The 72,089-nt window shown below is 38.8% G+C and overlaps 1 protein-coding gene and 1 pseudogene across 1 annotated transcript; one reads left to right on the top strand and one right to left on the bottom strand.

The window, feature by feature from the left end:
- The first annotated feature begins 27,720 nt into the window (after window positions 1-27,720).
- Window positions 27,721-34,086, top strand: LOC139710367 (cationic amino acid transporter 4-like; annotated as a pseudogene).
- A 14,038-nt stretch (window positions 34,087-48,124) lies between these two features.
- On the bottom strand, window positions 48,125-68,563 carry LOC139710366 (E3 ubiquitin-protein ligase MIB2-like; the record flags this gene model as incomplete). The annotated part of the gene is made up of 14 exons (XM_071622284.1): window positions 48,125-48,354; window positions 49,251-49,344; window positions 51,140-51,839; window positions 53,044-53,219; window positions 54,637-54,846; window positions 55,774-55,900; window positions 57,251-57,405; window positions 58,436-58,592; window positions 59,862-60,010; window positions 61,676-61,827; window positions 62,253-62,334; window positions 63,482-63,592; window positions 64,800-64,927; window positions 68,369-68,563. Coding segments are annotated over 14 exons (2,666 nt in total), but the record flags the coding sequence as incomplete, so codon positions are not given.
- Between the last annotated feature and the right edge of the window lie 3,526 nt (window positions 68,564-72,089).

The raw sequence follows: 72,089 nt of genomic DNA, 5'->3' as shown, positions 1-72,089 counted from the left end.
ACCGTTTCAGGACCAATACCGCAAATCACGTCTAACATCTCGTGTATCGTAAAGTCGTCATTGACAATGACGGGGTTATAATCGAAAGATCTATTGTCATAGTAAATTATTCTAGTGGCTGATGCTCTTTATTTCGAAGCGTGGATGATCCAATAATGAAACGAGGTTCATTATTCCCAAGGTTCGTTAATCTGAAAATGAAAAGAAGGTGCGTAATAACGAATCTTTGAAATTATACTAACCTCATTTCGTTTACGGATTGACGAACCTTTGGTATAACGGACGGTTATTTTCTTATATTTGTCTGTTATTGTTGTTTTCATTTTCAGACTTACGAACCTTCGGAATAACGAAGTGTAACCATTCTTGTGGGACGTAATTGCCCAAGACACAAAGCAGCCTGTTAGAACTGGGAGGAATTTTCCATGAATTCATATTCACAAAAAGTGATTATGAAAAATGGCATAACTTGTTGACCGAAAAATCGGCAGGGCTTAAAAAAAAGAAGAAAAACAGGTTTGCTGTCCATTTCGTTATTCCTCATGATAAACGACTATAGTAGTATCACAAGTACTGTATAACGCTGTACGTAAATGCTTGCTTAAGAAATCAGTTTTCGTTTAGGGTAATATCACCTTTTGCCACATATTGTCTAGACAATGAACAGGCCTGGGCAAAATTATATGTTACCACTCAAAGTAATGTTCCTTTAAAATGATGATAAAGGAAAAAATCGTGTCAACCTTACATGTATAAGGTAAATCAAAGAAACTTTGATTTGCGCGTAGTATAAGTGGCTGCGTTTTAACTCATACGTATGGAAGCATATCTTAAGGCTACCAGGGCAAGTGAATTTCAAAAAGTGGAGAATCAATATTCAATTCAATTCGATCAAACTTTCCCCTTCTCACTCATTTCTGGAATACCTGAATTATTTCCTTTGCAGGCGTAAAAGGACCTTCGCGCTTCATCCATTAGGGAGTGTTGTGTGCTCAGAACAACACATTTTGAAGATCCATGAGAGCAAAAATGCTATCTCAAGAATTCCAAGAATATGCGAATTTGAAAAGCAGGAATGAAAGCATAAAAACACTTGTTGAATTCAAGTGATTCCTGTGGCTGGTATCTTCCCCGTTCACATAATGGCAACGTGAAAAGCCGAGGGAGAATGTGTTGGCTCGCAGATAAAACGGAAGAGGTTGATGGAGAATATCTTCGATGGATGGGGGAGTAAATGTTCGCAGCAGCTATTCATGGGGAAAAATATAGCTACTATAGACTTTCTTTCTTAGTTGCGATTATCAGTCATGGCGAATGTATCGCTGGTTATGAAACAAGATTAAAAATCGTGCGTCCAGCCATGAATGTGGTTGACGCATGAAAAAGAGAGGCTCACTTGAAATGAGAGAGATGACCTTTATGAAATTGTCAAAAGGATAGTGAATGTGCAGTTTTTTCTACTGTCATGTGTAACAGGTCCGTGAAAGTTATTTTTAGAAGGCGATGAAGAATTCTATAGCCTGGTAGAATAGTAATTGATTTTTTTTTCTTTCATCATCACTGTTCTTTTGGTACAAGGGACCTTTGCGACTAAATCATAGGTGCATAGATCAAGTTAAAAGTTAGACAGCAGATGGGTTTTCATGAAGTCTATTTGAATGCAATATGAACTCGGCAGACACGGTTAACTGATGAAGGAAGGCTCTGGAGGGATCGGCCTTAGATCTAGAAAAGAATCGGAGCGGAACTGTAAGCAGGTACCCACAACAATGTGGGCAAAAATGGTATAATATTATGAAAGTTTCCCCAAACATGAGAGAGGGTTTTTGCAAGTGGATATAAGACTGTAGCTATTAGAGAAAAAATATGGTCAAAGGAGTTTTCAGTTTCAGTTTCAGTAAGTTTTATTTCTCTACTTGTACATAACAGAAAATAAGTATAACAACATCAAACATATTATTCACAAATCATGAAAATATAAACAAGATTTCACATTACAAGTATATAATCACGTGAAATAATACATGAATTTCATTACAGATCTTTAAGTGTACAGGTGGGGGAGACCGTTATCAATAAGCAAATCGCTTGACTTGGACAATGGCCTCTGAACACAAATGCCTTGTAACAATTTTTTTTTTTGTAAATAAAGGAACGGAACACACACACACGTAGAACAATTAACGTAACTCTTTAAAGTATTTTGAATGTCACTTGACCAAAAAGGACAGCACAAGGTGGAATGTATAAAGGAAAAAAAGCGACAATAAGGGACCTGAATAGGAAGAGTAGAGAGAAGAGAAGAGAGGAGAAGAGAAGAAAAGCGACGAGATACAGTGTTCAGGAGTTGAGAGCTAACAAAAGCGTTTTTTTTTTCTAATTCGAGTGGTGCATTGCGAGAATTTTTACAATTATTGCAGCGTTTGATGAGGTAGTCGTTAGATTCAATTTAGCATCATCCCCACGTTGCAGCAGCATCATGCTATACGGTTCTTACATGTATTGAGCTACAGTTGTTGGTAGTACAGTTCGCCGAAGAAGCGTCAAATAATTATATCCCACATATTTCTCCTCATTGATTCGGATTTGAGAGTATTAATTAATTCATTCATTTTTTTAAATTCTTCGTTACATTGAAAGTCTTGCCTTGTCCGACATACTTGCACTACTCAGCGACAGCGTTTATCAGACGAGTCAAATTTCATTTCTGGTTTTCCTTTCAATTTCGACATAGATTTCATTTTGGGGCAATGAAAGGACTTATCAAGATTTCGTTGTAATAACCGGAGGGCCAAACCCCAAAAAGTCGCTTACTTAACGAGTGAGTTGCACTCTCTCTACAAACGAAGTAGACCATGCTTACTTTCAAGTTTTCATTGTAACAAACAACATTCCACTGGTCTACCTCAAAAAATTTGTTGCGAAAGCCTCCAAATCCAAGATGGCGTCCAAGATGGCCGCAATATTTACTGAATTTGTTATTTGAAAGATAGAATTTGACTGAAACATCAGATTTCAACAAATGTGATGTCATATGAAAGAGAATAAAATTTTCTACAAGTTGATACCATTTTTATGGGTTATTGTGATAACTGGATTGAGATTTTAAGGAAAAAACACTCATTTTTTGATATTTTTCTGAAAAAAGGACAATCATGAAAATGCTTGATTCATCATAAATCAAAGAAACACTGAAGGATTATCTTGAAACATCTCAAGAATTTTGTTTGACATATAATTAATACTTGGAGAAAATTAGGGGTCAGTACCGTTTTTGGTTCAGGAGTTATAATGTCTCAAACTTGAAAACTCACTATGTAAAAATGGCCACTTTAGTTGTGACAAGACTTCGTTTGTCGTAAAAAAAGCCTGCGCGCGCCAAGACTACTACACGCACCACTGGCACTGGCGCTTGTAGCAGTGCCAGTGGTGCGTGTAGTAGTCTTGGCAAATGCAGACTTTTTCTTTGACAAACAAGGGTTTGTGCCTGCAAACTAACTTTTCATACCAAGTGGTAGCTCAGGTGACGCTGATTGCTATTATTTCAAAGTAGATTGTTCTGAAGCAGATGAGATGAAGCAAAAAATATCTTTCAAATAGAGGTAGAAGCTTGAAATAACCTTGCTATAGAAAGTTTAAAACAAAATTTGGATCAATCACTCAAAAAATTCAAAATTGCAGGTCATCAAAGCTGACATAGTGTATTGCGCCAAAGTAAATGTATCATTTCGATTTTTATACAATTTTGTCTGTTTTGGTGTCTATTTATATGGCTTTTATATATTCTGAACATTTTAATGCAATTTCAAACCATCTTAGGTTTTTATGGAGACATTTTTCAGAATGCACCATGAATATTTCTCTAAAAAGTTACAAAAGATTAAATTAAAAATGTTTATGAAAACCATGCAGAAATTAAAATCTTTCCCATATAATCAATATTTGGAGGTCAGTATTGTATTTGGTTCAGGAGTTATAATGTCTCAAACTTGAAATCCCATTTTATATAATATGTATTTGCACGCATCTGTTCCCATAGACGTCACAGAGGGTCAAATCCAAGATCGTGCTTACTTTTCGAGTTCAACTCTCTCTATAAACAAAACCATACATAATATTAAGCATACTAAGCAATGTTCCGTAAGTACACCTCAGTAGATTTGTTGCAAAAACCTCCAAAGTATACAGATGCGGTCCAATAGGGCCGCCATTTTTATTGAATTTAACATTTCAAACATAAAATTTGATAGAGACATTGGATTGCAACAAATTTGATGTCATATGAAGGAGAGCAAATCTTCCTAAAAGTTGATACCACTTTAGCTGTGTATTGTGATAAATTGGGGGGGGGGGGGGAGTTGTTTGCTTCTCTCTTTTTTTTTGGGGGGGGGGGAATCCATATTTTTATATTCTTTTGAAGAAAGGAAGAAATGTAAAAATGCATGATTTAGTATTTATCAAAGAAGAACTGAAGAATTATTTTGAAACCTGCGATTGAGATTGAGATTTACTGAGATTGAGACATAATTCATATTTCTGGAATTACAGGCAATATTTATTTATTTATTTATTTATTTATTTATTTATTTATTTATTTAGTCATATTTATACAGGGTGGCCCTATCAGTAGTCAATGCACTGTTCTCCCTAGAGGCCCTGTGTCACAAACTCATTCATAAAAGTCAAACGAAACAGACAAATAACATAATAAATAACACAAATAAATAAATAACACAGATAAATAAATAACACAGATAAATAAATAAAATAAATACATAAAAAATAAATAAGTAACAATATATTTGTATTTTAAAAAAAAAATGTTGTGATACGATAATACAATACAATACAATACAGTACAATACAATATACAATGCAATACAATATACAATACAATGAATGTCTGATACGCTCTACCCACGAGTCTCAGAGTTAATAAAAAGTTTCAAAAATAAAGTAATAGATTGTTTCATAGAAAATGGTATAACATTTTGAGCAACCTTAGATTCACTGTTTCAATGGAATACGATAAGTAAAACAAGCATTTACACAATTCAAACATTCATAAATATATACGCACATAATATATGCATATATAGACATGCACTTATACAAGCTGTGAATTTAAGATAGATATGATTATTTTCAGAGCTTTCTTGAAAGAGTTTGTGGATACAGACTGCCCGATAATCAGGGGGGGGGGGGTGTGTGCAGTCATACACTGTTGACAAGTTAACATCTAAAACTTGAAAAAATTATATTCATGCATTATAAATTTTGCATACAATGTGTTTACATGGTCACATATAATACTGTAATGGTCTAGTGACTTGCAAGTACCTGCATGCAAGGTAACTTTTCATGCTAAGTGGTAGGTGACGCTGGTCGCTATTACTGTAGCATTTCATTATTGTAGATTGTTCTGAGGCAGATAAGATTGAACAGAAAGTATTTTCCAAAAAGAGATAGGAGCTTGGAATTTGGCACAAATTTTTCCAATGTGTAATAATTAGCGATAAAAAACAGCATCAACACAAAATTCAAGATGGCGGTAATTAATCGAGGTTGTCTTTCATTATTTACCATTAGTGCACGTAAAACGAAAAGCCAGCTTTAATTAACTCCTCAAACTAGTTCTAAACTGTGAGTTAGGGATAGAACAACTAATGTACAAACTTAAATCAGTATATTTAATGCTAAATATTGTTAGATGTACTAAATAGATCTGATAAGAATGTTTTTTTTTTATATAATTCAAGTTCAAATTCAAATTCAAATTCAAATTCAAATTCAAATTCAAATACTAAATTGTTAACAGTTATCATGGTTATGGTTTCTTGAAAAGAAATGGTGATATCTCCGTATGTTTTAGGCTTTATTATGATTTTTTTACATAGTAGAATGTTTTGTAATACAACTAACCTGCACATATAAATCGAATGTGATATCTCTCCCAATGGCAAAAAATACCTTAAGTGTGTTGCGTCAAAGTTAAATCTCAACTTATAACTTATAATTTGATATATATTTTTAATCTTCTTATCTTTCTTTCTATTACATGTTTCTATACATCCGAACAATATTGTACTAGTGTAAACCATATTGAGGGTCTTTTTTTTTGGGGGGGGGGGGGTGGAGCTCATTCCAGTGTTTGGGTAAGGCCCAATCTTTGATAAAAAAAGAAATGCTTCTGTATCAAAGATACTATATGCTTTTTTACTTGTATGTTACTCTGCTGTTGTAGAAACGTGAATGATGATAGTATATGTGTAATAATGTCTGATCCGTAGATGTCCTTGAAAGCCCTTCTGATCCGAACCCCCCTCCCCCCCCCAAAAAAAAAACAAAAAAAAATCCGACATGGCGGCAATTTCTCTACTTTGCTCTTAAATGTGTTGTGCGAAATTACTTTTCAGTATATTGTTCGAATAAAATTTTCCAAATTGATTACTCGTGCTGTATATATATTACTCGTGCTGTACATTCACATTCGACAGATTTTCACCTTGTAAACCCCAAAACTGTTTTAGCTCAGAAATCAATTAGACATTACGGTCCCGATGTCTGGAATAACCTACCTGATCAATTAAAGCAGTGTACTTCACTGTTTTCCTTTAAAGCTCATTTAAAAAAGTATTTATTATTGAAATATGTTTCCAGTTAGTAGTTCTTGATCAATGTACTTTTTCTTCTTTTTTTCTGAAGTCTCAGTAAGCCCTGATCCATGCAAAGTGTTTTTTTCATTCCCTCCCGTTCCTTTCCTTTCTTTGATAATGATATTGCATACATTCATTAAAGCGTATACCTTACCCCCAAAATAGGCATGCTACAGCCTTTATTCTCTCTTGCACTGTCACCTGCACACACGACGCACTGTCACTCGCACACACCTACACTTTTATTGTCTACTATACCATGCAGCAGTCAATGGTGCTGCGTGCTGTTTTTTTTTTCTTGTTCTAAAGCGCCAAGTCACCATTTTTCTTTTCTGTTTTTTTTTTTCTGTAGCAAAATGTGTTTTGTGTATTAAGATTAAGAGTTTTATGAGTACATATATAATTGGTGTTGTATTACATTGGTATCACATATTCAGATAGGGCCTCATCCACGTCAAGCTCTGCTTATGATGACGGTCCCCTGTATTGATTTCTCCTTTGTTATTAGATACAGTAAGCCTTAATATGTTATTTTGATTCATAATTATGCCACTTCAGACTGAATGTTGTTACGCAAATGATTTTTTTTTTGTATTGATTTGTATGTATCTGTATCATTTTGTTTTCATTTGCAATTGTATTCGGAGAAAGAAAATGCAGAAATAAACCAAACAAACAAACAAAATTTACAAATAAGCATGCTGAAACTGTATTTACTGTTATCAGATTTTTCTTACATTGTTTTCGGGCTGACTTCATGTGGGTTATAGTGTCACAATTGATCTGAACTTATGCCATTGGTAGATGCTTTCCCATATTAGATATCAGGATTACTCGAGAGTGAAAATATTCATTTTCATTTATTTTAGAGTGACCTCGGGGATCACTCGAAGAGTGACGAGTGATCCCTATTCAAAGGCAGGGCTCGACACTAACGTTGGTTCGGTGGCCCGGGGCCACCAAAAAACGCACGTCGGGCCACCAAGATATCAGAAATGAAGAATTTGGTGGCCTGATCGGGCCACCAAAAAAGGTCAGATATTTGCCTTTGGGCCACCAAAAATAAAAGTTAGTGTGGATCCCTGCCTAAGGACACTCTAAAATGAGTGAAAATGAACATTTTCACTCAAAAGTCACTCCAATTTCACTCTAAATTCACCGTTTTCTGTTATTCACTCCTCACATCAAAAGTAAAAACTTCCACTCGATTTGTTTTTTCTTTTTCAGAGAGTAGAATATCACTGCTTTTAAAAATGAGTCCATAAAAACCTAAGACGGTTTAAGATATCACAACAGACAAAATTGTATCAAATTCGAAATAATACATTTAATTTGACGCAATAAACTATGTCAACTTTGATGGTTGTCATCTTGATTTTTTTTTTTGAGCGGTTGATCTAAATTGTGTCTTAAACTATCTGTAACAAGATTGGTGCCCAGTTTCAAGCTATTACCTCTATTTGAAATTTTGTTTGCTTCATCTCATCTGCTTCAGAATAATCTACTTTGAAATAATAGCGATCAGTATCACCTGAGCTACCACTTGATATGAAAAGTTAGTTTGCAGTGTTACGACCAAAATCACTCTGAGAATGATCGCACAAAAGAAACAATCAACTGATGTTCAGGCGGTTTATTAATAGTGATATTGTGGGTACAGACTGGTAATCGGCGTCACATCAGTACAACAATGATCAATAGAGGCGGTTATAAATCGGTAGTGGAATCACTTACACGTATTAAATAATCCTTTGAAAGTGTCCAAATACGATGTTCGATGCACAGACGAATGATCCTTGACGCACCGATGAATGATTCCTCCGACGTAACTTCAGAGGCGCAGGTTACGATAGTCCACGGTATAGATCCGGGGTAAAATCCACGATATACGTCCACGGCGAAACGTGCAGAGTCCAAACGTTGTGGCGACCACGTCCAGTTGATGCGTTGAATGATGATTCACTTTATATTGTCGAGCTATGAATCCAGCCCGTCACAGCTTTGCCGTAGCAATGTCCATTGACATTAAAATATGGAGTCCAATGAAGGCACATTAATTCTCTGCAGGCAAAATGTCTCCCAGGCCAAGTATCTCCACAAACATAACAGGTCAGCAGGTAACACAGGACTGACTATAACAAGTCGCTTCAGAGCCAGAAGTGACGTAACTCTCAGAGCAGAGGTGTTGGGTACTCTGCCTACTGCAGAATTTCTCTGGCTTATATACTATCCATTCACCCCCTTCTAGCACATTCTATAACTCTCTCCAACCTACTAGCCAGTCCAAGTTCCAGGAAACCTGGATGACTCACTGCCTAACTATGTACAAAACATCATTACCAAGAATAACTACCAATCACATTGGGCTACAGGGACAGTGCCTCACTCAGCCAAATATGTTAGCACTTCCCAGAACATTCTGGAAATGGGTGAAATCATTCTAGATTGAGTGAGCTATAATGTTTTTCCTATTCCATGCATGTACTGTATAGCTACATTGTATACCACCTAGAAAATTCTCCACTGATCTGGTCAGCCTGTATGTACTATATGTATACCACATAGAATGTTCTCCATTAATCTGGTCCACCTGTGTACATACACATTAAAACAACCATGCATACAGCACATCATACATGTACATAACTACTAGTGTGTACATTTGTGACACCATCCCCCATGGGAAAAAGAAAGCCTTGCTGTAGCAAGGGTTTCTTTTACCTTCACAATTTCTCATTGTTATTTCCAACGAATGTGAGGTAAAATCCAAATCAAGCCACAATAATCACATACTATCACATGTCTTTTGGATAGCTGTATTCATTCCATGTTCTCTTTCCATGGATACTATTTACAATGATATTGCTTGGATTCTCGGAGCTTATACAATCATATCAAACTGTTTTGCACACATTAATGAAACACATACACTGGAAATGATATGCGGTGAAAACTTTTCACCTTTGATACTCTCTGGCTTTGTCGGTCAAGGGCACCTGCCAGTATCCCTTTAGAAGGTCTATTTTACTGACATATGCAGAATTTCCAACCCTGTCAATGCAGTCTTCTAGTCTAGGAATGGGGAAAGAATCTGTTTTCGTCACGGCATTCACCTTTCTGTAATCTATACAGAATCTTTGAGACCCATCCGGTTTGGGCACCATGACGATTGGGGAGCTCCAACTGCTTTTACTAGGTTCTATTATGTCATTGTCTAGCATGTATTGAACCTCTTCCCTTACTTTTTGCAGTTTGCTCGGGTTTAGTCTGTAAGGGTTTTGCTTGATAGGGTCAGCATCTCCTACATCAACATCATGTACAGCCAGAGGGGTGCAGCCTGGTTTGTCTTTACACAGTTCTTTGTACTCATGTAACAGACTAGTCACATCTTTCCTCTGATCTTCAGGTAGGTAGTTCAGTGCCTCATCTACTTTCCCTAACATCTCTGAGTTAGACAACCTGGCACTAGAGGGCTCACTTCCATTCTCATCTTGAGCTTGATCCTCTTCATCTACTTCTTCTACTACCACCTGAGCTACGCCTACTGGCTGACTAGCCTTTCTCTCATAGTACTCTTTCAGCATGTTTATATGACACACCCTCTGATCTTTTCGTCTGTCTGGCGTACTGATCACATAGTTCACATCATTGAGTTTCTTTTTGACATAGTATGGGCCACTGAACTTGGCTTTCAGTGGTTCACCTTGTATGGGCAGCAGTACAAGAACTTTGTCACCAGGGTTGAAAGTTCGGGCTTTGGCATTTTTGTCTGCCTTTCTCTTCATAGAGTCTTGTGACACTTTCAAGTGTTCCCTAGCTACCTCACAAGCCTTTGAAAGCCTTTCACGAAACTTTGACACGTAGTCAAGTAGGTGGACCTCATCATCCTCCGTCATGAATTTCTCTTTGATGAGCTTCAGTGGGCCCCTGACTTCATGACCGTACACCAACTCAAATGGGCTGAAACCCGTCGACTCGTTTGGGGAGTCCCTCGTTGCAAACAGCAGGAAAGGGATGCCCTTATCCCAATCCTCGGGATACTCCTCACAGAATGCCCTAATCATTGTCTTTAGGGTCTGGTGGTAGCGCTCCAACGCACCTTGGGATTGGGGATGATAAGCTGACGACTTCAGCTGCTTCACACCCAAACGATACATCACCTCTTGAAATATGCCTGACATGAAATTTGACCCTTGGTCAGACTGCACTTCCTTGGGCAACCCATACCTAGTGAAAAACTGCACTAGAGCATCTACCACAGTCTTAGCAGTGATATTTCTCAATGGGATAGCCTCTGGAAACCGTGTAGACATATCCATGATTGTCAAGAGGTACTTGTGACCCGACCTAGTCCTAGGCAAAGGTCCAACACAGTCAACTAGAACCCGACTGAATGGTTCTTCAAACGCAGGTATCGGAATCAATGGCGCCGGTTTCACTGAATGCTGTGGTTTACCAGCCACCTGACATGTGTGACAAGTCTTGCAAAACTCAGCCACATCCACATTCAACCCTGGCCAATAAAAATGCCTCATGATCCGATCCTTTGTCTTTCTGACGCCTAAATGGCCGCCAACAGGTAACTCGTGAGCAATCCTCAAGATCTCACCGCGGTAACTAGGAGGGACAACAACTTGACGGACCACCGTCCAATCCTCATCAGCTGGCCTATGGGGAGGTCTCCACTTCCTCATCAAAATGCCATCTTTGACATAATAGCACTCAGGGACCTTTTCAGCCTCAGCCTCAGAACACGCCGTCTGAGACAAGCCTTTCAATTCAGAGTCTGCCTGCTGTGCTTCAACCAAGGAAGACTTGCTAAACAGCCCATCACTGTTAGCCTCGGAGCCTAATACAGCAACCCCATCATTCAAATCCTTGAAAAAGGTTTCTGCCAACCAAACACCGGAATTCTCCTCCACATCAACAGAATCCGCATCATCTTGAACAGCTCTACGAGCCTGAGACCTAGTCACAACACAATCTGGGAAAATCCCAGGAAATTCCTCCTGCAACTGCTCAGTTTCAGCAACCACCACTGGTTTCTCCGAAACAACTGGAGACGCAACCACCTTGTCCCCAGCCAAGTCATTCCCCAACAGGAAGTCAATGCCTGCCATGGGCAACTCAGGAACAACTCCAACAGTAACAGGACCAGAAACTAGGTCACACTTCAAATCCACTCTATACAGTGGCACTGACATATAACTGCCATCAACAGTCTGAATCAAGACTTTTGCATTCTCTGCACTATCTGGTGGAAAAGTCATACCACCATCCACCATCAATGACTGAGAAGCCCCCGTATCCCGCAGGATGACCACTGGCTTACCTGCCTCACCAGAAGTACATGGGGTCACCTCACCATCAAACAAAAAGCTACGATAGCTCTCATCCACCTGCTTCAGCCTATCTTTGAATTTGGGAGACTGACTTTCAATGGCCTGTGTTTCACTGAACGGGACACTGTTTTCGGGTAGGACACTTTTTGACATAACAAATCCCAAGTCCTTCTTTGTTTTGTTTTGCAACTTCCAACACTGTGACTTTACATGCCCTGTCTTGTTACAGTGAAAACATTTAATGACATTTGCACTTGTACTGGACCCTTTGTCAGATTGAGGCTTTGGTGCCGATGAAGTTTCAGAACTCGTGCCTTTTTCAGGACCAGCATTCTTTGGATTGCTCGACTGATTTTTGTCTCTCTTATTTCCAGAGAAATTCCTGAAAGGTGGTCTGTTGTCATTTCTGTGGGTCAGCTCATACTCATCAGCCATCAAGGCTGCTTTATGCAAACTTGTCACTTTGTGATCATCCAAATGCGACCTCACACTGAAAGCAACACTCTTTTTGAATTCTTCCAAGAGAACAACCTCACGTAGGTTATCAAAATCCTGATCCACTTTCAGGGATCTGTACCACCTATCAAACATCATTTCTTTTTCACGAGCAAACTCAACATGTGTCTGGCCTGGTTTGCGGTACGAATTTCTGAACTTGTGTCTGTACGCCTCTGGCACCAACTCATAAGCATTCAACACTGCTTTCTTGACTGTAGCATAGTCACGTGATTGCTCTTCAGAGAGAGATGAGTACACATCAGCTGCTTTGCCGACAAACACACTTTGAAGGAGCATGGGCCAAAATTCCTGTGGCCATTTCAAACTGTTAGCCACCTTCTCAAATGACACAAAGTATGCATCAACTCTGTTTTCTTCAAACTTTGGCACCAATCGAATGTTCTTGGCCAAATCAAATTCAGGGGGAGCCCTTTCACGATTTCCAACAGTCTGTGCATGAGTCAATTCCATCTCACGCAATTTCATTTGCTGCTCCATTTCGAATTTCCTCATTTCCATTTCTCTTTGTTTTTCCCTTTCCTTCATTTCCAGTTCTAGTCTCATCTTCTCTTTCTCCAGTTCTAATTCCCTTGCTCTTTCTCTCTCCTTTATTTCCAATTTAGCAAGCTCAAGCCGTGTCTGATCAGAAATTTGAGCTTGATCTGGAGTGTCAATTTCTTCTTTGAGCTCCATGTGACCAGCTACTAAGTCAAGAATCTCTGCCTTTCTTGTACCTTGTGGAACATCTACATTTAAATGATGTGCAATAGCAGTCAAATCACATTTGCGTAACCTTTGCAAATCTTTGAGGGACAAATCTGTCCTCTGAACAAATGCCTGAACATCCATTGTACTGATTGACATTGTCACACTGTAATACACACAATATACAATTGAACAATCAATTCAACTGGTATTATGTCTGTACCAATATTCTAAGTTCCGGAACGTTCCAAATTCTAAGTTTTGGCTTAAATTCACTTCTCGGACACAAGCCCCCAATTTTGTTACGACCAAAATCACTCTGAGAATGATCGCACAAAAGAAACAATCAACTGATGTTCAGGCGGTTTATTAATAGTGATATTGTGGGTACAGACTGGTAATCGGCGTCACATCAGTACAACAATGATCAATAGAGGCGGTTATAAATCGGTAGTGGAATCACTTACACGTATTAAATAATCCTTTGAAAGTGTCCAAATACGATGTTCGATGCACAGACGAATGATCCTTGACGCACCGATGAATGATTCCTCCGACGTAACTTCAGAGGCGCAGGTTACGATAGTCCACGGTATAGATCCGGGGTAAAATCCACGATATACGTCCACGGCGAAACGTGCAGAGTCCAAACGTTGTGGCGACCACGTCCAGTTGATGCGTTGAATGATGATTCACTTTATATTGTCGAGCTATGAATCCAGCCCGTCACAGCTTTGCCGTAGCAATGTCCATTGACATTAAAATATGGAGTCCAATGAAGGCACATTAATTCTCTGCAGGCAAAATGTCTCCCAGGCCAAGTATCTCCACAAACATAACAGGTCAGCAGGTAACACAGGACTGACTATAACAAGTCGCTTCAGAGCCAGAAGTGACGTAACTCTCAGAGCAGAGGTGTTGGGTACTCTGCCTACTGCAGAATTTCTCTGGCTTATATACTATCCATTCACCCCCTTCTAGCACATTCTATAACTCTCTCCAACCTACTAGCCAGTCCAAGTTCCAGGAAACCTGGATGACTCACTGCCTAACTATGTACAAAACATCATTACCAAGAATAACTACCAATCACATTGGGCTACAGGGACAGTGCCTCACTCAGCCAAATATGTTAGCACTTCCCAGAACATTCTGGAAATGGGTGAAATCATTCTAGATTGAGTGAGCTATAATGTTTTTCCTATTCCATGCATGTACTGTATAGCTACATTGTATACCACCTAGAAAATTCTCCACTGATCTGGTCAGCCTGTATGTACTATATGTATACCACATAGAATGTTCTCCATTAATCTGGTCCACCTGTGTACATACACATTAAAACAACCATGCATACAGCACATCATACATGTACATAACTACTAGTGTGTACATTTGTGACAGCAGGCACAAACCCTTGTTTGTCAAAGAAAAAGTCTGCATTTGCCAAGACTACTACACGCACTACTGGCGCTGCTACCAGCGCCAGTGCCAGTGGTGCGTGTAGTAGTCTTGGCGCGCGCAGACTTTTTTATGACCAACAAGGTCTTGGTCACAACTAAAGTGGCCATTTTTACGTAGTGAGTTTTCAAGTTTGAGACATTATAACTCCTGAACCAAAAATGGTACTGACCCCTAATTTTCTCCAAATGTTAATTATATGTCAAACAAAATTCTTGAGATGTTTCAAGATAATCCTTCAGTGTTTCTTTGATTTATGCTGAATCAAGCATTTTCATGATTTTCCTTTTTTCAGAAAAATATCAAAAAATGAGTGTTTTTTCCTTAAAATCTCAATCCAGTTATCACAATAACCCACAAAAATGGTATCAACTTGTAGAAAATTTTATTTTCTTTCATATGACATCACATTTGTTGAAATTTGATGTTTCTATCAAATTCTATCATTTAAATAACAAATTCAGTGAATATGGCGGCCATCTTGGACGCCATCTTGGATTTGGAGGCTTTCGCAACAAATTTTTTTGAGGTAGACCAGTGGAATGTTGTTTGTTACAATAAAAACTTGAAAATAAGCATGGTCTACTTAGTTTGTAGAGAGAGTGCAACTCGACCTCTGTTTTCAGCTTTTGGCCCCCGGTTATAATTCCAAAATGAATAAACGTAAGGGCTTTTTACACTTGCAAAATTTTGCTTAGTCCCGTACCAACAGTGGGGCTAAGGGGGGGGGGGGGCCTAAGCAAGTTGAATTGAGAGTACAAATAATCTAAAAATCTTATGGACACAATCAACTGCGCTGATAAATCATGATAACAGTGGTACTATATTGGAATTTTAGTTTAAAATCACATGATTTAAGAAACTACGTTGATTCAAGAGACTGCAGTTAGCGCCAATTTTTACGTCATTCGCTCTGGGCCCCCGGTGGTCACGTAGGCCTGATAATATAGCGAGCTGTAGATCTGCGATCTCATAGACGCTAAGACGACGCTAAGACGACGCTAATTAGGCGAAAATGAAGTTCTGCACATGCGCGAGACATCAACTGTTTCCATTGTCTAACCCGGGAGGCTGCGTTGTCTTAGCGTTCGCAGATCTAAACTGTACTTGACACGCTCCTCGCATCAGGGAGGTCGCCTCCCTCCTCGCATTCAGAAGAAGTTAGTAATTGAGCACGCCCCCACGCTGTAGCTTGGTCACTGTTGTCACTGGTGTCTTCATAGCTAGGAGTGACGTCACAGGTGGTTCCATGATCGGCTGACGCCTTACTTTAATGTGCATTACTTCTTGTTTTCTGTGTCGAACTCCCAAACCCCAAATTGTCCGAAGGGGCGACCAATGTTGTACAGAGGCGGATAAAATAATGTTGGTCTGGTCTGTTAGCTTCTCTCTGTACTGGTCGGGGGCTAGGTAATCACATAGACACCAATCATCATCAAATTTACAATACCAAAATTTGGAAGGGACCTAATATTTCTCCACAACGGCAAGGACAAAATATAAACAAGGGTACAATTTATATAATTAACTCTAATGCTTCTAACAGCATATTTATTCACCGGCCTTCCCGTAGGCCTGAAATAATCATTATGAATGGCTCACCCCCCCCCCCCAAAAAAAAATACAACTCATAACACATTTCCTGCAAATATCAACGAATCGACATTTTGTCACCCTTGCAACGCTAATCAATAATACATATGTAACTGGACCTCTCTTTCGCACTCATCTCTTTAATACTCATTAACAGGAGACCATTTACGATCATTTTACTCTACGGGAGGGGAAGGAATTTGGTTAGTTGGGAAAATGAAATTAGTGGATGTGGCCACTTAGCTCGACGTCTGTTTGGTCGACGCACGAAGACCTCCGCCGCATGTCGATCCCGTCATCGTCGATGAGCTGGGGTGTCCGGTGGGCGATCTGCCTTTACCACAAACTCGTCACCAGGGGCGTGGGGAGTCCAGCATCAATACAGTCGCTGTCACTTTACTTTGCCTCAGTAGGATGGAACTCTCCGACCATGATGACCATGACGCTAATCAACCAGTTGTCGCTCGAGTTCATTACACTCTGACTTTGGGCGAGCCGAATTAAATCATGTGGACAGTCCGATCAAAACCATCGTGATCACGCTCAAAGCTCTATGTCAGCGAGGCACTCAGTGTCAGTGCAGGTTGATGATCATTTTGGAGAGGACATGATGTGTAAAGGAAGGAGGTTTCCAACTTTATCTCAATAGTCTCCAACAAAATGTCTGCTCCTGTCTCCTCAAGCTCCAAACAACTCTCAAAGTTCCAAAATACTATGCAGCTCTTAATTGCCTCTCTACATAATGTGTAGGAGCTCGATCGAATTTTGTTTGTCACTCTCTCCTCTCTTGTTCGTCACTCTCTCCTCTCAGCTCAAACATGGTCTTTTATACCTAATTAAATATTCACATTGTCTTTTCCTACAACTATTTCATTGGTTAAATCTGATCTAAAAGAAACTAAAATCCCATTGGTGAAATGTCCCATTAGCTCCTCCCATTATTTTCTATGCAAAATCTGCTGTCGTGGTTCATCTCAATTTCTGCTTAATTGTAAAACGATATCAAACAAGGGGCAGGACTCACCGACGGTCTCTAATTTCTTTAACTACTTCTTTAAGACACCGGAATCAGTGCACAAGACTCGATTGTTTCCAAGTTACCTTTTCCTAGATAAGGGGTAACCAAAATATCTATGCGGTGACTTTTATGTAGCGACTTTTCATGATGAACCGGGGTAATTTGTTCGAAGGGGTGTTCACATTGTCATCATATCTCTCAATTTACTTCTGGGACTCCTGTGTGACCAAACCCTCCTCAACCCTATTGGAAAGAGAAAGGGGGAATTCTCGCAAAGGGGGAGGACTTCCTGGTTCATAGAATCATCGTGCTCATGAAAATTAGGGTGTGAAACGCCTTCTCACACTCCCCCTATTCAGACGCATGCCATTTTATGCCAAAACTCGATAACGAAACGACGTATAAAGAATCGAATCATCGTATAGCCGACAGACCGTTCAGACACTAATTTCGACCGTTCTGGAAAACGTCGTATAGATGTGCAGTTTCCCACTGCGCATGCTGTTATAGTCATGAGTGACAGCTGTGGGGTCACCTTTCGTGCGCGCTCCCATTAAGCCCCGCCCGCGCAGTTATACAGTTCTATGGTCGACATACGTTCAGACGCACAGGGAATGCTGATTCGTTATCGAGTTCTAGTTCGAAACGATGCTCTGACCGTCGTTTCGCTATACGTCGTTTCGTTATATAGTACCAGGGAGGTGTCTCACCTCCCTGGTTATACGTCGTTTCGTTTAGTCAGCGTTTAGACGTATAAATTCATCGTATAGCTATACCGTTCTAGTATAAAGTTTTTGCGTCGAATTTCCCAAGGAAAGAGTGATTGATGGCAGTTTACGAGTTTAGCATAGATAACTCTCCCCATAACAGGTCCACTATCTCCAGCACCAAAGTCCCACTATATTGTATATTGTAGCAACAATTTGTCAACAGTTTGATCTCCTTCGTAATTTGTAATACGCCATCATCATGAAATATCTACATACGACTTTTTTTATTTGTCCTGCCATCCCCCCTCCCACCATGGATTGATTGATAATGACTTGACAGGTACAGGGGCGGATCCAGGGAGGACCGCAACCGGCGCACGCCCCCCCCCCTTTATTTTTTGTTGAAACAAAAGAAATAAAAAGAAAATAAAAATGGGGGAGGGGTGCGTGCGCCCCCCTTTAATTTTGTAAACGCGCCCCCTCTTTACGAAATTTCTGGATCCGCCCCTGAGGTATGTCCATGAAGAGAAGAGAAGCTTGAAGAAAGGTCAGATAAATCTCTAGATGATCCCATAAAAGATTATGCATAATGTTGTTAGCATGCACAGTATAGGTTATTAATGCAGAATGTTCTAGCGTTCCTTTGATGGTATTGTGCGCGTAAGCATATAAAGTAATAACTTTGTAATTTATGTGTACATGTATTTACACAAGCATCACATCTGTTTATGTATGAATATAATTATCATGTGTGCTCCACAACCTTGTAAATTGATTCTGTAATTAATTCTGTCTGGGGCTGGAAACATTGATTTGGCGTTTTGCCAGAGAGAAGAAAACATATGAATGCCAGGATTTAAAAAAAAATGCAAAATAAAACCGAGGGGATCACTCATTGTGCGCTCTACTGTAATATACGCCCAGATGTCATTTCGAAATAAAAAGCGACATTTTACGAGATATCAGTACATTTCTTCTTCTTCTTTTTTCTTTTCTTTTTTTTTTGCTTGCAGTTGATCGAACGTAAACGTCTGTATCGACCAAAGCAGTCCTTATTATTAACCTATTGTGACAGTAACGAAAGGCTTATGATAACTCGTATTAAACTGAATCTAACATTGTTTCCATTAACATTGAATGCACTTTAACGAACTGGCATGCCTTTAGTGAACTCCCAAATTGTGTGACCATGAGGGATTACAAATTATGTCTTTAATCGTACTATATAGGACACGTCGATAAGCGGTTTGGACGGTGCTTGACTGGTTAGCAACTGGTAAATACTGTTACAGCACTGCACAGATCCTTACCTGGACTGCACGGAGGCACTTTCATTACAGTCGTTACTGCTTAGTCGGGATTACTCTAGAGCAAGACCACTGTCCCTATTTTAAAGGAGTGTTATATGTTTCGCTTAAAAGGTGAACGATTTATATTGATAAGAGCAGGCTGGATTCCGACTGGGCAAAATTTACTATGACAGGGGACTATTAAATACTAGACCTTGAAACTGCCTTGTTTTCAATATGTAATATTCATGGCTTTTTAACTTGTTAATTTTTGATGGCCATCGGACCATGGCCACAATTCAAACTGCACTCCTTGAAATTCTTCCTCCTGTGAAATGACTGTCCTGCACAATTTCTTGTTTACAAGATCAGCCAATGCATAATGTTCCGTTTTAAACAGCTAGCGCTTTTCCAATTAAGCGTTAACAATCACGTGCCTTGGAATGCCTACTAGTACCTGATTTTCGGCATTGTTCGCATAATGGTATCCGCGTCCCATTTAAACGGTAGCGACTGTGCTGTCATGGGAAAGCGTGCAAGCCGTGCCCGAGCCAGCTCCGAGCGGACCAGATAAGGCGCGAGATATGTGCCAAGTGTGAAGCCGATTAATAACTCGTGTGATCTCTGGATCCACCTGACTTGCACACGAAGTAACAGTACAACAAAGCCTGTACAACGCATACGTCTGTTCTGCTTCAGTTTAAAAGGATATCAGTCATATTAGACGCTGATGAAGACAAAAGAAATTTCTACCAGAAGCCATTAAATCCAGTAGTTTGATTATCACAGCGGAGGGGCTTATGTGGCTGCTAATCTAAGACGTTAAAACTTTCTCATTACTAAATGCTACAACAATCCATTTATAGAAATGCTGTGACCTATCTAAAAGTACATACAGTCTTAGTGTAACTAATCACATTCTCGTATTGTCGCTTGAATAACTCATCTACACGTACATCCCAACCAACAAATGTTTACATAATTATTTTTTTCAACAAACGCAGGAAACAAATTGCCTGATTTGCAAAGTTGTTCCGACATTGGTCTGAGAAAGTCTGATATGAACCGCATTGATTTCGTACAACTTTGTATCATTATGTAACATGTTATACTGTGTTGGAAATGAAATAATAAAATGAAATAAAGATTGTCAATAATTGTCGAATTCTGATCAGGAACCAGAATTTTCCAGAATTAACACTCAATCATTTAAGGGAATCTCCAATACATTTATGACCTGCAGTTCTATTTATGCTTTCTGAAATAGTTCGTACAGAAAGAATGATGGTAATTTGTTTTACTATCTAAAAGAAAATTTATTGCACGCTATATTAGACAAGTTCCTTGCCACTCCTCCATACACATTTAAAGGACGTAACATTTGGGGAGAGGCGTTTGCTGTGGTGAAACCGAAACACAGAATGAAAACTTATTTTGTTGAAATCCGGGTTCGAAAGAAAATCGACCTTTTCTTTATTACAAAATTTGTAAAAATGCACATCTCGTAACGTAGAGAGTTATCAAAGTATAACGATTCTTACTGAAATGCAATGAAAGTGTAGGCCTATAGTATGAAATTACTGTGTATAAGGTTTATTATATCGTCATGAACGCAGATAATGGAAGCGTGCCAAAACCATGGTCAGTCCGATCCTGGAGTCAGATAGCTCGTGACAGAGATAAGCTCCTCCGCCCGTTGTGATTGGCTGGTTGTGATCATCACGTGACATACCGTGTGGGCGGAGCCTTTATACTTGCGCTTCTGCTCACGGTCCTATTCTGCGGTAAGACGCCGTACGCAGTGCGCTTCAGTCAGAGGGGACAATTGACCTCGAAATAGTGACCTTGGTCGCCCGTCAGTAATACCACGACCTTCTCAACACCAAATCATCTGCTAATAATTTGAGAAACACTAAACTCGGCACGATTTCCGGAACGATGTCGGTGTCTGCTCTCCTGGATGTCGCGTTTCTCTGACAGTGGCTGTGATAAGATTTTTGAGCAAAATCCTGAGGGAAAACTTACGAGATTCATCAATTTATAATACTCCAGCGCTACTTAGTACAACTTCTTCAACGTGACGCAGGTAAGGTCGACCTTGATCCTTAAAGAACCATGATGTTTCAGACAGAGTTCTTTTACATATAACAGAATGATGCACTGCATTATAATGAATAACGATTTCCCAATTCTTTACCGAGTGAAAAGCACGATCAACCGATACGCACTTATCACTGATTTCAGATCATGTCAGTGCTATAATCACGGAAGCAATGCACAGAGAGGAGCTGCTTTGTACCAAAATTAAATGAATAAATGAATTGATAAATGCAAGCTTTAATAACTAATTAAATAAATAAATCGACAGATAAATAAATAATAAGACAAATGATTAAGAAAAAGGAGATGAACCAGAGATTCATGACGCATACATTGCGATGGATAGAAAGAATATTAACCATACGTACAGTCGGACATACCTAATGCATTGCCTCTTTTACAGCCTTTATTTTGTAATGCTGAGTTTCATATACGTAAAAGATTTCAGGACATGTTCATTTTTGTTTTAGATTAGGAACAAACAAAAATGTTATTTGGGGGAACCACTGCAAACATAGCAGCGCTGTAATATTATGCCATACAAAAGCATCCCCCCCCCCCTTAATCCATCTGGGGGTACTCCATACTTTTCATTCTTCTTTTCTTGCGTCATAGTACACATCCAATCTGTCGATGGAAAACTTGCTTTCTCCACAGACACTCGTGATTGTTATTGATGAATCACAAATAACTAATCAGAAATACATGTAATCTAAAGCGTTATGTACGGAGAGAAACCCAATCGTTCTGAAGTATGTAATCAAATGGTTGCAATGGTGACACGACATTTGCTCCTGCAACAATTGCTCCAGTCTAATTTTTTCTTCTAGGACTTAGGGTTATTAGATTTAGTCCATTATGTGAGGATTAGGATTAGGTTTAGGGTTATGTCTGTGGGTATAGACACTGTATTTGGCTTAGCGTGATTTTCGCAGGAGCAACTGTCATGGAACCGTTTGATGTATTTTGATGCCCTTTCATCTTGTAAGTTTACGAAAGATGTGATACATAATAAGCAGACAGAGCATCTTTTAATCGTTTGTGAAAACTAGCATTTAGCATCCGCATAGTTAGTGTTCAGATCGTTTGCAGGTTTACATAAAGGCCACCACTAGTGTCTTGCTGTATGTTTTCGGAGGAATAAGTCGATGTTTAGTCGACATTTGTTTTGTAAGCTGTTAGACCATGTTTGGAGCTTGCAGAACAGCCAATGGAAACCTCCCAAAGTTTGAATGAATGAATGAATGAATGAATGAAAGATCCTGTACTCAGCTTAAACAAAGGTCGACATTTCATAAACACAAAAAGGGGGACGGCGATATCCGTTGTCAAAGGCAAACGTCGTTTAGAGGAGCTACTTCTATTGATTGAGACTCAACAAGTCAATGACATTTTCAGCTTTATATTTGACGCGCATACGATTTCTCACAAATCAATAAAAGATCCCGATACAAATACATTGGATTTTAAAATCTTACTTGATTTTTTTTTTTTTTTTGGTATGCGAAAGCGTTTTTCAGCGCATTTGCGTTGCTATATCAGTCAACAAACTATGTTTGTATAGTTTTTGAGATACTGTTCTGTTATGCATACTGGCCAGTCGTTGATGATACCGGTGTCGTAACAAGAATTTTAAGATGCGAGGCTGTTGGAAAGGGCTTCCTTATTTCAGAAAATAACATTAAGATTTGTTGAGTGAATTACCATCAAGCTCTGGTTTCCTTCATTGTCAGGAAGACGAAACGGAACTGCAAGAAACACGTGCGCAAACTACATTTCTTGTAATTGACGACGCAGGCACGCTCGCTCTGTGTTCGAAATAATGACAAGCGTGCACCCACCAGCACGTGTCGTGACAAAAATCATCTTGAAAAAATTCTTCACCACAAGTGATTACTTTGCTGTGAAGCGCAATCTCAGAAGAGGGGCGGATCTAGGAATTTCATAAAGGGGAGGGGGAAGGGGCACAAAGCGAGGGAGCATAGGTACCAAACCCGAGAGAGCGAAGCGAGCGAGGATGGTTGATTCAAACATAATTATTCATTTGTTTTATATGCTTGTGGGGAGTGCTGCTGCAGTGGACAGACTGCACCAAATGTAAGTTGTACACAAAACTAATGTAACGTCTTAGCACCAAGTAAGTCTAGATTGACTGGCAGTGCAATGGCTATATGTATCAATATACTGATATGGCAAAAATAAACAAATAGATATCCAGCAATGATTAGATTTTGCCCTGCAAACGCTTTTCTTCGTCCAAACACTATATCTTGTGAATATAAAACAAAGCCTTGCATAGTCTTTTCATTAGTAAATTTCCAACAGTGTCCAAACATAAGAGCTAGGGAAGGAATACTAATTCAAACCTCATTGTTCGTCTTTGCTTTGAAGTTGATTATGCTAATAAAAGAAACAAGAAAAGTTAAACTCCCTCTGCGCCGAATAAAAACTAAATTGTATATCATTCATTTATTCATTTATTTTTGCCATTTCCAACAGAAACATATAATTATTTCACAGAAATTGAATACATGAATTACATAAATTATGCAATATATTAAGTTGCATAGGACCCATATATCGAACCTATAGCCAGCAAAACTGAGTGTTTAATGAATGAAATTGTGATATTTTGCCCAAAACAAGGGTAAAGATTTGATAGCAGCTTCATTTCTACCTCAGCACTTCCACCCTCCTATTTCTTTGCCTTTCTCTCATTCGGGTTTATTTTCGTCTTCTTCCTTACCTGATAACATGATACACTGTATTGGGAGAGAACCGTGTTTGAAACTTTGTGCGTCTTTTTGAAGTTTTTGGTTTAGCCTGCGAGAAAGAGAGTGCGAGAGGGGGAGCAAAGAAAAGGAGGCAGTAATACGCATTACCCAATATGACGAAAGTAAGCAATAAGTTAACAATGCTTGGATATCACCGAAGCAACAGAGCTAGCTGTGAATTTCGAGTGAATTAATACGAGAGATACGAAAATAATTTGGAAAGCTATTTAGATTCGTCCTTTCTCTTAAAATGTTCTCATGAAACAGACGTGCCAAGATCTACGTGAATAATTGTATTGTTAGATTAATCGTTTTGATCACATCATTATACACAAGTGTGCGATACTCACCTATTTGTTGTTGGGTTTTTGTTTTGTTTTTTGGGGGTGGCTTTTTATGATTTTATATGGTGAAACTGACTCCATGGTAGGATCTGTTTAGACATATATATGCTTACATGAACTAACTTTTTTTTTTCATATATATTTTACAAAGCTATGTATAATCGTTGCTTTCAAGCACGTGCAAAATCAGTGCTATATACTGCATAACGACAAGGAGTCGAGGGTGGCAAGTACGAATGCGAACGCGCCATTTTTGACTCATCGGGCTTACTGCAACAGGTCTAATTCGAGTTACGTTGCCCTTACCTTTGTAATGAGATGAGTTTGTTCCAACACCTTTGTGTGTATCTCGTATTTATTTTTCTTTTATTCCTTACATCTATTAGAAAGTATCATTTCTGTTGTTTAGAGCTAAGTTCTCTTCCGATAACGGAGAAAATAGCAACAAATTACAGATTTCGATCTGATGATCATGTCGACTATAGAGACAACAACCAAATAAGTAAAATTATTTTAGCTCTAAACAACAGAGATGACATCTGCATAGTAGACCTAGGTCAGTTTTAAAAAAGAAGATGCACTTACAAAAACCCTTAAACTAAAGCCAGCAAAGCCTGATATCACCTTTAACCCATTGAAGACCGATGTACAGTCCCGACTAAAGTGAGGCAAGGCAATGCATGTCTGTTTAAGGAAAGGTGATCTATCACTTGGTATAATAGCCAATTAGTCTGAACCCACATGGTTTAATCCCGTTTTGTCTACAACTGTAGTTAGTTCAATGACCATTTAGTCCAATTGCCACTTAGCCTCTTTACCAGTTCGTCTACGTCCAGATGGGCTATGCCCGGACTATGCCCATTTCGTCTAATACCCACAATTTATTACACAAAACGGGGGAAAATCCAAGGAGACAGAATTGCAATTAGACCATCTGCCCATTAGACAAAACGATAATTAACCAATCTGGGCATCAGACCAAGTGAGGATTAGACCAAACTGGCATTAGACGAAACTAGTGATAGTATACCAAATGAGTTTAGCTGCAGTGGTGTTGGACGAGACCATCTGATAGTAGACCAAGTGGCAATAAACCAAAGGAAATTACGTGTTGTATCATCAGCTCGTACTCAACGAGTGGATCATTATGTATTTTGGTAGGCTTACATGACCGTGTAGCTACCTCTCTATAAACCAATACCGAAAATGCTATTGCTTTGGCGTCCATACCGTATGCTCAAGGTTGCCATTGGTAATGACTGAGTGTTTGTTTGTTTTTTTCTATTGAAAATTTGTAAAGTTTGTGTTACAGCATTATGAAGTATTAAATGTATTGTCGTTACATACACCTGATGAAATTCTTTACATGTGATGTAAATACACAATAATTGTTGTTACAGATGTTTCAGCTAATAGGACTGTTGTCCCTTTTTCTTTCGTCAGAAGACTTACTTTCAGAAACAAGCTCGCTTAGTACCTCCTTGATTTAACTCACGTGAAGATCAATTTCACCATGCTTAATATTCATTGATACTTGACTGTGTGAAATTCCTTATCTGGAACAAAGCTAACTACCAGCTGTTGGCCGTAAAATAATTTGGCATCTTGCCAACAGACCATGAATTCGCAGCGTGCTCGAGCACAACAACCAGAGGTCAGATAACTGGTTCAAATTATGTCTCGATGATAACACGTCGTTTGAGACTCTAATATTAGAAATGATAAGAACATAATTGGCGCTAAATTTAGCATGCCGTATGAAAACACTCCCAACAGCGAAGTTCTCGCATGAAGATTTCTGGTGATAGCTACAAGTGAAGGAGGTAAAAACATGATAAATAAACGTATGTACGCTTCTCAGCCTCGCGCTGTCTTTATTATACAAACATATTAGATCATAATATTTACTTCTATCAACTGCGTTCTGCTTGAACAGTGAGTTGTACCTCCTTGGCTTGAACAGGTAAACCTTTTACTGTGGCTTTAGATGTTGTTAGGTTAATGTGCCAACAGAATAAAGCAGGTATAAACTTTAAAGTTTTTTTTTTTCAGTCGTCATTAATATCCGACGAGAGTCATGCATTAAAGCATGTTAAAAATGTCTGCTGAAAGAAAGTCGAAGAATGTAACATTTATTTTCATTTGATGAATCCAAGTAATAATTATATCAGATGATTTCAGTGTTGATACTGTGCATTGTTTCGTGTGATTGAAGGATGTATAGTGTAACTTATATTGATATTGCAGGGCACCATAAAGAAGACAGGTCTCTATCTGAAATCAATTCTATCCAGATATCTGATAAGTTGTCGATCTGATTTCATTTCTTTGCAAAACATGTGAACAAATGGATAAATGAATTGATTTAATGTCACATACAGAGTGAATGACCAGTTATAGACTACTTGTGAATAAAACTGACTAAGTTTTATCATCTAGTTTGGATACAGATTGCTTTACCATACATAATCACTGGCATTAAAAGCCGTTTGCAACACGGCAATTTTTGGTGTCGAAATTGAATACAGGTGTACGTTGTCAAGGCAATGTTGATTTCATAACGATGTAGTTCGATAATCTTTTAGTTTATAAAAATGTTGTTTCTGATGCTTTTGAGTGACACTCGTGTTTTCCCCCTGAAGATTCATGCCATATAATACGAGTTGTTACGACGAAAAGGGGAAAAAATAATTACACAAATATCCCAAGGCCCTGAAAATGTTGGAGTTGATCGGAAGTATGCCTTAATCATGTGAGCGTAGACATCTGGTAAGGCTAAAACGGATGATATCCACCGCCCCACTTACAAATTGAAAGAACTATTTCCGTATTTCCTTTACATATGTATGTTTGATTATGGGGGGGGGGTCAAATATATGTCTGTGAAATTACTTACCAACCTGCCATAATTAAATAGCAAAATGAATATATCATAGTGCAGCATGCATTACAGATACAGAACGAACTTTTCTGGGGGGTCAGCAGGTGAAAAAGGAAAGGCCTGTTATGCAAGGAAAAGCAGTGCGAACCACTCTGACATGCAGCAACATTCTCTCGTCATTCTCAATGATAACGTATTAATACATGATTTTAGAGGAGTTCTAAACTGATAGTACTGAGTGAGAGGGAATTATTCTAATCGGTAAATGTGCTACATTTCCTTCAGCACAGGTTGTCTCGTAGACTGAACAACAGCAACAGCAGCAGCAGCAACAACAACAACAACAACAATGTCTTGTCCAGGGAGCACTCAGTTTTGCGGCGCCATCTTGCGGCAGAAGAAGGTGCAGTACGACTTGAGCTCGACGCCACTTGATCGATGCCTCAGCACTGCCGATCTATCGCTGATCGCTATCGGCTGCATGTTGGGGTCCGGTGTGTACGTACTCACTGGCGAGGTGAATGCTTAACGCCATTTTTCAGTCCTGATAAATCTAGACTATGAAGACTGTTACTTTGACAAAATAATAACAATTGATTGATCGATTGATAGATTGATAAGTTGATGGGGGCCAAGTAATTTTGTCACGAGAGAGAGGAGAGTGTTTTTTTTCGCTTTTGAGAAGCTGTTTTCTTCAATTAATGAAGTAATTACATTCATTACATTTAATCATTGAAACTATAGATGCCTACAAAACATCTGAAACATTGATACTAATCGTGATCTAACACATCCTATAGAGAGATGACAGAGGTGGACATAAGCTTGAACTTAACATAAACAAAATGTGTTTGATTACTTACCAAAATCATTCCCCAAATTAAACAGAGACAAATGATCTTTGCAAACCACAATGATGTCATGGATTTCAACATTTATAAAGTTCTCTTGTATAGAGTGGTCTGTTGACAACATGGATTGCATTGAGAACATGGAGCAATCATCTGTGTAATAACGAGCAAACGTTTAAATTATGACTGCTAGTACAAATATAATGATGTTAGAGAAGATAATTCAGACCGATTACGTCACCATAACGAAAAAGAAGAATACAACGTATAACTGGAAGAGAAAGTTTTACATTGATCTTTCAGTCGTCTTGATCATGTCTGTAGTAATACTATTAAAGTGGGAGTTTTAAATTATATTGAAGTATTACAAAGTATGATTTTTATTGTCCCTGTTTCAGTCATCACGATATGGTTTGTTTATTTCTTTCAAGAATTATTACAACTTAAGATTTCTATTTTCAGATCGCTGGTGAAATGGCAGGTCCTGGAGGTACGGTTTCTTTCATCATTTCTGGTCTGGTTGCTCTACTGGCAGCGCTCTGCTACATGGAGTGCGCAACCAGGCTTCCGGAGACAGGGGCATCCTACCTCTATGCTTACGTCAGCTTCGGCGAGATATTCGCTTTCATGATCGGCTGGAACGCTGTCATCCTCCGAGTGATGTCGGTTGCTTTAGTGTCTCGTGGCTGGAGTGCGTACTTCGACAACGTTTTGAATGGCGTTGTCGGAAACTGGACAGTTGATGTCGTGTTGCAAGGCGAGCCTTGGGACTCGGCCATCCTTGGGAAATATCCCGATTTCTTGGCTGCTGGGATAGCTATTCTCACCTGCGTACTGGTGGCCGTCGGAACGTCCATATCAGCCCGGGCTAATGGTTTCTTCGTCTCCATCAACGTAGTGACGGTCATCATGGTGTTTGTCGCGGGTTTGGTGTATGCAGACTTCGAGACGCTCACCGAGCCGATTCAGCGCGGAGGAAGCGAAGAATCCAAGCCGAGGCCTTCCCATCGCTGTCATCGTCGGATTCATCGTGTCCATGATGTGCTACTCGGGCGTACTTCTCGCCTTAACGTCGATGGTCCCTTACAACGAAATCGTCGTGGAGTCCCCGTTCGTGAGCGCTTTCGCCGCGGTGGGAGCCAACTGGATGCAGTACATCGTGGCCGTGGGTGCCCTGTGCAGCATGACTGGTTGCATTATCAACTGCGTCTACTGCGTGGCCAGATGCATATACGCACTGGCCCGGGATGGACTCCTGCCCAAGTTCTTAGGATACACCCATCCCGTATCCCGTACACCGGTGCCTGCGACGCTCTTCGGGGGATCACTCTCAGTCCTCATCACGATCTTCATCGACTTCGTTTCTCTGATCCAGTTCTTGTCCCTGGTGGCCTTCGTTGAATTCATCATCGTTGTTGCTTCGTGCATCATGCTGCGGTATCGTCCGCAACAGGATACCTCGGGCTACGCCCCGCTCGACGGAGGCAACACCATGGTCACAGAAGTCACCCCAGTTCACAACGGGAGCATCCAGAACGGAAGCACTCCGAACGGATACCACAACAGTGCCGAAGGCACGCCCTTGATCAACACCAACAACAATGGTGCGACTAGGGAGGTGTCAGTGATACGTTACCATGACAGCGCGATGAGGCGGAGACCCGGCCGAGCCGTGGCGATTTCCCTTCTGTGTTTCATCGGATTCTCCTGCGGAGCGATGTACCTTCTGACGCATAAAATCTCTGAAATCAGCTCCGGGAATGTGGTCTACGTCTGCAGCTTTGCCGTGTTAGCAGCACTAACTCTATTCTCCGCCATACCACTTTTCAAGCTGCCGCAGTACAATGATAATATCCCCTTCAAGGTAGAGTTACTGGACTTGCATTTTGCTAGTCCAGCTACCAATTTAAGTTTTCAGTGTAGAGTGCGCACTTTCAGTTCACCTCTTTTTGGTTGTTCATGATTTGGACTGGTTTTAAGGGGAAGGGATTAAATTGTACCCCCATCAATTATTTATTTAGCTTTCGATCGTATATTTTAACAAAAAATCATACAAGGCCGAGACAATTGACTGACATCCAAAGATTACAGTAAGGGGATGGACAACCCAACTGTAAAAAGCTTCTCACCTTATCTGATGAAACCAAACCTACATATTCTATGTTTCCCCTTGATTACCAATATGGATATATATAAAAATAGTCAAAGCATTTTTAACAAAACTAACAACACAGACAGCACAATGTGACGATAACATTAAACAAAGACCAAGACATACGCAAACCAAGGGTGCTGCATGATGCATGTGAAGAGGTCCTGGATCCGACAAACATATAGACCAAACATTAGATTGCCTATCTCATTCGTAAACTTTAAAGGGATGGTATAGTTCTGGTTGAGATGGGGATTCAGGTTTTAACTTTTTTGTAAGATAATTTAAACCACTTTTTATGAATTTGATAATAAAGAGCTTACGATTCTGAGAGCAATTAAAAGTTTGTTTGAAGAAGATTGGTTTTGAAATGGCTGAGATGTCCAAAAACAAAGTAATCCTAATAAAAGGTGGTCCCACCTATCTTATTAGGACTACTTTGTTTATTTTTTTATTATCTCATCCATTTTAAAATCAATTTTCATCAAATAAATTGTAATTGCTGTTCGAATCGTATGCTCTTTATTATTTCATATAAGTTGATTCTAATCATCTCACAAAAAGCTAAAACCTGAATCCGCATCTCAACCAGAACAGTTACTGTACCACCCCTTTAAGCTCAAGAAAACTCATGATTGTTTTTTAATGCTAGCGAATCTTTTCATTCGTTCGTTCGTTCGTTCGTTCGTTCGTTCGTTCGTTCGTTCGTTCGTATTTATTTTTGTGCTTCTCAAATCAAATCAAATCAAAATGAATAACATCAACGTGACAAATTTAAACCAAACATAACCAATGACAAAGGAGCAATACAAAACAAGAGTGCAGTTTATACTACATGCATAACAAAAATCTTTGTTAAACATTAGTAGTTACATATAATACAAATAAGGCTGTACATTTGATTAAATAAGGAAGCAGAAGACCGTCAGCATAAGCAAAGCTTGACCGGGCTGATGGCCACAAATGGTTCTCCCGTAATAACACTATCAATATCAGATGCCCAGTCATACAGAAGGAAAAATGTGGGAAAATTCGGGTAAAAACAATATTTGGTCACGCTCGATCCAAGGATCCCCAGTATCTAACCTCAGAGCCATATCCATGTATACCACGATCACGATGTCAGAATGTCTTTGAAAGACGTGCATCTCCGGGCCTGATAAAACTTAGTCTCAAAAGAAAGAGTAAAATCTTATAAGCACACAACAGTGAAAATATGAACCAATAGGTGAAAATAGTGAAGTTATTAGATTTAAGAGGTTTCCTTAATTTTCTTTAATAGTCATGTGAATACACAACTAGTGATTTGACAATATTATCGCCTCACAACTTGCCATATATCTTTTTGCAAGAGATCTTAAATTTTGTTTTTTCCTTTTTTGTTTGTTTGTTTGTTGTTGTTGGGTTTTGTTTTATTTTGTTTTGTTTTGTTTTGGTTTGGTTTTTTTGTTTGTTTTTGTTTGTTTGTTTGTTTTGTTTGTTTGTTTGTTTGTTTGTTTGTTGTTGTTGTTGTTGTTGTTTTTTTGTTTGTTTGTTTTTTTTTTGGGGGGGGGGGTCAAACGCAATAATGGCTCAGTCTCAAACCCCAATATATCTGGCCGGTAATTATTTTAAAGTTATTCAGCCAGGAGTAACATTATGTTTCACACTCTTATAGCTAAATAATTGAATTTTCGTCTTTTTTTTTTACACAATCGATGGAAAAATGTGAGGTGATGAAGTCATTAGCTCATTCATTTGTGCATTCATATAACTTTTCGGGAATTGTTTTGCTAAAATTAGACAAGACGTTGAACCCTCCCTCCCTTTTCCCCCGCCCTCTCCCAAATGTATCGCTCCTCATTCAAGTGTAAAATGGGTGTTGGAAATTCGGGGTAACAATAATTATGGCAGAATCCTCAGGATGCTTCAGAGGTAGATGTTACATCTACGTATAAAATCTATATGTTACGTAGAAGTTACACAAAGGTGACTATATCATGGTCTTTTGTTTTATCAGTCTTCATTTCTGTTATCAACATTAGTTGTGGGCAGGTTGCGTTAATAGGACCTTCAAGTGTAGGATGCATAATCGTGGTACGGCAGAGAATTTTATCATACGATGTCTTCTTTACAGATCCCGCTGATGCCGTATCTACCTCTACTCAGTCTTGTCTCCAACATCTTCCTTATGGTGCAGTTCAACAGCATCGCCTTTATCGAGTTCTTCGTCTGGACAGGAATAGGTGAGAAAATTAGAGGATTAAAGGCATTATTCACCATTCGGAGATAAAAGGAGGACCCAGTTTTAGTGCTTCAAAACAGTTCTAAAATCTGAATTAGGGATAGAAACAACCAATGGGAAATTGTTAATCAGTACAATCAATATTAAAGGTCCAGTTTACCTTTGGGAGCAGTCATTTGCAAAATGTTCAAGATATCGCCTTTCATGTATATGTGTAGGTCTGTTGTACCACAAAACACCCTTCCATGTGAAAGTTTTGCAATGAAGCCTAAGTTATAAGGAGATGTCAACATTTTTCTCAATAAATCGTAGCGGTATACGGTTTAGTTTGGAAATATTTTTATTATAACTATTGTTCTTACTTTGTATATTTAACAATACTTAGAATCAATTTTACTGATTCAAATTTTCACAGTGGTTTTTTCTATCCCTAACTCACACTTTAGAACTATTTAAAGCAGTAATACTGGGTTTTCGTTTCATCTGCAAATGGTAAATTATGTCTTTAAGTGTTGTTCAATATACATTTACAATATACCATATGAACCATAGTTGTAATAAAAATGTTTCTCGACTAAACCATCTACAGTTATGGTTTAGTGGTGAAAATAGTGATATTTCCTTTTATTTTAGTTTTTTATTACCAAATTTTGATAAAAATGGTAGAATATTTTGTGATATAACTGACCAGCACATATGCATCAAAATTAATGATATCTCGCACATTTTTCAGATCACAGCCACCTCCCAATGGTAAACAGTAGGAGCCTACCTTTAACACTGTATATATTATGAATTTTAAACTCGACTTATTCCATACTAGCCCTTATGAATAACAGAGGACGTTGCATCCAAATATTGTCAAAAATAAGTGGTCACTGAATTTAGTGGGAGTTTAAAGACCTCTGACAACTTCGTGGGCTATTGTTCGTGGAATTCCTGTTGACTGTGAATGAAGAAGACGAAGAATATATACAGCTGTCATTTTTAAGGATTATATATATATATATATATATATATATATATATATATTATATACATAGGCCCTACATGCATATATATATATATATATATATATATATATACAAATTTAAATATAAATATTGATACTGTCATCGTATGTCAACAGTGATAAATTCTCGTTACACACCTCAGGGCTAGATCCAGTGAGGTTGCCATATACGAGTACATTTCCACTGAAATATTAATCCACGTTATGCTGTATTCGTCAAAAACGTCAAATATACAGGGATCTTGGTCTACTTCTGCTACGGAATAAGGTACAGCCACGAATCCCCCGCAAACAAGCATCGTGTGTCAAAGCATGTCAACAGGGCGGCAGACAACGAGAAGGCCGAAACAATACCGATAAATCGGGATTTCGATACATCGGATCACGGGTCGCGTCGATCGAGCGCCGATAACAACGCGTATTGGGCCGGCGATAGTTTGGTGTCCTCATCCGAAACGAGTTTCGCGGCACATTGATGGAAAATGAAGTCACAGAAATTTTCCTACGATGGTAATCCAATGTCGCAGATGTTATGGGGTGATTGTCTCAATGATTTTTCATGCAACTACTTAAACTAATTGAGAAATCACTACTCTTTCATTGCGACGCATATCACGTTCTGACAAAAAGGGGCACATTTACATCCTACCCCCCTGTGACTATATGTCTGTGAACCGAGGCAACTTCAAACAGATCCATTAAGTCTGTAAATATGATAATAAACTTGACGAATACCAGATTCCACTTCATGATTAAATCGTGTGACTTTTAGTGAAATCATGTCGAATTGAAGAGCATGGTTTCTCAGAAATGTGCATGACATACATGACGAAATTCGATTGTACCTTGTTCTTTAATACTAGGAGCAAAGTTATTAATTATTGATTGATTCATGGAAACTTTGCTCTAATCACTGTGAAATCTATATCATCCTCAAGTACTCTTATATCCTCATATCAAAATGAGTGAGGCGAAGAAAAATTCCAAACAAATGTCAGATTCAGTATTTGTTTCCCCCCCCCCCCAAAAAAAAAAGAGAGAGTAACGATAGCTTCGTTTGTTTGTTCGCATGGATCAGATCCTATTTTTCCCCGGTAATTATCTATTAGCAATGATATACTATTTGTAGTCACCAAACAAAGATTATTGTAACATCAGTAATAATTTATCTTGTGTACTGTAGTTTAAAAGTTCACATTTGTTTATGCCATACTTTTTAACTGAACCGCCTCTAACAATAAAAACTAATCATTGTATTCAACTTATGCAGTCAGTTGCGTACGCATTTAGATTGACGTTTTACGAGACAGCATCATTATGCAGGATATCAAAATTAAAGTGTATTTTGCATATTGGAAGGAAAGCCAGTTCAAATTTTTGCCGTCTGACAGGAATGTGTCAGTAAAAACAAGGCAGTTAATGTATGTATGATACAGTGACATAGATATATCACCCTAAATTCATAGTTTGATATATTTCTCTTCCTTTTATGCTCTTTCTCTCTCTCTCTCTCTCTCTCTCTCTCTTTATCTCCCTCTACTTACTTACCTATCTTATGATTTTTTGTTTGATAGAATTCATGAGTCGCATATATTTCATTATCTTCTAATCCTTATTTCCTTTGTCATCTTTTTCTTGTCCTTTATTGTCCCCCTATATTTGCATTTGTCACTTCTGTTAAAGTCGATTGTCACAGTCCTGAGATAGAAACGGTTTGGTTGACGAATGTAAATGTTTTATGATGTACTGAAATATGGCGAATTGCAAATGCCAATACCCAGCATAAATTTATCTCAAGTAGCGTTTGATTTGGGAAAAAAAAAAGAGTCCGATCGTTGAACTACAGTACGAGACAGATTAGTCACAAGTCATAATTATACAGTCTCGTAGACATTTACATGCGTTGTCTATCAGCCAAGTAAAAGACAAAATAAGACAAAACAAAGGTACAAAACTCTTCTCGCTGGAATTTGCACTCCAGTGACTAGTCGTCCACGTGGTCTCGATTAGTTTCTGCACCTGATTAATATTTAGCAATTTAAGTTGTGCAACAATGGAGGGTTCATTGAATCTCGGATGCGAATCCATCCTGGAATGTCATAATTACCCAGACAAAATGTCACCAACTTTATTTATTTTCCTCTATAGATAAATAAATTGGGTAAATAACTTTGCGGGGGTAATATCAATTGCAGGGTCCTGTATGAGAGTACAATGTACCGCCGCGCCGAGGCTATAGTAAACGAGACTGTCATAACTGGGGCTAAACACGCGCAGTTACTGGCTACTGATTGCTCAGCTTTAATAGGTGTGTTGTAGAATTTTGCGAGAGAATATCCATACCTGTTCACTGTTTCCGGTTCGAGAATGCCCCTGCACGCATATCTGTCGGTAATCAAACCACTTATAATCTGATTTAAACGAAAGGTCAGAAAGTACAGCTATATCATTACTGTTCGCAATTAGTCTTTTTAGCAATGTTTAACGGAATGATAGTTTTGTGAAACCATAAACTATAGTAAAATGTTCGTGTGCTGTAGTGTAAGCAGTGTGCAATATATTTACCAACACTCTACATGTACCGATTAAAGGGAATGAAGCTGCTTTTCGGCGGGTGAAAAGTATAGGTGTTTGTCGGGGTCAGATTCGATGGCAGAACACCTATGTTTGAAATCCAGTCAAGTTTACTTCACCTTCACTTCTTCAGTAGACTAAACAGGATCGTGTGGTCCAATAATAATTGCCATGCCGTTGACTTCCCACAGCCAAGCATTCTGCAAATATTTTGAGACGCAAGAACAAAGCTTACCCTTGCGAGAACAGACCTACGGCTACAAGTTCAACCACTGCTTGATTGCTGGTATGCATGTAGTCTACGCCATATGGCAAATTCACGGAAATTAGTCTACAATTCGTGCGTCGAAGATGTTGAATCTTTATCACGACATCAGCTTGCTGCTGAATTTGAACAAGCCTAATTACACAATGCCCTCTAGGCAAAGGTTAACCGCAACTCATAATAATCAGACTCATTAACACCTTGTAGAGTTGTAGGCAGCAATTTGTACGAGTCGTACATAATGATGGATACCCATGTATCGTAAAATGCCACTGGATAAGTTTGACTTTCCTTGAAAACGCATATATTTTTATCGTGTTTTTTTTTATATTTCGCCGTCATAAGCATCATTCTCATCCTTTAAGCTATTTTTGTGTCTCTTCGTTTTGTTTTTTTCCTTGAGCACATGGACTTTTTGCGACTAACTTGAATTTGTGTCGCATTACGTCTTTTTGATGCTGTTGAGAGGTTGGGCAAGCCATGCACTGCCTAACTTACAGCAATGTTTTATCCCTTGCACGGAATAACTTTTTAATTATTGATTGTGGATCGTTTGGCTTAGTCAGAAGAGTTAAACATATCTTAAATTTTGCATTTGGGTGTACTCAAACGAAAAGTGAATGCGACTAAGTGGAAAAAGACGTTTCAGTGGATGATCTTTAACAAGGATCTGTCGATTATTTCACTTTTCAGTATAATGACGATCCCATGGGAAGTATGTTACGATCACGCTATGACATAATAAAGGAGTAATCGACAGTGTCATACCAACAACGTTACGTCATCCCGACAGCGACAGTATTAATAGCCCGGTCACACAGCGCTTTGCAGCTTAATCACGGCCAAAACACGTCAAAAAGTGGTCTCTCATGAAGCAGACGATGTTCGCGTTGATGTCGAGTTTAAGACGAGCTACGGTCGATTTATAGACGTGGCAGGACGCGCGGAAAAATCGGAACGGCGTCGGACGCGGTAAAAAGTTTTGAACTGCTCACGTGGTAAAGACGTGCAAAGCACGTGAAACACACGTGATAATCCGTGTTCCGGCAGTGATTAAAACTTGGGGAGACGCGGTAAGACGTGGGTAAGACGCGAAAGTTTAGCGGTCTGTCACGGGCAGAGCACTGTCATCTATGACGCGTGTCACGCGTTGGTATCACGGGAAATAGCGTGTGTTTAGCGGCTTATCACTGACAAATGGATTTTTCCGCGTACATACACGTGGCTGGACGTAGTTAGCCGTGCTTCAGCAGTGGAACAGCCGCCAACGGCCATACCCCGTACAAAGCACGGCCAAACCAACATTGACCTAAAAATTACCACTTACGACCACGTCCACCAGATTTTCATAACTTTTTGTACGTGATTTAGACGCGGAGTACTGTGTGACCGGGGCTTAATATCAACACCTTCATCAGTGTATGATTTGAAATGATAACTAAGTAAAATAAAGAAAATATGGTAGAACGATTGTAAGCAAGGGAACACAGTGTCCTAAAGATGTATTGTTTCATCCAATCACAAGCCATAATTATCTACTACAAAGAACATTACATACTGCATTCAGTAACATGTAAAATAATGGTATGTGCTAACCTAAAATTCAATATTACTCAATGATTTAAACACAGTTTGGTTGCAGTTATTCTTGAAGAATTCTGTTTATGGTTCTATGATACGCTTGTAACATCACATTCCGATACAGTGTCCACACCCACTCAAGTTTATATTTTGATAGTGAACGCACGCGTTGGAGAGTTTCATTTTACTACATTTTCTTGTAGTATTTGCCAGTTCTTAGCTGATTTCGGGCCATATAATAACAATAATAATCACTAGGTAAATCCTTGTTGATTATAGTCATTTCTAAACTTGGCCTTCCAATTAAGCTGCCGTATAGGGAGCAGTATGCGAACTCGGTCAGTAATACATTTTTTGAAGTTGGAATCAGTCGTAGTACAACATCAGTGAACATGGCTGTCTTCGACAAAGACACTATAAAATCTTGATGGAATCATAACACGTCAAATAAAATTTTGATTTAGATTGTCTAATCAGATTATTTAGTGAAAAAATCTAATTAGATTATATCAGACATCATTTTACTGCTTCTGATTTGTGGGTATACATTTTACCCAATTACAATTTGTGGTCACATTTTGGTAAACCTATTCATCTCCAAAAACACAAAGATAACTATAAGTGTAGTAAAAGTAACAAACAGCCGACAGAAGAAATTTATTTGTCATTACAGTATAACACAATTTTTTAATGTGAAATGCATTAATAGATCCACACATCAGAGACATACACGTAATAAAGCCCCAAATATGGTAACAGTAAATAATCAGTTCTGTGAGAGAAGCTTTGAATAAATTTCGAGTGTAGACCGATTCTGTGACGCGCTATGTGTATTTTCGGCATGGGCGCAGCCATAGTGGGTGTCTTAGCCGACCCCCCCCCCCCCCCCTTCCCACTCCCACCCCTCTCCCTAGCGCGCAGAATGAAAACTGCTTTAGCCAACGGGCGTCTCGTACTGAGTACGCGAAAGCTTGCTTAGTGCGCGAACCTTTGTTACAAGTGCGTGATAAACATGTTGCCTGGGGTGGGGGAGAGCAGGGGGGGGGGGGGGGGGGGGGGTCGGCTCAGACACCCACTATGGCTGCGCCCAGTGCCATGAAATGTCTGCTGCCCTCAACGAACCCGAATCGGTCAATAGTGGGGGTCATGAATTACTATTATGATGATGATGATCCATAGCATTTTTTTTTTTTTTTTGTATAGACTAGACACTGTGCGTAGTCATCTAGTGGGTTCGGAATTTGACAATCAACGCTTTAACCTCGTATCAAGTCTTGGGGAAATAGCCGAAGAATTATCATTTTGTCATCACTAAATCAGTTACCTATCATCACTAAATCAGTTACCTATCTAAGTGTGCATCTCAATATATTTGAGACAAATCAGACTAAAAGGGTTAAAGTCGTTAATTATTTACAAAAGGAGTTTGCCAACTTGAGAAACACCAAGCTTCATCTTCTGAAATATCTTGCCACTTTCAGAAACGTTAATAGATTTGGAATTTAGAATACTTTTCATAATTCTGCAACCCAAAACAATCATATATATATCTTTACAATCTACAGGGGGCTAAAGTGAAAGAGACTTCTTTTTACCCTACATTTTGAAACAGTAACATCGAATAGCAAAAGAACATAATGAAAATAGAGATGTAAATCAGAGATAAAGAAAGCCATGTGATGACATACATGATGACATGATGAGTTTATATTGAAAGTTACATAACATGTTTAGCAAAAGAAGAAAAAATCTGGAAAATGAATAAAGGGCTGATCATGATGATGAAGTTTAAAATAAAAAGTAGAAGTCATATTCGATAATTAGCCGGAGATAATCACTCTTGCTTATTTACATGTAATACGTGCTCTGCGAAATTGAATGCTCAAGACTGTGTGAAAATCGCTTGCTCAGAAACGAAATTGAAAGTGCTTTTAAATGCTTATCGAGCCCAACGCAATTATTTGAATGCACAAACGTGGAAACCCACGCCCAGACACGTAACTGAATGCTCACATCCGAATTTGAACTTGTGACCATTGATTTGGTTGCCAAAAAACGAATATGAAAGCATTCAACGTGAAATAGTTTGACCAAAGAAGTCACTGCACCGCTTCGAACATATGTATTTAGATGCAAATAAAATGGAAATGAATGTCACTTTTACGAAATTCGCCGCGAAATATATATATATATATATATATATATATATATATATATATATATACATTGTATATATATATGTATCATATATATCGTATATATCACTATATATATGTATGTTTATATAACTATGTATATATATATATATATATACATATAATAAATGGATAAAATTCAGTTCACATCATGAGTTCGTAGTGTTGACATGAATCTACAACCGTTATTGTATAAACTGAACTCATACTGTGAAATACTGTATTGCCTACTGATTTCAGTCATTAGTCATATTGTAATATATTGCATTTGCGCCTCTCCCAGATGGAATGTGATTTATTTTAAGAGTTTTGAAGTGTCATGTCTAATATAACAAAATATGAAATAAATTTTTACAGGTATAATTTTCAGTGTAATGATTTGACCCGACTCGGTTTTTTCCATACAAGTTGTACATTGTTGTAAGACTGTATACATACATTCATAACATACATGTGTAATATATATATATATATATATATATATATATATATATATATATATATATTATCATTATTAGTATTTATTCGATCAGGTATAAAAGAATATAGGATACATATCATAAACATCACAAACATGAAACAAAAACCAGAATGAACATTACAAAGGATCCACTATATATATTATGAAAATAGAATGCAATCATTGCTGAAATAAGGCCTTGACATATCACACTAAAACAAGTATAAACATCAAGCACAAAAAAATCCACAATGAAAACACCGGTATTGGCAATCTGAAATTCATGTCAAGAAATTCTCTCATTTCATTTTCAAATGTACAATAAAATATTCCTCAATACGAATTTAATATGTATTCCTCAATACATATTTAATATCTTGTAAAAAGGGTTGAGATATAGTGTGGGTTGAGGATTTTCCAAGCCACATTTTTGTCAATGTCGACACGTAATAATATTCCATGCAAGTGTAGTAGCATATCATACAGTCACCAAAACACTGATGTTGAAATCATGCCTTCGTTTGCTTCTCACGCCAATATTTCTTGACAAGAATTTAGATAGTCAGTGTGGGTTGAAGATTTTCTAAGTCACGTTTTCGTCAATATAGACAGGTAAAGCTTGTGTGAATTCAACTTGTTAAAAAGTAGAATCATCCATGTGTAGCGTTTGTTTGTTGTTGTTTTTTTATCACTGAAGAGGAGTAAAATAAACATCTGAACAATCATTGGTGTAGGGTAGCGTACCACACAAAGTAGGCTTTAACTCAATACGAGTTATGCTTCTACCAACTTTTATTGACTTGCTGGCTAGCTTTCGTCCACTCCTGTGGACTTCTTCTAGGCTATAACTCATTCTATACCCCTTTGCGCACCACATCAATCTCTTGTCCATAGTTACGTGTGTAAAATTTGTACACATTTGAGTCATTGGCAGAGAAAGGGTTAATAGGAGACCTCGAGTTTAAATCCTGCTCAGTGTGACCAACGATGTTACTTTTGATCAAGGTGTGTAAGTGGGTTCTTGACAATAGGCCTGTTCCGAATTACATTCTGCACATCAGCAAAGAAATGACATTTGAGAAAAACGACATGAGACACAGAATTACAATGTCAAGGCTTCTATATGCTGCTTTGAAAGAACATTTTGGAAACATTCAAGGGAGCTTGTGAAAAGAAAAAAAAAAAGCAGGATGGATTGTTTTAAGTAAGTGAGGGATATCTAGCTTTCCAACGCTTTTATTTTGGATGGTTGAAAATTCAGGGTCATTTGTATCATCGCTAACTGCGAATTAGTCTATGTCGGGCGATGTCAGTCAAATTGTAGCACACACACACAAACATACACGCACACACACACACACACACATACACACAGGTTGTTCTGTTATAGGGCAGGATGTTACATAAAATAACACCCAATTAACATCATTTCACACTTTCCATTGGCCATTCTCTGCAAAACAAGCAAAAGCAGGAGAAAAAGGCTCATGCATCACGTCGGGGAAATAGTATAAATTTGTGTATTCTTCATTTTCTTGAGACCGATTTGACATCTATATAACACTTGAAACAAATACTGTATAACGAATGACTCTTATGTAAATACGACTTAACCTACATGCTATAATCATTTAACTATTTGCAATTAATTCGTGGATGAGCAGCAGAATGCAATAATGTAATCATTTAGGCACAGCAGACACCTGCTAAAATAATGTGAAGATCACAAACATGATTTTAATGAAATTCAAGTGGATAGTGGAATCACAGACAATGTCGATGGCAAGAATAATGATGATGGCACTGATGATGATGATGATTGGAAAGGAGAAAAAAAAAACATAAGTAGCACTGCCTCAAAAATTTACTGTCAGCCAAGATTTTTGTGCATGCAATCGATCAACGGGGGTGAGGAATTAGCGCAAAATACCTAGTAGGCACCGTATGCTTCTCTCGCACTGGCTGGTATATGAACTATGGAATAACATTTGAAGCTAGTCCTATGTTTCACAAATTGCTACAGCTGATACATATATAAACTTGCTATCAATATTGTAGAAACTTGCTATCATCACAAAATATGTTGTGGCACAGAGAATAAGACCAGGGACTCTTAAAGAAGAAATCCACCCTAAAAATGAATAAACTTCAAAAGAAAGAGAAAAAAATATTCCCTACAGGAAGATACAAAAATGACAAAACTTGGATAAGAAATAACGAAGATGTGTCATTTTGAAATTTCAATATTTTTTTTTTTTGAAAAAATTTCTTGACCAGTCCATGTGAATATTCAAATCAGCAAGTTGATGTCATGCTGTCAAAATTTCTTATTCATTTCATATACAGAAATTACAAAAATGTCAAATTTCAGCCATAAAACTTGTCTTAACCCCACCCAAAATAAAAAAAGAGCAGATGTTAAAGGACAAGTCCACCTTCATATACATAAGGATTGAGAGAATGCAGCAATATTGGTAGAACACATCAGTGAAAGTTTGAGGAAAATTGGACAATCCGTTCAAAAGTTACGAACATTTTAAGTATCTGCGCAGTCACTGCTGGAAGAGAAGACTACTACAGTGTATGATGTCATATGCGTACAGCTATATAAGGAAAATAAAAAGAGAATTTCTCAAAACTTTACTTTTTGAATAAAGTGCACATTTCTTCGACTTGCTACAGATGTATGTTAAGGGTAATATTATTCCCCCTGCCTTCTGAAAGAGAGAAGTCGAGTGTTCTTTTGTTATGCAAGAAAAATGGAAATATGTTGAATTCTCTTTATTCTTTCTTTATATCGTTGTACTCATATGACATCGCAAGCTATAGTAGTCTTTTCATTCAGCCGTGACTGAGCAGAAACTTCAAAAATTCATAACTTTTTAACGGATTGTCCGATTTTGCTCAAACTCTCACTGATGTGTTCTACTAATATTGCTGCATTCACTCAACCCACATGTCTATGAAGGTGAACTTGTCCTTTAACTCTGATATATCCTGGTATGGGGAGATGCTTTTGCTTGTATTAGCTAAAAATAACAATTTCCCAAATTTCGTTTATAATATACATGAAAAATTGTGAGTTTATGACATCATCAACTCGCTCATTTAAATATTCATATTATAAGGACTGGTCAAGAAATATTTTCCGAAAAAATGTGAAATTTCAAAATGTCACATCTTCCTTATTTCTTATCCAATTTTTGTCATCTTTGCATTATTCTGTAGGGAATATTTTTCTCTTTCTTTTGAAGTTAACACTATTTTTCTCTTTTTTTTGGGGGGGGGGTCGGATTTCTTCTTTAAGCTTGAGGTCTGGGGTTATTTTAAACCTATTGGCAGCAGCTTTAAAGGCACTTTGTCTTCATTGCATGGTGCTTTGGGGGGACATGAAATCAGCGGTCCCATGAGTACTTGCTTACAAGCATTTTATTCTTCCTTAATTGTGACATTAATTACATTTTTAAAAAAATCAGTCCTTATCAATTCAGAACGAGTCTTGTGACCAAGCACCTCTCAGCACCAAATAAAGCGACAATACATACACGTTTACAATTTCAATAGTGGAACCCACATGACAGCTAGGTTTAAAAACTTTAAAGTACTGTTCAATTTTCCTTATAGAAAAATCTGATTGTAATTCAGGAATTCAGTTGAAGGCATCGATTATGCATTATGTCAGGAACCATTTGTGCATAATACAGTCATAATTCTGGTTAGTACCAGGATAGCAATGTCAGCTATAATGGAACATGGCATACAATCAGCATCTGAAACTCACCTTTCATTCCATTTTCCCTCTTTTAATGTGTAATATCCTGAAGTAGTTACACATATCATCGATAGCGGTGTGTAGCCTACTTTATATTTAATATTACATAAAAGTCGGTCTTTCAAAACTCCGCAGAAAGAGAGGCTCATCTAGTTGCACCATTGCTGTACAGAATCTTGCCTGTAATCCAATCCACTTTTTAAGGCAAGCAGAGCTCTTTGTTTTTTGAAAATCTGGTTTATGGTGAGAAAAGAACAAACATGGACTATGCACACCTAAACCACTTACATACTGTTATACATGAGTGCAACTATGTTAAGGATATGTTTCAAACTTCATAAAACAAACATGTATAAAATTATGGCAGCTGCACACAAACAAAAATACCCCCCCCCAAAAAAAAAAAGCATTGATATGGCAATATATAAACTGTAATTTACAAGAAGGGAACAGTATCAATGAGTTAGTCCCTTTGAAACACTTGATTCCAAAATAAATGTGAAAGTACTCTAAAACTCATTGCATGTAAAGTGAAAGTCTCAATAAACATGTCACTTTGATAGACTTAATAGCAACTATGTTCAGGACATATTTTTAACTTCATAAGATAAAACATGTAATATAGTATAAATTATTGCTGTTGCAAATCAATAAAAATAACATATAAAGGCATTGATATGGCAAAATACAAATTTTTGTTTTCCAAGAGGAGAATAGTATTAAAATGAGTTATTCCTTCTATAAACACTGATTCCCAAATAAATATGCAAGTACTCACAAATTCATTCCTTTTAAAGGTGAAACTAAATTAACATGTCACTTTGACAGACTGACAGGATCTACATGTATGTTCAGGATACACATGTAAGTAAAACATATAAATATTGCAACATTATTCACACAAATATACAGAACATATAAGTAAAGCACTGAAATGGCAAAATACAGATGTTTTCAACACGAGAATAGTATAAAAATTAGTTATTCCTTTTGAAACACTTGATTCAAATATGAATACATAAATACTCTCAAACTCACCCCATTTACACAATGTAAGGTGAAACTCTTAATAAACATGTGACTTTGATAGACTAACAGCACAATAAAAACATACAGTAGGACCTCAATTATACGGATTCCCTTTTATTCAGATGCTGACTAGCTGACATTTTTTTTTATGTTTTCATGTATTTCACCAAATCTCACTCCAAACAAACAATGTTCAATCATTATCGTGTGAATACATGACGGGACATAATTCAATCATCGCAGCAAACTGTAACTTTTAAGTCAGTTTCTGAGACAATGTCAATGACTGGTGCTGGGCTTGTCACTAGCACTGAGTGCACAGCAGTGGTTACAGTACAATGCAGCAGCAATATTTGATGCGTCACAATATCGATCTCATTGTAGGTCAATATCAATCAAACAATACATGATAAGGGACATGAAGGGACATTTTACTCATATTTTGTTTTATTTCCATATCATATGAAGTATGAAACATGACAATGCCATGCAGATAATCATAATATTAGTAAATTGGTAATAACATGTGTATATCCCTGGCATGATATGCTAGAAAGTGCTGTATTTGAGCATATCTCTTTTATTGAGAAAAATTCATTAATCCGAGGCCCAGGATAATCGAGGTCCTACTATACCAATAGTTTTGACTTGATAAATCTAAATCATAATCCATACATATGACTCTTGGTGACAAAAGTTAGACAACTTTTCATGATTTATATTTCATTTCTGTATAGTACCTGAACTGTGAAACAATACTATACATGTCACATGACTACTAATTACTTGTGGTCCCTGATTCACACAAATATATATACAAACGTTGTATATATATAACAACGGATATCTGTATTTTTTTTTTTTACTCTACCGGTATTCAACGTAAAATATTGTATTCAAACAGGGACTGTTAATGATTTGCAAAAATATCGACAAGTACTTCTTGAAAATTCTGCGATTGTAATAATATATTACCCTTGCTCGGGGACTTCTAAGATTACAACAAACCACCCCATCCCCTTCACACACACAAACACATGCAAACACACACACACACACACACACTCTCTCTTACACACGTCACAGTAAATCTGATAATTTCTCCTTTAGGAATGAATATATTCACCTTCAATTCTTATGCTTACTCTGGGACATAAACAAACATAAATATACATATATATATATATATATATATATATATATATATGAAGAGTTTGTTTGCAAAAACCGATAAGTCCATATTTGCCAAATGGAGATATTTGCGATTAAAGGTCAAGAAAAATAACGAGAATAATAAGAAGATTTTTGCTTCTTTTAAACATAACTTCAAAAATATACCTTTATATGTAGTGACCAATATATCATTTTAAAGGTATTATTTTGTACTTTATGACAGAGATCGTACTTCAAAATCTTCAAAAATGGACTTATCGGTTTTTGCAAACAAACCCTTCATATATACTGTATATAATACTAAAAACAGTCGAGAATAAATGATGTAAGGGAATGCAGCATGAATGGGACTGGGTACATGGACATCTGTTGTACCACTATACCCATGTGCTAAGTCCAGTGTATACTGTACGAGGAATGTTCACATGCATTTTAATTTCACGAATTTCGCGAGAGCCAAGATTCACGAAATTAAAACGCACTCGAATGTTCTTGTCTACACTATATGCATTGAATGTTCGAGGCAACTCGCCAAAATTTAATGCCGTGAAAAAGGCCGTCAGCTCTAATTCGTGAAAATTTCATGCCGTGAAAATATCTTGTTCGACAGAAGCCAAGAACATATTGAGGAATGTGTTGTCCATCACATTAATTCTAGACATTCTTGTACCAGCTGCAATCACAATATTCTAATCTGGAATTTTTGGTCCATAAAATCATATTCAAGGTCTTTGTTTCTGCTTCTTCCCTCTTTTAACCCGTTGAAGACTAGTCCTGAGAATGCTCGGGGCAGGTGTCTATGGGAAATGCATGTTAGAGCAAAATCAGTCTGTCCTCAACGAGGTTAAGCAGGCGTTACACTGTCCTGAAATCTGGCAAAGACGGACAAGTGATAGAGGAAATGTTCAAATTCGGATCTGATCGTGTCAACATCTCGTCATTTATAGGGGCACTTAAGCCATTGTAGGACAGCTACTGGAGTTTCTCACGCTCTGGCAGCCACTTCCTAAGTGATGGAAAAATCTTTGACAGGCAAAAAAAAAAACCCTGAAACTGCCCAAAGACCTTGCAAAGGCTCATATTTGTGTTGCCATCTTTCCGTCAATTTCGGGACAGTGTGGCCCCACCCACACCCTTTTGTCAGATCTATTTCATGTAATTTATAACTTCTACATGATGCATATTACTGTATAAGCTGTTATTTTTGCATAAAGCTATTTTCACGAATGAGGAGGTCACGGATATTTTCCCCGAGATATTGTTTCCGTGAATTGGCAATGAAGCACTATTAACCCAGTGCATGGTGACCTTTTCGCATGTTGTTAAATTCACTGTCCAACAGCCAATGATTCACGAAATTCCCGAAAATCAAGCCCTCGCGAAAATAACAGCTTATACAGTAATTTATGAATAAAGAGACATTGCATTTACTTGCACACATACAGACACACACACACAGAGACACCTAGAATGTCTTGATTTTCTTCTGTATGGCTACACGACACATAGGACATTCCTCGATTGGTAGCTTGTTGATGCACTGTTCGCAAAATCGGTGGCCACACAGCAGCACACAGTCTTTCCAATTGCTCATGCATAGTGAACACTCAAGCTCCTCCCTATACTTCTTGTTCTTCATAATCAGGAGAGACTTTGTCACTTCTGAAGTTCTCATGCCACTCAGGGTAGTAGAGTCTGCAGTGTAAACAAACAGACAAACAAATAAACAAGCAAGCAACTTTAACTGCACAGTGGTCAGGCAAGCTACAGGAGGAGTTTCACCAACAGAATCTGTTGCATCAACATAACAAGGTCCCCCCCCCCCCCCCCCCCCCCGAAAAAAACAAGTGTGTGCCTTACCAAGTGGGTACTGATGTGTGTTTTTGAGTGCAATACAAATGTACTGACTAATATATTAATCATGGAGCAATACCACTGTGAAATCGTGGGCTAACCATCATGGGGTATTCCCTTGACAAACAGAGAGCATGCTGGATGTTGCCTGATATCAACCCTTGGAGACTAGTCCTGAGTATACTAGGGCAGGTGTCTATGGGAAATGTGTGTTACAGCACAATCGGGTCACCTTCAATGGGTTAATAACTATCATATACCTCATTTGATGAATCTGTGATTCTGATTGGCCAAAGGTGCAGTCAATAGTCTTTTGCTAGAATTAACGATAGTCAGCTTGTGGTATTTTGAGACATGCATAAGTTAGGTACAGTGTATATCTTGTGCGCGAATCTGTATTTGCCTTTTGTGAACTACACACAAACTGCACAAAAATGGTTTTTGGTTCCATTATCAGACTACATTCGAAAAAAAAAAAAAAAATTGCCATTTTTTCAGATATTCGAGTCCTTCACAAATTGTTTGCACGCTCAGTGAAAAATCAGCCCATAACCTAAAAGTTTGAGAAGCAACCTAGGAAGGAACATGCTTCAAGTTGCATTCAAACTTTCAAAAGAAAATGGAAATTAAAATCATACCAATTGGCAATAAATGTGTTGAGAAATATGCTAACAAATGAGTTCTTTGTTAAGTGTAAAAGTCCTCACGGATTGCTACCACCAGTCAAATCGTCTTACCAGTAAATGGTCCTCTTTGTTGTCCCATGGATGGGTCTGCATTGGTGACGGAATCAATCCTTCTGCCAAGCTGCTGTACGTCAGATACAGCCGCCTGGATACACAGTGCACCAGAAAGTAAGACAAGTGACAATTTCAATCTATGCTGCCTCCTAAGACAGAACAAATAAACTATCTCTTGAAAAAACAAACAAACTAAAAACATAGTTAGCAAATTGTTGGGTGAGAGTGAGGAGGGCGTTAAGTTGTCTCAAACACTATGGCCCGAATTCAAGAAGGTAGTACAAATGAAACCATGGTTTAAACCATGGACAAAAACTATGGAGCGCCAAGTGTCGCACGGAATATTTCGCTACGAAATTGGTCATTTCGTCGACAAAATGACCGTTTCGTGGACGAAATGTTCACTTAGCTGAAAAAATGTTGTAATTCCGTTACCAAATGATAATTTCATCAACGAAATGACTGATTTCGTAACGAAATATTCCATGCGACACTTGGTGCTCCATGGTTTTTGTCCATGGTTTAAACCATGGTTTCATCTGTACCACCTTCATGAATTCGGGCCATAGTGTTTGAGACAACTTAACACCCTTCTCACTCTCAACCGACGATAATGGTGTTACAAAGGATCTGGAAAGTGAGCCAATAAACATTCTTTGTATTCATAAGTTACATTTCTATCATATGCTGGTTATTTTTTAATGCTTGCAAGTCATTTAACACACAGGTCAAGTTCGGTCAGATGTCCATGCAAATGGGTTCAAATCAAATACATGTGTACTTGATCGCCTCACGGGTACACAATAATAATACAGTGTGCATCTCTTGTTACGTTCTTCTGCCTTTGGCAAACCAATACACAACAAATGGCCGCAGCTGTTAACTAGTACAACTATACACAAACATATAATACTTTCGATTCTTGAAGCAAGTTGATTTTATTGCAACTGATTGACAAATGCCCTTAGATTAAATAAACATTGATTACCCAGTGTTGAGTGAGTAATAGCCATTATAGCAAGTACATGTAACAATTATCTTGAAAGCGAGTAATAGCCATGATAAGAAATCATGGGGATACACATTCGTGTGGGACTCGAACCCACAACCTCCTAACTCCGAGATTGTTAGTGGATATGATGCTTGTCTACTCAATGAAGAGGTCATGGATTCAAACCCATCTAAGTATGCAAGCGATCGCCGCGAAAATTTGCACAATGGTAGTGTGCGATGTAATCTACAAGATAGTATATTCAAATTTTCCAAAATAGTCTTCTTTTATTTTATTTTGATTAATTCTGCTAATTTATGCGAGAAATCAGACTCTTTGATCTAAATCAGTAAATAAAGCTCCAAAAGTGCTCATTTTTGGTCTAATTATTCTTTGTGACATTCTTAGCAAATGCACTTGAAAAAAAATTCCGTATCAAAATTAATTTCTTATTTATTTTATTGTTTCATGAATTTCTTATGTATTTCTTTGTTTTTTTGACCTTTTGTTTTTGTTGTTTTTTTAAACAAAATTTGTGGCAGACACTTTTTGAAGCATAATACTCCTAAAACAAATTGATTTTAGCCATTGAGAGTAAAAATAAGCATATTTATATGAACCATGTGAAAAAACTCAATTTGCATTGACTTTGTACACAAAATCACATTTTTGAGCCATTTTCGGCCTCACATGCATGTACAAAATGTTATGTAACTTCAGAATCGTACCCCCGGGCGTCACAAATTTGGTGTCAAAATGTGCGGGAAACTTGAAAGAAAAAAGTCATAGAGCATCGCGGCGAGAGCATTGCGTGTTGCAGAGTAATCGCGCGAAATGTAGAGGGGGGGCCTTTTAGGCCCCCCCCCCCCCCCAGTCTTTTTAGGGTTAATGTTACCCTGCATTCGGGGCAGCGCTTGAAGAGCTCGGAACACTTGAGGCAGACGCTAATGTGATTGCAAGGAAGAAACTGTGCGTCGGCCACCCTCCCAGTGCAGCGCGGCATCCAGCAGCGGGCCAGGTTGGGCTGTAACACCCTCTGGGTCGGTGTCGGGGTTGGTGTCGGTGTCGGGGTCGGTGTGGGACCCTCCGGAGTGGCCCCCTCCTCTGGGGTACCCTGTCTGGGTAGGGTGAGTTGTGGCAGGCCATGGACGCGGGCGATAGTAGCGGCTCGGCTCGGATGCGGCGATGGGCTGACGTCCGGGGTGCACAGCTTTGCCTCCTTCTCCCGCTGCCTGGCTATATGCTCCCTTGGCTGTACCTCTGACTCCTCGCCGTTGCTCTGCCAGCCGCCACTGACAGATTTGCTGCTAGAAACCTCCGTTCGCTGCTGGGGATGATACTCCTCCTGCAGGAACCTCTCCTTCTCCATCTGCATCAGGATCTGCTCAGGAGTCACTGACGTGCTTGGGTTTCTGTTCTCGTTTGACCGCCGGGAGGATTTGGGCGTGGCAGCTGCTGCTGCTGCTGGCCTCTGGTAGAAGTTCATCTTCTGCTGTTGCATCTCGATGTGTGGAGATTCAGGCTTGGAGCTTTGGGGCTTTTGGGTCCCTGAGGGCAACTGGGTTTGCCTGTCTGTCGAAGGCGCTCCTCGTAGTCTAACAGATATAGGCAATAGATGCATTCACAATTAACTCCCTCACTCACCATAGGCATGCCAACATACAGCTCCCTTTTCCGCTTGGATATACACATTATTCAGGGATCAGGATGATTAGATAATCTCTATTCATTGACAATCACTTTTCAGATATCTTTGCCAATCGGCAAAGAAGGCACTCAAGTGTACACCTTGTACATGCCAATTTATGACCAAAGCTCATTCAGGGTTAAGGACAGGGAAAATGGTCTGCAGAGTTGGATTGATGCATACGTGCTATATCAACTCATATGGTGTTAAGGCCTTGGCACTGCGCGCAAAGGCAAAGGTCCAGTTTTTCGCTATGGTGCGCCAAAAGGAACCATGTCTTGTACTGTTACAATATCACTTCCCCGCTTGTAATTTTGTTAGAAATTAAAGCTTCAACTAATGATTTTGTTACTCTTGATTTTGACATAAGAATAAAATCTGGGGAGACTTTGTACCGCATTATTGATTTTTTTTTTTTAAAACAGAACCAGATGTGGTTCCCTTTGGCATACAGTATCAAAATACCAGACCATTGCCATCACCATGCTCGGTGTGCTTAGGCCTTTACAAGGGCACAAGATCCAGCAGTAATGACTGGTGGTGACATCATAATGAAATCTTGTGCATGAAACCAGACCCCAGACCCTCCCCCCCCCCAAAAAAAAAAAAAAGAAAAAAGAAAGGATGAATGTTCAGTGACATGATAGTTTTGTTCCAAAATAGTCTTAAGATTGCAAACAGAAATTCATAATCATCTTACATATGATCTCAGGAAATATGAATGCTTAATGACTAGGAAAGCATTGTTGCAAAATTGTCAAGCTTACAATCATGACTCTAAGCCATCTGAAAATGAATCATAATCAGACAAAGACAAACAATTTCATTATTTCTAACTCATAACCAACTAGGATAGAAAGACCAATTACCAGGACCCTGTTGTCTGAAACGAATTTGAGGATGCACAATAGATATGCAGTGGCGGATCCAAGGGGGAACGCACCGGGCGTGCCCCCCCCCCCTTTATCTTTTTGTCAAAACAAGAGAAATAAAAAGATAAAAATGAGGGGGGGATGTGTACATCCCCACTTTAATTTTGTAAAGGTGCCCCCTCTTTATGGAAGTCCTGGATTCGCCCCTGGATATGCGACAACCACAATAATCCAACTTACTTTCGCCTGGGAACGAAGTGTCTGAGAGTGGCGCGTATCTTGTTGTCTGGCACCAGCTCCAGCGGAGTGTGCGCATTGTTGTTCATGTGCTGGAGATCAGCGCCGTGCTCCACCAGGAGGCATGCTAGGGCAAGACCGGATGTTGCCACCGACTGGTCTGGGATACGCGCCTTAATCTGCACATTGTCGGAGTGAGATTGAGACAGTGGATAAGTCTTCGCTCCAACCCACAGCCAACTCACTTTTCAGAGAACCAATCTTCTACAGTGTACAAACTATGTGGGGAACAAGGGATTATTTGAACACTCACTACTGAAACTTTGTGATCTCTTGATCTTTTGAACAATGAGGTCAAATGCTTGCCCGAATTGGGCAAGCAAAAATTTTTAAAGCCACCCTATATTTTCACTTATTCCACCCTACAAACCAACATAATCAACCATACAGAAGCCCAAAGATAATGGTTGTTTAGTGATGCAACACACTTTATATCTCATTTCAGCAACTTTCCAACACGATATAAAGAAGCCCTAATGCAATGCAATGGCAACACTTGATCGGACCAAGTTTGCTACTCCATTTAAGCGTGCGAATCATTGTGTGCTGTTTATTCAAATGATTGTGATTTATTTAGCCCTTGACTTACACATGATTTTCTATATCATTTCCTTATATTTTGGACTTTCTTCTTGGGCAAGTAAAATCAATATTTGGGCAAGCGTTTCATGGCAAATTTGAAAATCTGCTTGCCCGACTGAGCAAGTGGTAAAATAAAGTTACGGAGCACCCTGCCATGGCTAATGAGTATCATCTGTCGCTGCTTTTTTCTGATGTATGTGTGTGTGCACACATGTGCAGTAACCACTTGAATAAATAGAGTAGGATTAGAAGACAAAAGATTGTACAGTCGTATCTTCAGGCTGCATCATGTTTCAGTAAAAACTGAAACAAACAACAACAAAAAACAATAACTGCACTGGCCACTGAAAAAAAAAAATTATCTGTGTTCTTGTATTCACAGTGGAAATGTTTAGGAATTTAGTTTGATTTATGAAAAGTGAAGGCATCTTTTATTAATCACTATTAGATTTCACTACAATAAATTTGATGATTATACACAGCATCATATGTGGGTAATTACATTCTAAAAGCACAAGATACCTAATATAAGACATCAGAATTCTGTAATTGCAAAATATGATAAAAGTGTGATAACAATCCTTTATAAATGCTATTCATTTCTTTGGAGCTACCGGAAGCAGCCATTACATCCTTGTTACATTTAGATTTTCCAATACTTCTTACTAAGCTGTGTTTTTGTGCAGAAATAAGATTTTTGCTAAAGGCTGTGAAGGCTGTAGGATGCCCCTGTGAGGGGAATACTGTAAAACGAAGAATTTTCGTGTGCATTTTAATTTCGCAAATTTCGCCAGCGCCAAGATTTGCGAAATTAAAATGCACGCGAAAGTTCTTGTCTACACTATATGCATTGAATGCCAATGGCAGTTCGCGAAAATTTCATGCCGCAAAAAAAGGCTGTCGGCTCCAATTCGCAAAAAATTTATGCTGCGAATATATCATGTTTTACAGTACCTTTTCCAGCGGAATGGTCTCAGTAACTTCCGGATATATGACCTGCCTCAAGAGGGCGACATGCAGACTTGTGTCGCCATCAGCATCGGTGACATTGGCGTCAGCACCAAGATTGAGTAGGGTTTCGACAACTTCGACGTGCCCCGCCCCTACGGCCAGACGCAGGGGAGCGTGTCGTTGTTGAGTTAGTGCATTCACATTGCAGCTGCCCTGATGATCACATCACAAATCATGAGACTAATTAGTAGCTGTTAGTGTTCACTGTGCGATAAAACATGGATGGGGTGATCGTGCTTTCTCTGCTATGGAACGAAAACTCTAGAATCAGTTACCTATTCAGTTAAGGCAACTGTCATCTACAGAAACAGAAACTAATTCACATTAATACAATAATTCAACTTATTCACATTGCTCTGCCTTTGTGAGATCACGACATAAAAAAAATAATAAATGCAATATTGGCTATAACTATCATTATTTCAGTTTTCTTCGTATTTTCAACAAAAATGACCACACCATTGTGATTTTATGTTAATGCAACCATACACACCCAAGCTTACTATACAAAGTATATTGATTTTAAGTATCTATCAATGAAAATTTGATGTACAGTACGTCAAAAAAATAAATAAATCAATCGGATTTTCACATTGATAACTCCCAATATGATAAAACTGTCTAATTGTTACTTTAGGGCCTTAAAATACAATACCTTAGCTCTATTTTGCAGAAAACCCCATTCAATTTGGTTAAGCGGTCAAAGAGAAATGTAGATTATCGTAAAGCATATCATGTGTCTGGTTCTTCCAAGTTTAGCACTTGGACGGTCTTGGAACTGCATATTAATGTGTGAAAACAATGGAGGGAAGGGATTCCTGACATGCTTTACAAAACTCCTAATTTCTCTTTGACCAGTGAAGCAATTCGGATGGGGTTTTCTGTAAGATATGGGCAATGAGTTATAGTTTCATACCCTGAAATTGTATGTGGATTGATACGATATCATTGCAGAGGGTCCCGTTGTAATTTTTTGGGGGGACATATGGTAGAAACATAGCTGTCATGTGTGGAAACAGAGTGCATTAATTGCAACTTTGCAGTGGTGTAAAGGGGTGAAAGGTCAAGAAATCAAGCTACCTTTACGATGAGTATTCTGACGATGTCGGGGTAGTCGTTCATGGCAGCGATGTGGAGTGGAGTGAAGCCTTCGGCATTCGGCACTCCAGCCATATCAGGATCCTTTGCTATCATGAGGGTTATAGCGCTGTGAGGGAAACAAGATGGCAATGTATAAGGACCCTGGCTAAAACATCTAGCAGTGACTCCTGTAAACATTATATTTTTTCACAAATGAATATACATATATATATATTTCTTTTTAACGAGTGACTCAGAAACACATTCACAGGTTCTTGAATTTGTAGTGCTGCACAATTGCTCACTTGTATGTTTTCATCCAATTCACACGCAAAAAAAAGACATTTCCCTGTATGAAACATGACATACTGCCCAATCCATTTGATGTGGACTGCCTGCATGGGATTAGCATACACACATGCGCTCAATTGAATACTACTAACAGTACTAGGGCACATGCACATACACACATACCAGGGAGGCATCACTAACGAAGTGCATGATATAACCTGTTCAAAATGTGCAGAGCACATTGTGAAGATATTTTTGCAGGTTATAGAAATCTCACTAGACAAAAATAGTGCAAAATACACAAAAATCAATATACTGCAATATACTATATATGTTATATTCGTTAATGGAAGACAAGGTGAATGGACACTCTCGACTCATGCTGTGTTCAAACTAAGACGTTCATTGTGCAAATTAGAGTATAAGATACACGAATGTATATGTACATACACACAGTGTGTGTACGTATCATATACAATGTATCAGGGATCAACATAAGTGGTGGTGCAGAGGACTACATGTAGGTCTGGGGCCACCAAAGACACCTAATTTCCAATTAGGTTATCTTTTGGTGGCTTAATCGGGCAGCTGGGATTCAAAGTAGATTGTTATGCTTCCTTCTATTTCGGGCCAATAATTTTTTTTTTTTTTTTTGGGGGGGGGGGGGGGGACAAATTTGTTATTACTGATGACAAAAGACAAAAGGAAATGGATCCAGTAAATTTGCCAAGAAACTGTCAGTTTCCAACAGTAAGATTGTAACAATGGATTTCTGGCAAGAATTTGTCCATCTTTCCATAAAACAAATGATGCACAAGTCTTCTCATGTGTCAGAGGGAATAGTGTACATGTGGTAACTACTGAATCCAGTCTAAACCCACTCGGCTCTACCTTATGGGTCAAACAATTCCTTAAGTTACTGTATCTAACACACACAATTCATAATGACGCAGTTATGAGTTATGAGATCGTATAAGTGTATGCACGATATTAGGCGCTCAAAGTGCTATGTATGTCTCTCGTGGCCGGAGTCTAGGATTCTAAGGTTATAAAATGCTTTCTGGGCCACATTTCATAAAAGATGTCAGGATGGCAACTCTTGGTAGAATGACAACTACAAATTGCAACAGCCAATTAGGAAGCTGGATTCTTGAGTTATGCATCATTTGTATACCGTTACACTCACTACTGGTTTCCCTTGAGAGCCGCCCACTGCACCGGATTGTACTGTCTCTTGTTGGTCTGCCGCATGTTTACAGCTGGGTTGTTGACGAGCAACTCCACGATGTCGCCCTGACGTACGGCCACCGCATCATGGAGGGCGGTGTCATCAAATTTGTCCTGCCACGTAAGAAAAAAAGAAAAATATTACAAGGAATGACACCAGAACACAATTCTCATAAAATCAATTGCTACAAGGGAGCCTTTGCATCAATAGGATTTACTCCACTAATTTTTGTCCTTTCTTTTTTTCAAATTAATGCAAAACTTTCAGTAAAAACGATGAATGATCAACATGCGATGATGTGCTGCTATTCACCCCAAGCACTGTAAAACCAGATGCATTTGCGGCATGAAACTTTCGGGAATTGGAGTCCACTGCCTTTTTGTGGCATGAAACTTAAGTGAAGTGCCAACCATGAAAAAATTATGGGTATACTACATGTACAAAGCACTAATAATACAGGGATTTGTTGAACGCACACCTGAGCATACTCTGAACATGTATTGCAAATAACATACTACGCACTTCTATCCAGCACTTGAACCTCACCTCTGCAACTATATATATTAGGCTGACAATAACTTTCATGTGCTGTTTGCTTTCATGAATCTTAGAGATCGTGGAGATGTCATATTAAATTCTGTATTTTGTATTCACAATAAAGATAAGATAGCACCAGAAAGCATTTTATAACCCTAGAATCCTAGACTCCGGCCACAAGCAGTGGCGGATCCAGAGGGGGGCACACTGGGCGAACGCCCCCTCTTTATTTTTTGTTAAAAGAAATAAAAAGAAAAAAATGTGGGGGGCATGTGCACCCCCCTTAAATTCTGTAAAGGCGCCTCCCCTTTACGGAATTCCTGGATCCGCCCCTGATGAGGGATGTCGTGCTTTGCGCTCATTTTGTGCATACATTCACACAATCAGTCTCCAGTTTGCTGGGGGTCCAGGCAGGATAATTTCCAGTTTAGGAGATGGATTGGGTTGGAGTCTCTGCACATCAATCTTAGAAACCAATTTTGAAAAGGATACCCTCCCCTCATCTCCATCAGATGGTTTTAATTTGGCAAAATTTCACCGTCATTTGGAGAGTATCGTAGGAAAAAAAAAAAATCAGCACAATGTTAAAGAAGCAAATCCCTGTACCTTGATGTTAATATTGCAGCCACAATCCAACAAGATGTTGACACACTCTGTGAAGCCACGGGAAACGGCCTGGTGGAGTGCCGAACGATGTTCGTTGCTGACGACGTCGACATCCGCACCACGCTGGATCAGAAAGCTCAAGACCTCTGGCTGATTCCTATTGGTTGGAACAACATAAGTGTCGCAAGTGTAGAATATCAAACGGTGGACACAAATTGCTACATATCAAGAATTGAATTTGACACAAAACCTACGCAATCAATGACGCAATTCAGGTTCTTCTCATATGGGGTAGACATTAGGGTATAATTTGAGGTATTATGAAAATTTTAATACTGTAAAAGCGGAAATTTTCGCACGAGTAATTTTTCGCACTCGGGCAGTTAGGATGAGTATTGCATGTTTTTTATTTCCGTGGAATCAAGACATGAACTGCTGGAACAAATAGCGAGCAAACACATTCATATGCTTTTATTTCCGCGTTGGTGTCTGGTTGCGCGAAAAGCGTGAAAATTTTACCACCGCAAAAATGTCCACTTCTACAGTATTTCGGAATTGCTTGACGAAAGTCAGAGTGTAACTTTTTTCTGGCTCACTAGGGAATTATTCACATTTGGTCAGTGATGTGTCTACGGAGCCTGTATAAGTGAGGGATAGAGAGAGCAACTTCTAGCTCTTGTAACAGATCCTTTGTCACTTCCCCACGAGAAAGGCGAGGTTGAAATCGCGGAGAAGGGGTCCATCCTTCACACGTCTCGTGAAAGATGCATCTCTCTCTGTGTTTCATCATGCATGACTAGCTAAAGTTGGCGAAAGGTATCAATCAGACAAATAGTGCCATCTGAATGAATGAATAAATGAATGAATGAATCATGGATGGATGCAATCATGGATGGATAGATGGATAGATGGATAGATGGATGGATGGATGGATAGATGGATAGATGGATGGATGGATGGATGGGTGGGTGGATGGATGGATGGATGGATGGATGAATTAATTAATGTATGTATGGATGAATGAATGAATGAATGAATGAATGGATGGTTGCATGGATGAATGGATGGATAAATGGATAAATGAATGAATGCATGCTTGAATGAAAAAAAAATGCATGAACAAATGAAAGAATGATTAAATCATTCAATCAATAAATCAATTGATTGATATACAAATGAATGGAAAGATTGATCGATGGATGGGATGAATGAATGTGAATGAATAAATAAATGAATCAACAGATTGACAAATGGAAGTAGGAATAGATGAATGACTGACTGACTGAATGAATGAATGAATGCATGAATGAATGAATGAATGAATGAATGCATGCATGAATGCATGAATGAATGAATGAATGAATGAATAAATGAATGAATGAATGAATGAATGAATGAATGAGATGAGAAATGCCAGCTAACTCACCCGATCACAGCAAACATGAGGGCAGTGTCCCCATCCTCATCTCTGGCCTCAAGGTCAGCATCAGCCTCCACCAGGGCTTGGGCGACATCCAGGAACCCACGGAATGCTGCTAGCTGTAGGGGCGTCTTCTCCTCATGGCGGGAATTGACCTACCAAACACATTCATTACATTAGAAATATTAATGTACTGTTGTAGCATCACAAGAAACATTAAAAGCAGTGGTCCAGCCTTTTAAGAAATATGGCCACTTCAAAGAAAATAATATTGCTAACCAACTGGACATCATATTCATTCAATGGTATTCTGTCCACCACTCATACTGTGCTTCACTGTGCAAATTGCATTCTCGCTTTCACAACACAGTACATATGTTTGGAATTCAACTATCTGCTACTATTAAGTAAAAGCAGGATGGTTCTAATATTCTATTTCATCCTCACTGTATCAAAATGGAATTTGGGCTGTTGCCCCATTATTTCTATATGAACAGGTGTCAGAATCTTTGTAATCTGATTATCTGATTGCAATGTAAAAGTATATGTAATTGCCAACATCCATTTCCATGATTGTTTGTAAATTTCTTGCAAGACATTTTTGCTGTGGATGCATGACTACCTTGAATGTAAGTGTTACCAGATCCATGATGGAAATATACATTTAGATCTCATTTGCCAATTCACTATTTTCAGGCACCTATTTCAAGAAAGTATGATGCACTGGCATACCTTGCAATCTGGTGGAATTAGATAATCGTGAACATTGAAAATATTCTGCCTGGTTAACAAACTACACAGGTATAGGAGGATTCCCTAAAAATCAGTAAATCGCTTTGCAAGCTATAGCAGTGTAAGAACACAAGAAGATGTTTATAATCCATTGAGGACAAGCTGATTTTGCTGTAACACACATTTCCCACAGACACCTGCCCGAGTATACTCGGACTAGTCTTAAACAGGTTAAAGAGCCCGAGAATGAATGGAGGCCATCATTTACAGGGGCGGATCCAGGAATTCTATAAGGGGGGGTGCAACTAATATTCTGATGCCACTGGGTTTCATTTCATTCTTTTCTTTTAATTTCTTTATTTCTACGAAAAATAAAGGGGGGCGTGCGCTGGTTGCACTCCCCCCCCCCCCCCCCCCCCCCCGGATCCGCCACTGATTTACTTTATAATTTTACTCAGCATAATTGTGGAGGGAGATAGTGCTCGAATACAACAATAAAAGCAAACATACCATATACAGGTAATGTTTCCCAGTAGGTAGAATTTTCACACATTTCTCGTGAAATGATTCATCACAAAACAAAACAAAATCTTGTCATCAACGTTTTTATCTATTTTTTTTCACATGAATTCCCATTACCATTGGCAGTTTGTCTACAAGCAGAAAAATTAGAAGCACACACAAGAACTGTCTTACATGACCCCTGCATGAAAAATTGTGGCAAGCAAAATTATTCACCCTTTACACTAGTGAGGAGTTGATATAGATGAGGTTCCAATGAAGTCATCAAGCCACGGCTCAACTTACTGAGGGGCATGGACTGTGTATGGGGGCATCCATATGTGTGGGCAAGTGCATGAGCATTACATCCCATATCCACGTCCCACCATTGCGTGCGATTGCATTAGGCCAGCCATGCAGGCTGGTATGGTGTGTGCGTATCGCGCCCTACAGCTATGCGCTCAGTACACACGCAACTTGCTTTTGCCCTCAGGCAACACATTTATTCTCGTCACTGAACCTTGTCTATACGAGAGGCAAGGATGCTTTTGCATCAGCTGACGGAAGGAAAGACAGAGTATCCGTACCCATGAGGGGTGCCGCCTCAGTTGTGCCTTCACTTCTTGAAGATTGCCCTCTGCAGCTTTGATGGCAACAATGTCTGCGCCCTCGCTCAGCTCCTGCGTGTCAGCAAACAAAGTCACTCTCTTCACGACATTTCGCATGCCAATGGAGTCCTCTGTGCAGGAAAAGAAAATGAATCAGTGATTGATTGAATAAACAAAACAGCAAAAATAAAATATCAATAATTATGAGTACTAGGTTTCACTGACATTGTGCATCAGAGTAGATATATCTCAGGATTCATTTCAAAGCTTGAGTATAGTTTGATTCATTCACATGGTGGTTAAAAATTAGATGTCATAGAAACGTCATCACAATACCCTGATAGAGTCCTAGAAGTTTGAGCCCAATAAAGATGAAAAAATCAGATAATTTCGGTGAAATATGACAAATCATCTAGATGTGAAATGCTTTCAAGTGCATCTGACAGTACATGGCTTTTTAAATCTCGGGTGATTTATGAAACAAACACAACTTTAATACAGGACACTTGAATATGTGCACAGGGAAAATAACATCCTTTGTATATGTGTTGCTTACGCCTTTCCTCGTCTTCTGAGTCACTCGCACTCCGGTCGTTTGGGCCGTCACCTGTTGTTACTCCTGCAACGCTACCTACATGCTGGATGTCAAAAATTATAGCCGATTTGAGAGAGAAAAGCTGGGATGTCAATCTTCTAATATGCATTGTCCATTTAAGTATTTGTTGTCAATTCAGCTTGAAGCTTCTGAAAATTTTGCACCTGAAACAAACAATTGTTACAAAGCACAAAGATTCTGACAGATCATATTTCCCTCTCCAGAGACTCCAACCCCAAGCACCTTCTGATCTGGAGATTCTCCTGCCTGAAACCCCTGGCAAACTGGAGACTCCAATATGATGTGCACGAGATCCCTTTAAAGGAATGGTACAATATTGCTTGAAATGAGAATTGGGCTTTTAACTTTTTGGAAGAAACCAAGAAAACACTTGAAATAGTACAGAGCATAAAGTTTTAAAAGGAATTCAAAGTTTATTTGATGAAAATCGGGTTTGGAATGAATGAAACATCCAAAAACAAAATAAAGCAAAGTGATAGTAAGAAAGTGTGGGTCCCACACTTTATTAGAATCACTCTTTTTTGGATATCTCAGCCATTTCAAAACCAATTTTCATCAAATAAATGTTGAATTCCTCATAGAATTACATGCTCTTTCATATTTCATAAGAGGTTTCTCATCTCACCAAAAAATGTTAGAAACCTGAAATTAGATCTCAAACAAAACTGTACGATCCCTTTAGTGTGGCCGGGGTCCAGGGCTCAATTAAGGGCCCTGGAAGCTCTGGGCCCTTGGGGGTACTAGATGCTCTCTCATGGTATCTAAGGCTTATTTTTTAACATACGATGGCACTAAAAATCATACATTTTGGCTTTATGAAACTTCACTTCATATAAAAAAGGTGTTTGGGTGGGGGAAAGATCATTTCAAGCTAGAAAAAATACAATATATAATAAAATATAATAAATATAATATATGATATTAAAACGGACACACAGAGCCAGGGCGGGAGAAATTGAATCTCAAGCAGGAGTACAGGAGATTTTTCGAAAATGGACTTTCAGCGAGAGATCTCTCGTCGAAAGTGGGAGAGTTGGAGTCTCTGCCTCTCCCTGAGGAAATAACAAGACTGAATAGTAGAAACTCTAATAGAAAGGCCTAGCATCATGTTACAGAAAGATGGTATCTGGGCCTTGACGGATAAAAGCGAACGAATCAAAGGAGGATACCTTTGTTAGGGCTGCTGGGTGAAAGATCCACTTTTTTCGGCGATGGGGAAACTCCACGATTGCATCCCTCTCGTTCGTCCAGTCTCGGACCACGCCGATGTGTCCGATGTCCTGGCAAAGGAATTCAAAGACAAAATGGAGTAATCTCCAGCCGCATGCAGCAATTACTGCAGAATTGCATTGTTCAAACCCTGAAATTGATATCAATTACTCTACAGTAAATGAATAGACATATTTGTGTTTATGTGTGTGTGTGTGTGTGTGTGTGTGTGTACATTATCTGTTTATTTGGTCAGGCACATGAATACAATATAAGAATCTCATGTGCACCTTTCTTGAAATATGCAATGCTTCAAAAAGCTGTGACATGTGAGCTATTGTTGAAGTTGCCCTCAAGACTCATTTGTTCGCAACTGTTTTACAGTAGAATTGTATATTATGAATTTTTTTTAATCATCATCTTTATTGTGTTATTCATTTTCATGTGCATGTTTGTGTAATGATTTTTGTACTTCATAACTCACTTTTTCTACTGTGCCTTGAGCACGTTAGTTATGTGGAATTGGCGCATTGTAAGTACCCTGTATTATTATTATTATTATTATTATTATTATTATTATTATTATTATTATTATTATTATTATTATTATTGTTATTATTATTATTACTATTACTATTACTATTATCATTGCCTTTAGCATAACATTGGTATGCCAATAGATTTCAAGGTTTCACGTATAAACCAATCATCAAACTAACCCAAAATTGTAACCAATCACTGATAAGCTCTCCTTCCCATTGACCAATATGCCTACAGAAGAAGTCAATGGGAGAGAATAAACAATATGTGAAAATCATACTGTAAACAGCTAAAAATTTGCCACACGAAACTTTCGTGATTGGAACTGGAGGCCGTTTTATGTGGCATGAAACGTTTGCAAATTGCCTACCACCATGAAAAAAAAATTATGAGTACCCATGGTACACATGTATTTACAGGTACATGTAGTATGATGTAGTAACACAGGGATGTGTTAACACACACTGCTGATTGATACAAAACACACAACTGAATGCATGCTACTAAACATGTGTAGTTTAAAAACAAACAAAACAAAATGAGTACTAGTACAGTACTAACTATGGTGTACATTATTGTAATGGCATTTGATGCATTGTGTAGACAAGAACTTTTGCATGCAATTTTAATACTTCCTTGAATCTTGGCTCTTCACAAACTTCACAAAAGTTTCATGCATACAAAAACTTCTGGCTTTTCAGTACTCATTGATTGCTTTGTCACCACCATACTTCTTACCTCCTCCATACCCTCTACCCACTCCCCATGTCCTTGTTGGAGATCCACGAGTAGCTCCCTCGGCAGGTCGATGGTCACATGACTCCCGACGACCAATCCCTCCACAACTTCCATTTTGATGGCTTTCCCTTTGGAAATCAGACATTGAGGCAAATGGAATTCTCGCTATCGCCAATGACGTAAAAAGTACCCGGATGTTCATTTAAGCGTCATTTACGGTGCATTATGGGATAGTCCGGTAGCAAAGTCACTTCCGTTCGTACGCGCGTGATACGTGACTTATGCTATTTACACACACAACCGACTGTATTCTACGTGTACTTCCGGTTTTCTCGACTTGAATTACAGCTTTAATATGATTTGAAATTTCTCCATTCCTAAGAAATTGCTGTTAATACGACTATTGGTTGTTGCTGCGAAGCTGCCATGTGTTGTTCGCACGACAATAAATGAAAAAAATCTGCAGAAATAGGACCCTTACTGGCATGCGAGACGTGACGTGGCCGCGTGGGTGAAGTTTGCGGGTGACTCCACAGCGCAGTACGTGCACGCGCGACTTACTAGTAGTGGTAGTAGCACTAGGTAGTAGGCCTAGTGCCTACGTACATTGTACGTACTTACTTGGAAGAAATTGCTTCGGAGACAGGATAAGTTCGAGATCACTGTTCGTTCCCGATTGTGTTCGTGACATTTCGACAGAGAACAAATAAAAAAAAAAGATGGGCATTCCATGCCGATATACTGTATATCCAGGTGGGTGAATATTTTCCAGCATATTTTCAGCGTATGCAGAGATGACTGATCTGTGATGTGCACATCGATCGCCCATCGCATGATCAAGCAGTACGCCGTACCGGTATGTGTTATATAATTAGCTTATGCGCTGCGTGCAGTGGTGCATGTTGACCGAAAGATCGGTCTGTATCTGTTCGTCGGGGAATGTTCCGCGAAGACTGCGTCTGGCTTCACCGATCCCCTCCGTCTACGGAGGACAGCGTTAATGGCAAAATATAAAAGAGTCCTCCGGACAGACGGATCTTTCTGTCTATGGTGCATGCTAATGCAAGGCCGGCCGCCGGCGGGGACTACAGTGTACGAGTATGACAGGCCTGGGGCTGGCCACTCGCTGGCTCTCGGGCGGTACAGCGGCCTATTGGCCCACTGTACTAGTATCCGTGGTCGGCGCTGCGCTATAGGTAAGGTACACGTACGCGCACGCTAGCGTTGTGCAAATTATGCCCCGCGCCGGAAGTGCCCTTGCTACCAAGTGCCCTAAATCTTGACGAAAAAGCCACATCCGGGTACTTTTTACGTCATTGGCGATAGCGAGAATTCTTATTTGATCTTTTGACACTTCAGTAGCCCGTTTCATAACGATTGAGGATAAGCTGCAATCAATCGCAAATTGGGTTTCACAAACAACTTTGCGATTGATCGCAAGTAATGCTCAATCTACTGAAATTTACGCTTGATTTTTCTTGATATCAAGCCTAAGTATCTTTATGAAACAGGACTTAAGCTCAAAATTGAACTTATGCTTGATTCAACAAGTTAGCTCAATAAATCGAGCGTAAGATCAATTGCAACTCTTTATGAAACAGGCCCCATATCAGCATTACATCAAAATTAGATATAAGCTAGCAAAAACACTTCAACAAATAAACAAATCAAAAGAAGTAGATATTTTCCACAATGTATGTCCCTATAATAGATTTCAAAAGCTGTGTGTCACGTGAGCGGAATGACAATGGTCTTTCTGTCTGCGTGAGCACATGTTAATGATTTTGTATAATTTGCGTGTACAATGTATCATTACACATGGAATGAAAGTACACATTATGCATGCATAGTGCTTCCAGACCAAACCAAAGCATTCAAATATTTTGAATGAGATTAACTTTGGTGCAACAGTCTTCCACATCCCCCTTCCCTCTCTCTTGTTTGAAATCTAGATTATGGTCTCCACCATGTGCCTCCGCCACGTAGTGGTGCCGGAGGCATTATGTTTTCGGGTTGTCCGTCCGTCCGTCCGTCCGTAATGAATTTTGTGTACAGCGTATCTAACTAAAAAACCTTTTGAGGTACCCTAATGAAACTTGGCATGTACGTGTATTAGGGGGTGAAGTTGTGCCTATCAACTTTTGGGTGCACATGCTCAAGGTCAAAGGTCAAAAGGTCAAGGTTCAATACGTAAAATTTCATTATTTCCACCATATCTATGCACTGCCTGAAGATATTTTCTTGAAACTTAGTGTATACAATGTATTACCCAATTAAGATTCTATGGTGAAAGTTTGGGGTTATGAGGTCAAAGGTCAGAGGTCAAAAGGTCAAGTAGAAATATAAATATTTCACTTTTTTCTCCGTACCTTGAAAATTGTTCAAGGTATCTTCATGGAACATATATACATGTACTGACTGGCAGTGATTATCTAGAGAATATAGGGTTTGTGGGGTCAAAGGTCAGGGGTCAAAGGTCAAGGGCAACACTTCAAAATTTTACCATTTCCCTCATATTTGTGCAATGCCAGCATGATTACTTTTTTTTTCTTGGTGTATGCATGTATAACCCAATAGAGATTCTCTTGGAAGTTTCTTTTTTTTTTCTTTTTTTTTTTGCCTCAAAGGTCAAAAGGTCAGAGATCAAGTGAAACTTTTTCCTCCATATCTCAAAAGTGACTCAAGTTATCTTGAAACTTATTTATGCATGTTCTGCCTGACAGTGATTATCTTATGAATTTTAGGGTCAAAGGCCAGATGAAAATGGTAACAATTTACTATTCAATACAGAAATTGCACTTTTTCTCCATACCTTGAAAATTACTCAATGTATGAATTTATGAATGGGTCAAAGTCAAGTTAATGTCCTTAAATCCCCAAATGCATGCTCTCCTATTCATCCAATTAAACCTAGGTCAAGGAAGGTGAACATTCAACATATTTGTGACAAACTTGTCATTTTAATATTTTGCCAATTTTGTGAAAATGTAATCACACATTGTCCACATGTACTATACATGTAGATCTATTAGGAGAATCATGCATTATGGCGGAGGCATACCAGTCGCCATAGCGACATTTCTAGTTTAGCATTATTTTGTAGGTCATGAGATGAGTACACTGTGAAAATGTAGAATCACAATTCGATAAATTCCAAGCTCCTACCAAAGAGGATACCGTATGGTACAGTTGGCACAAGGGACTTGTCTGAGATCTAGACTTGACAGGGGTCTTCCTTCAATAATGTAAAGTTTCCTGATCTGATTAATAATGATAAGAATAACCAACATTCATATAGCATCTTTTCTAAACAGACTCAACATGCTCCAAAAACTTCAACAAAATACAAAATATCAACAATATTCACAAATCAGAACAAAAGAGAAAAAAAATAAAGCAAAACAAACAAACAATGACTTTAAACTTGTCAGATCACTAGCAGTGGAATGAAGTAAGAGCTATAAAAAGGTCTTGGGGGACAATTAGGTTGTCATCAGTTTTTTAAAGTGATCTGTGATTCATGATATCATTTTGCATTCACAATAAATCAATCAAACCAGTCTTTTTACCAAGGATGGGAAGATGGTCTAGGTAGTAGACTCCTCCAGACGCCGACTCCTTTGTCCGGAGGTCCATTCTGCCCTCGAAGCCGATGCAGTGGATGCCACGCTCGTCCGGTGGCCAATCCACCACAGCTCCCGTGCTTGCGTACCCCTCCTTCCAGTCACAGAGGTGGTCGATTTTTCCAAGCCTGCGCCTCCTCTCTGCGGAATGATTGAACGGAATGAGGGGTTTAAAGGGATCATACAGTTTTGGTTGAGACCTAATTTCAGGTTTCTAACATTTTTGGTGAGATAGTGAGAAACCTCTTATGAAATATGAAAGAGCATGTAATTCTATGAGGAATGCAACGTTTATTTGATGAAAATTGGTTTTGAAATGGCTGAGATATCCAAAAAAGGGCGTTTCTAATAAAGTGTGGGACCCACACTTTATTACGATCGCTTTGTTTTACTTTGTTTTTGGATGTTTCATTCATTCCACACCCGATTTTCATCAAGTAAACTTTGAATTCCTCTTAAAATGGTATGCTCTGTACTATATCAGAAGTGTTTTCTTGGTATCTCGCAAAAAGTTAAAAGCCCAATTCTCACCTCCACCAATACTGTACTATCCCTTTAAGGCAGAAGTATGGGATGTTGCTGCAAAATGTATGCTGAAACTTTTGTTTTGTAAGAGAAACTATCTACATATCAACAGAAAAAAAAATTAGAATTATCACTGAAGGTGATTAATACCCCCGCCCCTTATGTTGCTTTATAGTATGTGATGTCATGAGGGCAATGACGTTAATACCAAGTTTGTGCACTTGTCGAATTGGAAACAGAATAATTTTAGTTCACTGTACAATCACAAAGTTGACACTGAGTATAAAACTTACAGCAAATGGAAACATGCTTTCCCCCAGCATCACTACACTTAAAGACCATCTTATACACCAAATTTGACCTTCACAGCTTGAATGGTTTGTTTTGATACAAAAATGAGTGGTTACCATGGCAACACATTTTCCTTAAACTAACACATTGTAGTCTTGCAAAACTACACTTCTAGATCATGATACATACTAAATTTGACTTTAATTGCTTGAATGAAGGAAAAGTTATTCGATCTGCAAGGTTTTGGTAAAATTGTGGTTACCATGGCAACGGTTTGTGTGACAAACACAAATATTATGTGTTCCACATCTACACCTCAGGGCCATAATGCCCACCAAATTTGGTTTCAATTGCTTGAAAACTGTGGAAGAAGTTCACTCCACAGGATAAAAAAACAAACAAACATGCGGTTACCATGGCAACGCATTGTCTGATACAAATACAAAGGACATTTTGCAAAACTACACTTAAAGAGCATCATACACACCAAATTTCACCTTCATAGATTAAATGGTTCAATTTGATACAAAAATGAGTGGTTACCATGGCAACACATTTTTCTTATATTAACACATTGGTGTCTTGCATAACTACACCTCCCGATCATCATACATACTAAATTTGACCTTAATTGCTTGAATGATGTGGAAGTTACTAAATCCACAAGGTTTTGGTAAAATTATGATTACCATGGCAACACTTTGTCTGACAAACACAAAAATTATGTGTTCCACATCTATGCCTCAAGGCCATAATGCCTACCAAATTTGATTTCAATTGCTTCAAAACTGTGGAAGTTGTTCACTCCACAAGATTTCGAAGAAAACATGCCATGGGCGTCACCAGGGGGGGTGCGTTGGGTGCGTTCGCACCCCCCTTCAGATCTAAAAAAAAAAAAAAAAAAAAAAAAAAAAAAAATCAGTCTGCGAGCGACCTCAACGCCGGACGCTAAATAATTACTCTTTTCTAATTTGTTTTTATATTTTGCACCAGGGACACACACACACACAAATGATAATAATAATTCGTACCCCTGGTTCTGGCAGCACTGATTTTGTACATATCTATTAGTATTCTACAGTGTTTACTATTTATCGACCGTACTGTACATCCGTACGATACGGAGCACTTATACACGTTTGCCCCATCCCACATAATCATAATTCCCGCGATGAAAAGATTTTCTTGCTTTTTTGTTAGAATTCAAGAAATCTGTCCAATCAGTTCACCCAAAAGCAGTGGCGTAACATACGGAGGGGGTGCACCCCCCTCCCAATCCGCTGGCAAAAAAAAAAAGACTTACCGAAATAGTAATTCAAGTGTTAGTAAACTGCTTTTGAACGAAAGGGTGATCAAGAAATAAGATATTTTTCTATGATTTCTTTTAACCATAATTAGATAGGTATATAGTGTGAAACATTGTTCAAAAAGCCCGGACCCGACAAAAGATTGTGATTCAGCGTGATTCCTGGTTGGCATTCTGCATAATTATAAGCAGGATGTGCGCAGTGTACTCAGTACATCCGAACGAAGAGTCGCTACAATGTTGCGCAATGTGATGTGGAATGTACAGTGTATACTTTTGTACCTTACTCTTCGTTATATCAAAGCTAGTAGATCATTGATTTTGCAGTGTTGCTTTACATACTAGTCTATGTAAAAATGTCTTGCATTGCCAATAAAAAGACTTGACCTGGGCTAATTCCTAACTTTTCCTTGCACATATAAGACACACACACAAACAAACACGCACAATTAGTTTAGGGGATGCTCTAAAGTGCATATTTTGGACATCCTTTCCCCGCTTGGTCACTTCGACGCCACCTCGCTGGTCATACCTACCCCAGTCATGAACATAAACCCACACCCTTGACTACCAGTGGCGGATCTAGGGAGAGGGGCGCTCCGGGCTCACCGGGCATCCCCCCCCCCCCCCCTTTAATTTCCAAAGCGAAAAAAAATAATAATACAGCTTCAAACGGCAGTTTTTGGACAGTAAAATGTCAAAATTTTCAAGCTCGCTCGCATTATAGTCGTAATGCCATTCTCCTGAAGTTGCTGCCAGTAATTGCCTGCAGGTGCGCCCGGTGCGCCCCCCCCCCCTTAACTTCCAAAACGAAAAAATATGGCTAAGAACGGCAGTTTTTGACTGTAAAATGTAAAATTTCAAGCTCGCTCTCTTCGCTCGCTCGCATTTAATTGTTATGCAATTCACCTGATGTTGCTGCCAGTAATTGCCAGCAGTTCCGCCCGGTGCCCCTCCCCCCTTAATTTCCAAAGCGAAAAAATATGGCTGAGAAAAGAACGCAGTTTTTGGACTGTAAAATGTAATATTTTCAAGCTCGCTCGTTCCGCTCGCTGGAATGTAATCAATAGCTCTCCTGATATTGCTTCCAGTATTTGCCAGCAGTTGCGCCCGATGCGCCCCCTTAAATTCTAAAGCGAAGAAATATAGCTACAAACGGCAGTTTGTTTGTTTTTTTTACTGTAAAATGTCAAAATCTTCAAGCTCGCTCCCTCGCTCGCATTTTTTTGTTATACGCAATTCTCCTGATGTTGCTGCCAGTAATTGCCGGCAGTCGCGCCCGGTGCGCCCCCCCCCCCCCCCACCTCCTTTATTCCAAAGCGAAAAAATATGGCTCCAAATGGCAGTTTTGGAACTGTAAAATGTCAAAATTTTCAAGCTCGCTCTCTTCGCTCGCTCGCATTTAATTATTATGCCATTCACCTGATGTTGCTGCCAGTAATTGCCAGCAGTAAGATGCGACCGGTGCGCCTCCCCCCCCCCCCTTAATTTCCAAAGCAAAAAAAAAGATACGGCTACAAACGGCAGTTTTGGGGCTGTAAAATG

Source organism: Diadema antillarum, unplaced genomic scaffold (genome assembly GCF_040938485.1).
Source record: "Diadema antillarum isolate AM-2024a unplaced genomic scaffold, OU_Dant_1.0 seq00001524_RagTag, whole genome shotgun sequence".
Lineage (NCBI taxonomy): Eukaryota > Metazoa > Echinodermata > Echinoidea > Diadematoida > Diadematidae > Diadema > Diadema antillarum.
The sequence above is the reverse complement of the archived record's forward strand: the minus strand, read 5'-3'. Positions and strand labels throughout refer to the sequence as shown.